Source organism: Miscanthus floridulus, chromosome 4 (genome assembly GCF_019320115.1).
Source record: "Miscanthus floridulus cultivar M001 chromosome 4, ASM1932011v1, whole genome shotgun sequence".
Taxonomy (NCBI): domain Eukaryota; kingdom Viridiplantae; phylum Streptophyta; class Magnoliopsida; order Poales; family Poaceae; genus Miscanthus; species Miscanthus floridulus.
Window position 1 is genome coordinate 84373001 of NC_089583.1, and position 72089 is coordinate 84445089.

The 72089-nt window shown below is 43.5% G+C and overlaps 3 protein-coding genes and 2 pseudogenes across 3 annotated transcripts; 4 read left to right on the top strand and 1 right to left on the bottom strand.

The window, feature by feature from the left end:
• Positions 1–13030: 13030 nt before the first annotated feature.
• On the top strand, positions 13031–14663 carry LOC136549898 (alpha-amylase isozyme 3C). Its single transcript, XM_066541328.1, has 2 exons — positions 13031–14108; positions 14193–14663. Exons 1-2 carry the CDS (start codon positions 13077–13079, stop codon positions 14472–14474), a joined length of 1314 nt encoding a protein of 437 aa, XP_066397425.1. The 5' UTR covers positions 13031–13076; the 3' UTR covers positions 14475–14663.
• A 3072-nt stretch (positions 14664–17735) lies between these two features.
• LOC136551916 (ethylene-responsive transcription factor ERF109-like) lies at positions 17736–18848 on the top strand. Its single transcript, XM_066543446.1, has one exon. It carries the CDS (start codon positions 17773–17775, stop codon positions 18634–18636), a length of 864 nt encoding a protein of 287 aa, XP_066399543.1. The 5' UTR covers positions 17736–17772; the 3' UTR covers positions 18637–18848.
• A 38065-nt stretch (positions 18849–56913) lies between these two features.
• Positions 56914–63269, top strand: LOC136551917 (protein WEAK CHLOROPLAST MOVEMENT UNDER BLUE LIGHT 1-like). The gene is made up of 3 exons (XM_066543447.1): positions 56914–57010; positions 60542–61224; positions 61336–63269. Exons 2-3 carry the CDS (start codon positions 60613–60615, stop codon positions 63130–63132), a joined length of 2409 nt encoding a protein of 802 aa, XP_066399544.1. The 5' UTR covers positions 56914–57010; positions 60542–60612; the 3' UTR covers positions 63133–63269.
• Positions 63270–64324: 1055 nt separating this feature from the next.
• Positions 64325–66045, bottom strand: LOC136548731 (galactoside 2-alpha-L-fucosyltransferase-like; annotated as a pseudogene).
• Positions 66046–66611: 566 nt separating this feature from the next.
• LOC136548732 (fructose-bisphosphate aldolase 5, cytosolic-like) lies at positions 66612–68274 on the top strand (annotated as a pseudogene).
• Positions 68275–72089: the final 3815 nt, after the last annotated feature.

Below are 72089 nucleotides of genomic sequence, written 5' to 3' on the forward strand. Positions count from 1 at the left end.
TGTGTTGTCCCTTGCATTCATTGTAATATACAACATGTTTAATTTTTGGCAATACATATAGGGCTTATCTAACATGGTTAAGATAACCGCCAAAAAGCGTGTGAAGAAGCTTAACCTTGGATCAAACTTGATAAGCAACTAGATTTACTTACATAGTATTGCATATACATGGATGTTGTTTTGTCATTTTGTTCTATTTGCCCTCTTATTGCCTATTTTCTTAAAAAGAATTATAGTCTAAGGCAAACTATTTTGAAAAATATGAGGGTTTGAGAGAGGCCACTCACATCAGTCCCAATTGGTGTTTATTTGGATCTTATTCAAGTTGGGACTTGATTGTGAACAGGCAGCGTGGAGGAACTTTGAAGATTTGCTAGAAAAGGTGCACCGGACGTTGCACCGGACGCTGCTGTCCAGCGTCCGGTCAGTTCACAGGAGGTGAACTGCTGCTGAAGGAGTGACCGAACGCTGTGTTTGTGCGTCTGGTCAGGAAGGGATCTAGCATCCGGTCATTTGAAGGAGAATCAGGCTGAGCTAACCGGACCCTGCCTGCGTCCGGTCATGGACCACCAGACGCGTCCGGTCATGATTCTAGAGGAATTGGACCTCTCTGGAATCGACTGGACGCTGGGTGGTAGCGTCCGGTCGCTACCACCGAAGCGTCTGGTCAATGGAGAACGTGCGGTTTCCAAACTCTTTCCTTGTTTCCTTCTCTGTTACGCGTGGGATCTCCTTTTAACCATCCGTATTTTCGATCTCAGCCAGCAGCGCCTAACCCTAATCGCCATAGTCACCTTGCCCGAACCCTCATCGCTGCCGTAGCTCTCCCGCACCAACGCCGCCGTCCTACTCCATGTGCCACCAGTCCACCGTAGCCACGAGCCTCCCGTCTCCCATGACCGTGCGCCCGGCTCCGTCCACCAGCGAGCCTCCTCATGCGCTCAAGCCTGACCCGTGTGCCTCCCCTACCACCGAGCACCATCCAACTATCGTGCCCTAGCCCTTCCTCCTCTTTGGTAAGGCCAAATCAGTGCTCTCAATTTCATTCGCCTGTAACCTAGACCAAATTGCAAGCACTAATTTCAAATCATCCAGGGCAGTCAATTCATTCACCGTTCTTTGCAACCCTAGATCCAGTAGGTTTCGAGGTTTCCCCCGCATGACATCTTTTCTTTCTTTGGATCGCTGATCGTCAGGTAGCTTGCCCATTGTCTCAATTTCGCACCTACATTGCTTGCTTCCTAGGTCTTTCGCATCTATTAGATATATTGTATTTATTCGTATATCCATCTATTCTATCGTGCAGCGAGTCAGTGCCATTGAGGTTCTTGTGGCAGTTGGCAGTCAACTCGGAGCCAAGCTCACGAGTAAGGATCGAGGCCAAGCCTCAGGAGTGTCAGTTTGACAGTTGATCTTCATCAGTGGTAGTTCATCCTCTTGTCAGATTAGATGGCTTGCACCAAGAACATTGGTGGTGGTCTGGGTGATGATGATCAAAGGCCCCTGCCTCGCCAGCCTATAGGACCGAAAGGCAAAGCAACAAAGCAGGTGACATCCAAGAAGCGCAAGTACCCCGACACAGAGACAGCGAGAGCAGCTGTAGTCGCTAAGGCCGCAGAGCGTGCTGAGAGAGGTGGTGCCCGTGGTGGAGTTGTCATAGCAGATCAGCTAGCACCCGATGCTCAGGGCAGACTAAGGGAGATTGAGCGACTTCATGGTAGTCCACCTGGGACTATCATGATGGTAGGTCATTGTCTAGTTATTGAGGAGCCTCAGCATCAGGGGGAGTCTCAGCAGGAGCCACAGCAGTAGCCCCCATCAGTAGAGCCTCAGCCAGCTTAGGAGACTTAGGAGGGTTAGCAGGCCAAGGAGACCGAGCAGGCACCCTAGCTATGCTGCTCTAGTCATACCAGTGCTACAGTTCCACTGAGGCTAGCTACATAGCGCAGGGGTTCACACCCACCGCCCAGACCACAGGGTCCGCCTCTAGTGGTACACCTCGACTTGAGGGCCGCCACAGCGAGATAGGTTCGCCAGCTAAGGTTTGTTGAGTTCAATGTGTGGTTTCCTCTAAGGAGGGATGAGAGAGCAGCTGAGGGTTTCTACACGCCACTGTAGGAGGATTTCTACAACGCTTATCTCAACAGTGGGGCAGTGTTCAGATCTCAGCGGGTATGTAGTACAGAGTCTATTGTGGTAGCTACCGGAGAGCATATCCGCCCCTACTTGTCATATTTGTTGGGGCTCGTAGATCTGATTGGCCGGACAGGAGTTTATGTACCATCTTGGGTTTGGCAGTTTTATGCTTCACTCTATGTTGATCTGCATCACAACTTCAATGGCAGAGATTATAGGGTGATGAGTTTTAGGGCCTAGGAGATACTGAGGTTATAGGATCAGCTTGTCAAATTGCATGAGGTATGTTATGGATAGTAGGAGCCTCCCAGGCATCCTCATGGAGGTTTAGTGCCCCCTACTGATCTTGTGCGACATTGCTTCAAGGAGCCCTTTGGTGAGGGGTCGAGGAGGAACCCCAGTGACCTGACTCCTACAGCTCGTGTGCTAGAGGCCATTATCAGGAGGACACTACTTCCCAGGTTGGGATACAGAGAGGGTCTAACTCGCCTATAGCTCTGGCTCCTTAATGCCTTGATGCAGCAGACCGTGTTTGACATTTGGGACCTCCTTCTATCAGAGATGGAGGATACTATTGCTAAGGGCTTCAAGGGTCACAGACAGCTTCCCTATGCACATTGGATTACTTTCCTGATGCTCCAGTCTATGCATGTTAGGACCCTAGAGATAGTTGCCGAGTACAGAGGTGCCACCACAGAGTTTCTAGCTTATAACATGGCACAGAGGATTAGGCACAGCACTCCACAGGCACCAGCTCGTCCTAGTCGTCGTCCAGATATTTTAGAGTCAGCAGCTCAGTAAGACGAGATCATTAGAGGCATTGCCGCCACTGAGGAGGAGCAGCTTGAGGCACAGCAGGGGATGACCGAGTCCAGTGATAGTTCGAATGATGACTATCAGCCAATTCCTCAGATGCCTCCATGCAGACATGATGCAAAGGCTGGTAGTTCTAGCTCAGCTCCACCTGCACCGTAGATGGACCCCGCATTGATTGCTATTCTTGAGCAGATGCAGCAAGATTAGGCACGACAGGCACAGGAGACCGCTGCCAACTTCGCACAGTTTCAGGCTCGTAAGGATGAGTTCCAGCGGCAGCAATAGCTCCTCCAGCAGCAGCAGCAGATACTCATGCAGCAGCAGCTTATGGGCTTTATGCAACATGTAGTGACAGCACTTAGGGCCCCACTGCCACAGCCTTCGCCCTAGCTTGCTCAGCCTACCTCCACCACGATGACTCCAGCTGTACAGCCCAGTGGGCTTTAGAGTCAGGGACTGCCTCTAGCTCCATTTGCTTCACCTACAGTTTAGGTGTCCCAGTGGTTGTCCTCACCAGTGGTAGCCCCGCAGTTCACTCTATATAACACGGGCTTCTCACCAGAGCAGCCACCCTCGCTATTCGTGTCTGACATGTCAGTCTCCAGAAGTCTTGGAGCATCCTTCAGCGAGTTGACCGGTATGTCTACACCGCCTCATATGCATACCGTCGATCCTTCTACAGCAGCCTCAGTCGCAGTGACTACTCAGAGGCTCCCCTCGTCTATCGCCTCTTTAGATCCTATGACAGATGTACTAGCAGCTTCACAGGCAGCACCTACCCCAACTCAGACCCAGACCGCTTCAGTGACACTTTCGGCTATAGAGGGTCAGTCTATTCAGAGTTCAGGGTCAGATGATGATGGTGCCCAATTCTAGCTTGCTCCACGTACTTCAGCGCTCGACTCATCCACTGCAGCTCCACCGATCGACCCTTAAGTTTTGATGTTTGATGCCAAAAGGGGAGAGGGTTCGAGTATGTAGACTCAGGAGGAGCAACTTTCAGGGGGAGCTAGTTATCTAGTATTAGCTTATTATATACATTTGGAGTTTTATCTGTGTGATACACTATTACTATTATGCATTCGTGTGTTACTTTCATGCATATTATTATATCTATGTGATAGTGCTATCTACGTGATTGTGATATATGACATGTGTGCTTGCTACTTTACATTATTTATATATCATATCACTTGTGTTATGCTCATTTGCCTTTGCTTCCGCGTTTATACTCCGATGCAAATGAGCTTTGTTACTCGTACTCATGCTTAATTCATATCCTTTGAGTACATTATGTTGGCTTAGGTCATATAAGCTTGACTAACACTTTTGTTCTTATCGAAAAAAGCTTATATGAACCAAGCCCGTCAAAAACCTCACTCTTTCACATACTCGAGGTGGTATTGTCATCAATCACCAAAAATGGGGAGATTGAAAGCATCTAGGCCCCTAGTTGGGTTTTGGTGATTAATGATAATACAAGATTATTATGACTAACGTGTGTTTTGCAGATGCAATTAAGTTAGGTCATGGTAATGGAGATCGATTGGGCAATCAAAGTTGTCATACCCCTACGATGGAAATCATTTTGGTTTTCAAAGAATGGACGACAAGGTTAAGGATGACTAGTTTCAAGTGTCGATTAGAGTTGGAGAGACACTTAGAGTAGTTTAGGACTTTGTTTTTCCTTTGGTCATATTATTAAGGAGGGTATGGACGAGTAGCTTGACCTAGTTGAGTCTAGTGAGTTAGGTGTGGTGCACACTTGTTAAAACTAGCTCTAGGTAGCTCCTACGAATGCCTAAGATCCATTGGAGCAAACTTCATTCACATATGATCGAAAGTTGGAAGTGAATGGAGGGTCAAATGCCGACCGGACGCTGGCTCTGATCCGACCGGACGCTGGCCTCAGGGTCCGGTCAGTTTATTTGATCAACAGATTGCGTTCGGTGCGACCGGACGCTGGAGAGGTCATGTGACCGGACGCTGAGAAGCAGCGTCCGGTCGACTCCAGTAAGGTTCCAGAGAAGGGAATCTGTGACCAGACACGTCCGGTCAGTACTGACCAGACCCTAGGGGTTTAGCGTTCGGTCGAGTACAGTAAGGTTCCAGTAAGGGTTTTATGCGACCAGACGTGTCCGGTCAGTGGTGACCGAACCCTGCCAACGTCCGGTCAACACATTTTTACTGGTTCATGGGTTGAACTGACCAGAGCGTCCGGTCAACCTGATCGGAGTGTCCGGTCACCCTGCAGAAGCTCATAACGGTTCGTTTTTTAGGCTGCCTTATAAATAGAAGCTCCACTCGTGTGTGGAGTCACTTTTGCTCATTCCAACAGCTGAGAAACATGTTTGTGAGTGCCAAGAAGAGCAAGGTCCTAGTGAGGTGATTGAGATTTGAGAATCCAAGAGAGTAGCCTCATTAGTGAATCAAGAGTAGCAAAGTGTGCATCCATCTTCTCATTAGGCTTCGCGTGGTCAAGTGAGAGTTTGTGCTTATTACTCTTCGTGATCGCCATCACCTAGACAGCTTGGTGGTGATTAGGAGCTTGGTGATCACCCGGCAGAGCTTGTGGGTGACCCAACTCAAGTTGTGAGCGGCTTTGGGTGATTCGCCGTGACGGAGTGTCGAAGAATCAACCCGTAGAGAGCACTTAATCCTTGCGTGGATCAAGGGGGAGCTACACCCTTGCGCGGGTGCTCCATCGAGGACTAGTGGGGAGTGGCGACTCTCCGATACCTTGGCAAAACATCGCCGCGTTCCTCTCTCTCTTTACTTTGAGCATTTACTTTTAGTATTTACTTTGAGCAATTCAATACTTGTCTTTACATTCATAGAATTGCTATGCTAGAGTAAGTTTGGAACATAGGTTGCAAGTCCTTTGTGCGTTAGTTTGATAGAAACACTTTTCTAGGCACAAGGGGTTAATTGGGCTATCCGTAGGATTTGATTATTGCAAGAAAATTTAGAATTAGCCCAATTCACCCATCCCTCTTGGGCATCTTGATCCTTTCAACACCAAGTATGAGAAAAAACCTATAAAGATTTCTGATGTATAGAGTTTATTTCTATGATCATGTGAGTGCAAAAATTGTTGAAAACAGAGTTCAAATGGAGAAGATATAAATCTTTCAAGGTTTATCTAAATAAGGGCATTCTGGGTATTTCACATGGAATGTGATGATAAAAACATATAGCAGGCAAGGGCATGATCAATCAAGGCTAATAAAGAGTTAAAACAAAAAGAATTTTGGAATTATATTCAAAAGAAATCATGAAAGAAAGGATAGAAATTGAATGAATAAGAACTAATTGCACTTCTTATCACTGAATCATTCGTTGCACAGTGTGACATAGTGGCCAAGTCTCTAGACATTATTGGATGATCCGCTGGCCTCTTGTCTTCACGCACGGAGCACTCAATAAGTGTTCCAACGTATATCCCAGCGTGGAATATTCCCTTGGACTCTTTTGTTCTTCAATTGTTTGGTGATCTTCATAGTGCCTCTCACTAAGTCTGGCTAGAATACTCCTTTGATTATCTAGTGCATGTGTTTTTGTTGCCACCGAATTGTCCGGTGCACGCATCTTCGTTGTACCAAGTCCTTTTCACTTTGTTTCTTCATCGGTCTTTTGCACCACTTTTTTCTTGCATTTCTGGGACCCATTATAACCTATCTAACACATATTCAACACAAATGTTAGTCCTAGACTTGTGTTGTCATCTCAATCACCAAAACCAAAAGATATGACCACGGGCACATGATCCTTACAATCTCACCCCTTTTTGGTGATTGATGACAACTCAAGTAAAGCAAGTATATAATGCAAACAAATGAAGTACATATGCACTAGTCTTACCATAAGTTTGCCTAGATGTCTTACCAATCATCCAACTCGTCCAAAATATTGCCCAACTCGATACCAATTGACGTACTTGTACTTTTTGGACTAGAATGTGCTTCTCCTATGTCCAAGGGATCATTAAATTTCCAATTCTCCCCAATCTTTGGACATAGTGATATGCACTCCCCCATAATCCTTGATCTAATCCTTTATCGTGCTTTGCATACATTCTCTCCCCCTTTGTCATCTAATCAACAAAAAAGACTATATGGAGTGAGATGGTACTAGTAGCAAAGGTTTTCATTATGTGCTATCTTACCATTGATCCACATAGGAGGACATGTGGTAGGGGTATTTCCAATTGAATTCCAACACTCCCCCTTTGTCATTTATTCCCATGGGTTGATCATGATGATGATCTTGGCCTTCTTCCCTGTGGTATTCACCTAAAGGGACTACATAAGATAGACTTGAACACATGTTAGTCCCAAAACTACAAGCTGTAGACCAAGCTCCCCCGGCCCTAAATGTGTACAAGAGGTGTTTGAATCACTTAGGGTTAGGTGATATCGATTTAAACATTGACACCCACTGACATCCTTGCACATTGATTAAGACATCAATTAAGGAGATAGTCCTATAACTTGGGTAAAGTGTAATGCAATCCTACAGAAGGCCATGTCTCTATGATGCTAGAGAGATACCAATTGAAAGCACCAGGTTAAGCACACATTACCTTATGATAGAGTCGGGGAACTTGGGTACATGATCCTTACTAACCCATTTGCCATTTTACTTGATCCAATAGGATGTACACCCATGTTATGCATCCCTGGTATGCCAAGTCTCTAAATTCCCCTTCATGCCATGCATGGCCTTCACCCATTGGGAACCCAAACTTTTTGAGGTCCATCCCCAAATCTTCCACCCAACCATTTTGGCAACCACCTTATCATTGCTCACCCTCTTGAGTATGTACTTGTTTCTTTGCCTTTGTTCTTCTTATTGGGTTTGGTGTACGTGATAGAGGATTTGATGATTGAATTCATCATCTTGTTCTTCTTGTTATTCTTGACATCCATCTTCTTGTCCTTCTTAACTTGCTTGCATTGGAAGGACTTGTGCCTTACTGATTACACTTGAAGGAATCACTAGATATGAATAGGAATATCAAATGTCGAGCCGGGTTAGACTAAAAAAATTTTAGGTCATCGTATGAATTTTTAGGCTTAGAGCCCAACCTAACGCACTGGTGGGTTGGATTAAGTTGAGATGTTTCTTGGAGTTCTCTATTTTGGGCCAGTTTTTGGGTTGGGCCGGATCATGGGTTGATATCGTGACCCGAACCTGACCTGATACATTAGTGGGTCGGGTCAGGTTAAATGGCCCATGTTTAAATCAGGAAATGAATCCAATATATTTATTCATCATATATCGCTCTTCTTGCTCACCAATAGCTTATTCCCCGGCATTGAGGTTGCCATTGACACTCTGCGCGCGCCCAAACGGCCACGGCCTTGGCCACTTCCTCCAACCGAACCATCATCCCCACGCTAACATAGCCTCTTGTGACAAGTCCGTTATCCCCTTATTTCTTCATATAAGCTCTTCTATCTATTCCTAATAATACAAGTATCTTCATGTCATGTCTGAGACCGAGAGGATCATTCAGTTGTCAGTTCGTCACCCTCACAGGCTGTGTAGCGATGCACACAACTGGCTCCGGTTCGTACACGACCATGCACACCTTGTGTGGAGACGGCGCGGCGACCAAATCCACATCATTATATATATATATATATATATATAGAACTACTATCCTGTAGCTGGCTACAGAATAACTTATTCTATAGCCACTTTGAGTTATGATAATTACTATGTTAATTTACGAGATTATAGTAACTCCTTACTAAGTGGTTTAATATAATGTTATGGTAAATATCCTCATGTATTATAGTAACCCAACTATCGTAAATATGTATTGACATTATGGTAAATTAGTATATAAAATTATGGTAAATAGAGGTGGCTACAGAATAACTTATTTTGTAGCCGGCTGCTGAATAACTTATCTGGAGAGGCTATTCAGCAGCCGGCTACAAAATAAGTTATTCTGTAGCCACCTCTATTTACGATAATTTTATATACTAATTTATGATAATATCAATACATATTTACGATAGTTGGGTTACTATAACAAATAGAGATATTTACCATAATGTTATAGTAAACCACGTAGTAAGGAGTTACTATAATCTCGTAAATTAATATAGTAATTATCGTAACTCAAAATGGCTACAGAATATGTTATTTTATGGCCAGCTACAGAATCCTCCACGCGATCCACGATTAATTCTGCATCGCCCAAAAATAGATGTGTGTATGTGTATCTCCCGCTTCCACACAGTGCACACACACATGTGTGATACGTAGGTGATATCTTATCAAAAAATATGTGATACGTAGGTGATACCTTATCAAAAAAATATGTGATAGGTGATACAGATACCACAACCATCTCCCTATCGCCGCGGTCGATTCACAGTGCAAGGGCGACGGGCAACCACCGCGGGACTCTTCGGCCACGTATGTATTATATGTGCGTGGTCGTATCGTATACGGCCGAAACAGTAGAGATATTTGTGTACTTAGCATTCCGTATACGGACAACACCGCCGGAATGCGGCATTAAGGTGCGTTGGATCGGTGCGTGAGCGTGACACGACGTGAGAATGATATATGTCGCAGACAGTTTGTGCTTGTGCAAGCATTCTTCATCTGAGCTAAGCCACCCATCCGGTTTGGGCTTCAAAAGTCTCGAGGATGCCATTGCGGCATGCAAGAAAACAGTAATGAATTGGATATAGCTGTGTGCTGTCGCTTCCTCCTCCAAACTCTGGTACGCGCTGCCTGTAAGGTTCTTTATAGGCTTTTTTTTTTTCTACTCATATAGTAGTTAACTCTTCAGTGTTAATACATATCTCACTTATCTCTCTCACAGAGTTTCTTGGATCTTGTGCCCAAGCTGACGGTAAGCTTACATCTCACTCCTCCTCTCTCCCCCCCCCCCCCCCCCCCCCCCCCCCCCCTCTTCTCTCATCCACGTTAGCATTTAGTCAGCTTACCGTTTGTTATTATACTTGCTCTTAGAAGAACTTGGCTGTTACGTAGTACATACGTGGCAATGCGCCACCACGCGAATCACGGAAATGCGTGATCGGCGATGGCGAACGAGCATGGCAGATCCTGGGGATATAAAGCGAGCGAACAACCTCGATCGCCACGTTTTAGTGTTCATCATATCACACCCACGCCTGGACAACGATATCCGCAGTGGCATATCCATGTCTGAATTTGACAGCCGAAAAGAGATGAGCCAATAACGCCGAAATTATACTATCTAGATGACCACATCGCCGACGGTACACCGATGATCGATCGTGGAATCCCGAAAGGGACACTGTTCTGATCGACCGAATCGTCCTTGTCCTGTTCCCGGCCGCCGTGTTGCTGGAGTGCATTGCATCGTAAGCTTGTACTAGAACATTACTGCCATGTGCCGACGGACCAGCGAGGACAAATGGCGCCCCTTCCGATCAACAAGGAAGAAAGGTGCACTCGCGTTCCACACGTAGCCCGGCCGCCCGCGTGCTGCCTTTGAATGGTTGGAACTCGCGCCCGGTTGCTACCCTGGCCGAATCGCGAGTCGCCATCACGAGGAATCCCGGCCGAGGCGGGTGGCGCGGAGATCTGCGTGGGCTAGCGCGCCTGCCTGAGCCTGACAGGGATCTTCACCGGCGTGCCGTGGCGCCCCGTGCGCATGCTATCGGCCTGTAGCTGTAGGTGTTCGTTCTGATGCGCGGTACGGTGGCGCTCCAGAAATGGTGGTGAGGTTGCTTTCCACGACGCACCGTGAGGGCATATATGTGATCGAGTGATGATTGATCGCAAAGTGGTTCTTGGTTTGGCACGGGCGAGAATGTAATGCCCATAGCCTTCAGTGCGGTGAAGTTGTTGGGTGGTAGTAAGTGAGGATCGATTCTGGAACAGAGACCGATGGCGAGTGCAACGCCGGCCAAGTGGTAGGTTCCAAAGAATGCAGGGGCCATGGAGCCTGCACTGCGCCACTGCCTAACAACACCAGCAAGAACAACATGCCAATGTCATTACCATTTCTATGTGCTATTATATGTTTTCCAGGCAAAACATGAAACAGCCGGAAGTAGTTAGCTCAGGATTACACGGATAAGCAAATAAAGAGCAACTATACCAGCCTTAAACATTGTCCACCTCTTTTACTGGGCATGCAGTTAAAGAGATACAATTGCTGTGCATCCTCCAGCATCATGTGGCCGAATGAAGGGGGCACCGGTATGCTATGACAGACTACCATATATTCAACCAGAAAACTCAAGTAGGGGAAAGAGAGACCATCCATCCTTATGCCACTCAATTTGTGTAACCGAACTGAAGCAACGTACAGTTCAGCGTCTCTATATAGAGAAAGTAATAGATTATCCTGTGAGCTGAATGTCTATTCGTGTCGTGTCCATCAGCGACCTCACCTCCTTGCTGATCAGCATCGTAGCAACTGCAGCGTTGCCATGTCTTGTGGAATGCTGAGCGCTTGTGTTCTTGTGTTTATAACTTGATACATAAAGGACCTGCTAATAATGTCTTGTCCATGGCTTCTGTAATCCTTCGTCGATCACTAAGTGAAGCTGACCTACAGATTTAGTAGTAGCAATTAACTGCCTCGGGCACGCGAGGGACATTATCTGTAATGTAAATGAGTGAAAGTTTGATACTCTAAAATGACGGGTATACTTGACTGTCAACTGCAGTAGAAAATAGAGGCAGTCAAAATAGACATAAAGCAATTCATTCGGCTCATCGAAGTAAGATTTGAATCGGGGGAATGAATTGAGCTTCATCGTTCTGGATACATGGAAACTGAATTTAACTGGGCCTAGTTATTATGGACATTACGGCCGGCATAGCGAGAAGGAGGGTAGCAATTTCAGATCGGGTCAACAAATTTAGGTCTGGTGACTTCACTCACCAAGATGGGCCGGAACAGAGGTTTCTAGCCCATATGAAATGGAGCCGAACAGGTTTTCCTGCCATAATAGGCCCGACCACAACAGAATACGGTGCGATTTCAAGCCCAACTGAGCCCGTACAAATTCAGAATTAGCCCTCACAGCAACGAGAAGCTGTCCGCTAATTTCCTGGCATAGCCAAAATTTGTAATTAGGGTGGTCCATCCTTTAAATCTTTTTGAATCAATATAAACGTAACATGGTATACAAGTACACGAATTATAAAATGCACACAAAAACATTCTAGAATTGAAATAAAAATAATCTAGCGTTGCACAAAAAAACATTCTGTATTCTAACACCCTAGAAGTCTAGAACTTAAAATCATTTTGTTTATATAACTCTACGGTTTCGAGGATCTAAATGACACGTAGAGACAAGTTCGAGAATCTAAAACACATTTTAAGAGTTTGGGGACCTGAACGATATATCATGACAACTCTAGGAACTATCTATATAATTTACTCCTATATATCAATAAAAATAGGTACTATTAGTACTGATTTTTTCAGAGAGAAGATGGCTGGGTCAGTGGCCATCGCTGGCTCACAAACATTTGTATGGTAGACTGGTAGTTCTGGTCGTCGTCCACTTTGGTTTTGACCATTACACTACCACATCCTCCACCACCCACCACCGATGAGCACTATTGACCAGCAACGGAAGATGGATACTGCAATACCTTGCCAAAAAAATATGCAATAATCAACCCCCGGAGAACACTTCGAACCATGACGAAAGATAGCTAAACGTAACGTTACCCAACCTAAAGGCGCCCCTTAACGGATCACCCATACTCGCTCGCCGCGTCCCTGCACTACACGCAACCCCATGCATCATGCACTGTACTGTACGTACAAATGTGTATACACGACTCATACATACCTCACGCACCTTTTTATCCCCTTTTAAATGTGCCACGATATCATCACACTTTCCCCATCATCCATAGGAGTTATATATGTCATTGCTCTCGTTTGAAGCAACGGAGCTTATCCGTTGTTAGTCCGTTACAACTATCGGATATCCACCGGCGCCAAACGGCCACCGGATCCAACCAATGCAACCTATAAAATCCCCTTGCACGGGCGTGGTGCTCCACACACAGCCAAGTACAAGCCTCCCTTGCATGTTGAGCACACCAGCACAGAAGCAAGAGAGAGGTATAGAGCAGAGATGGCGAAGCACTCGGCTGCCATGTGCAGGCTCCTAGTGTTGGTGCTGCTCTGCTTGGGCTCCCAGCTGGCCCAGTCTCAGGTCCTCTTCCAGGGGTTCAACTGGGAGTCGTGGAAGAAGCAAGGTGGGTGGTACAACTACCTCCGGGGGCGGGTGGACGACATCGCCGCGACGGGGGCCACGCACGTCTGGCTCCCGCCGCCGTCGCACTCGGTGGCGCCGCAGGGGTACATGCCCGGCCGCCTCTACGACCTGGACGCGTCCAAGTACGGCACCCACGCGGAGCTCAAGTCGCTGATCGCGGCGTTCCACGCCAGGGGCGTCCAGTGCGTCGCCGACGTGGTGATCAACCACCGCTGCGCCGACTACAAGGACAGCCGCGGCATCTACTGCGTCTTCGAGGGCGGCACGCCCGACAGCCGCCTGGACTGGGGCCCCGACATGATCTGCAGCGACGACACGCAGTACTCCAACGGGCGCGGCCACCGCGACACCGGGGCCGACTTCGGCGCCGCGCCGGACATCGACCACCTCAACCCGCGCGTGCAGGAGGAGCTCTCCGCCTGGCTCAACTGGCTCAAGTCCGACCTCGGCTTCGACGGCTGGCGCCTCGACTTCGCCAAGGGCTACTCCGCCGCCGTCGCCAAGGTGTACGTCGACAGCACCGCGCCCACCTTCGTCGTCGCCGAGATATGGAGCTCCCTGCGCTACGACGGCAACGGCGAGCCGTCCAGCAACCAGGACGCCGACAGGCAGGAGCTGGTGAACTGGGCGCAGGCGGTGGGCGGCCCCGCCGCGGCGTTCGACTTCACCACCAAGGGCGTGCTGCAGGCGGCCGTCCAGGGCGAGCTGTGGCGAATGAAGGACGGCAACGGCAAGGCGCCCGGGATGATCGGCTGGCTGCCGGAGAAGGCCGTCACGTTCGTCGACAACCACGACACCGGCTCCACGCAGAACTCGTGGCCATTCCCGTCCGACAAGGTCATGCAGGGCTACGCCTATATCCTCACGCACCCAGGAACTCCATGCATCGTAAGTCCCCGTCACCAATTCAGAATTCACCATGGCTAACCATGAGCTCCAGCAACTGACACTGTTCTTGCATCTGTAATTCAGTTCTACGACCACGTTTTCGACTGGAACCTGAAGCAGGAGATCCGCGCGCTGTCTGCAGTGAGGTCAAGAAACGGGATCCACCCGGGGAGCAAGCTCAACATCCTTGCCGCTGACGGGGATCTCTACGTCGCCAAGATCGACGACAAGGTTATCGTGAAGATCGGGTCACGGTACGACGTCGGGAACCTGATCCCCTCAGACTTCCACGCCGTTGCCCATGGCAACAGCTACTGCGTTTGGGAGAAGGGCAGTCTGAGAGTTCCAGCGGGGTGGCACCACTAGACACAGCCCAACCGCTAAAGATATTTTTCATTTCAGGTCCATTTGAGCCTGGAAAAAAAATTAAGAGAGGCTAAATAACCGGAATACGATTGTACTACCAAAGCTTCTTTCAGCTAATTATTGAAAGAAGATTCTAATGTTTGGATGTATATTAATTATGTTGGCATGGGAATTTTTGTAACCTCTTGAAATGAGGAAACAAAGACTATTCTTATTAAGCTGAGAAACTCCAGGTGATGTTAAAGAGCAACTCCTCCGATAATTAACTTGCTATACCAATAAATTTAGGGAGTTAACAAAATACCTCAATTTATTTCGCTCTCAAATATTCTATATTACCTTCCTAAACAATTTTGCATTGGGAACCCTAAACAATTTCTAGCCAACCAAATTTTTTTAATAACTTTTTTTTGTCTTTTACCGTTTTCTCACCTGGAACCTTTTATTTTTTTCTCAAATTACTCATACGTCCAATTTACTCTGATCATCCGAGAAAAAACGTCGGATGAGAAATGGATATGGAGTCCCTCTTTATTGTGGAAACCTATGAGTTGGAGAGTATTTTATTTTAAAGGAGTTTTTTTTACCAAACTATTGGAGGGGATTTTTCTTTTTGCTAGAAACTCAAAATAGAGAATTGTTTTACAAAACTGGTAGAGATGCTCTTATAGCCCTTTCCTTGTGCATGAGTGTGTGTCTGGCTGCCACCAGAATCGCTGGTTATGCAATTTCTACCGAGTCCAAATCAAGTTAGCATTTAGTTCTCTTGGTGATGAGATCTATTTTTCAATAAAACCACCATCAAATTTATACTGTATTTATCAGCCATGCTATGACCACATCAGTTTTCACTCGATCGTCACTGGCTTTTTACGAAGAAAATTGCATACTATGCATGTTACATTGCTCGTGAACTTATTCTCATGTCTGCACATTAGGGAATTGATAGACCAATTGCATGTAAGATATCAAAAGTTGATAATACTTTTTTTTTATTTTCTTCATAATTCTGGGCAGTGGAACATGCTACTCCCCTAGGGCACTTCCTTGAAAAGCCACTAGATCTGAGTTATAGTTGTTGGAATCGACAAATTTTATTTGGTTGTTTCCCTTTTTATCGACGTCGATGGTCATGCCAAAAAATTTCAACATGAAAATGTTGAAGAGTGACTCGATGGGCTTAGGTCTACAGGGGAAAGAGTGGCCTGGGATTGAAACTGGTTGAATGATTATTTTTATGTGCATGTCAAAGACTTCGATGTTTGGTTTGGATAGCTCTTGTGCATTTGCATAAAAGTCCAATTGTAACACAATTCTATACCATTATCTCTTTTTCCATACTTGGATCCTTTATTCATTTCACTTCTATATATTTTGATGGACCTGGAACATTATAGTCTGGACCTATAGGATCAATATGGTATTTTATATCCCTCATGAGTGAAAGAGTTTATTTCCTCACATTTCCTATATTTCAGGTGTCTGAATTTTTAGATGATTTCATACAACATTCTTGTACTACCAATTAGTATAAGTAAATTGTCACTTTGTGGTTTGTTATTTGTCTTTATGTCATAACATATCAAATTTTTGTCCTTGTCTGACTATAGAAATAATTGTAAATTGTTAAATTGTCTTTGTGCCAACACATATTAGATTTTGTCAGGTTCATGGTTTTGTTTAACTGCCTTTTTATTCTCGGAACAAAAAAAATTACTCTATAGTCAGGTTCGTGGTTTTGTCTAACTGCCTGATTTTTTAGAAGATTTCAGACAACACTCTTGTACTACCAATTAGTACAAGTAAATTGTCGCTTTTGTGGTTTGTTATTTGTCTTTATGTCATAACATATCAAATTTTTGTCCTCGTCTGACTATAGAAATAATTATAAATTGTTAAATCGTCTTTGTGCCAACACATATTAGAATTTATCAGGTTCGTGGTTTTATCTAACTGGCTTTTTATTCTCGGAACAAAAAATTACCGATTGTGTCTACATAAATTGCTACGAATTAAAACTGCAATTTTAGTATAAAATATATGCAATAACCATCACCTGAAACAAAACTAAAATTTAGGCACATGAAATTTAGCAAATCCCTTATTTCCTTAACTTACTCAGAGTAACACGCCAACTTTTATTTAGCTTTTTTCCCAACACATGGGAAACGGACTACTATTTTATTTTTAATTTTTAAATTTGAATTTAGTTATTCACTAACAATAATATTTGAGATATCAACTAAGATTTACTAGAAATGTTATAAAATGCTATTGTCCAAACATAGATATGTTATGATGTGATTGTTTAAATTTATGACAGGTCACGGAGAGAAAATTTATTTTTCATTTGCCTCTTTGATGTGGTATATGGTATATCTTAATACTTCCTTTTCTACAATTTAATTAAACTTACGATAATTTGGCTTAGGACAGTTGAAAGTACCTTGGAGTATATCCTTCAGCGGGGGGAACTTTAGTATACGTACGTTACTACTCCCTCCGTCACTAAATATTTGTCGTTTTTGTTTTCCGAGAAACAACTTTAACTAAATATATATAAAAGAATATTAATATCTATGGTACATAATTAATATCATTAGATATATATTTAAATCTAGCCTTTTAATAAATTTATTTGGAGATATAAATGTTGTACGTATTTTTTCTACAAATTGAGTCAAACTTTTGGCACGGAAATCAATGGTGACCCTTAATTTAGGACAGATAAAGTATTATTTACTAGTTCAATAGACTGGCCATTTGTTATCCAAAAAAAAAAAGACTGACCATGTTCTTGAACCCGAAGCCATTGATAGCCGCCATGGACGAGCCACGTCACCAAAATGCCCATTCTGCTTTGAGCCTCTGACTTTTCTCGGCGGGCTCTTCCAACCCTCGAAATGCTGTCTATCACCCCGGTCCCTGTCACCGAGGTCAGCCTCTAGAGCACCATCTGCAGATGCCAACACGTCAGCACCACCTCCCATCGCGCACGGGCCGCGCACTAATCGACTTCGCGCCCGTGCCCGGACCGGATCTTTTACGATCCAGAGCTCCTCGCATCCACACGTTTTCCACAACCCGGAGCTTCTAACCGGAAGTAGAAAGACGGATTGGACCAACGAGTCTCGTTCCGAGCTCCCACCTGGCGCCGCTCTGTATCTGTGCACCGTGTCGCCGTGTGGCTCTCGATGGCTGTCAACCTATATAAGCGCCTCCACCCGCAACTTTCTGCTTCAGTTCAAAAAGTTCAAACACACTCCAACTCCAACAAGCCTCAATCTCGAGCTCGGTAATGACCAAGAAGCTCATCTCCGCCATGGCCGGGAAGCAAGGTTGCAAGGAGCAGCAGTTCATCGATCAGAGGAGACAGTCTCCGATTCATGGAGACGCCAAGAGCGTGGTGGGGTTCGGCGGCAGGCTGATCTCACATGAGCAGGAGGACGCCATCATCGTCGCTGCTCTGCGGCACGTGGTGTCCGGGTACAGCACGCCGCCGCCGGAGGTTGTCACGGTGGCGGGCGGGGAGGAGTGCGGGGTCTGCGGCATCGACGGATGCCTCGGCTGCGACTTCTTCGGGGCGCCGGAGCTGACGCAGGAAGGAGTAGTGAACGGCGGCACGGGGCAGATGGCGACAGCATCGGTTGGGGTTGCGGCAGCGGCGGTGGGAGGGGGGCACGAGCAGAGGCCGCGGCGGCGTCGGAAGAAGAACATGTACCGCTGCGTACGGCAGCGGCCGTGGGGGAAGTGGGCGGCAGAGATCCGCGACCCGTGGCGCGGGGCGCGCGTGTGGCTGGGCACGTTCGACACCGCGGAGGAGGCCGCCAGGGCCTACGACTGCGCCGCGATCGAGTTCCGCGGCGCGCGCGCGAAGCTCAATTTCCCGGGCCACGAGGCGCTGTCGTCGTTCCAGGGCCACGGCCGCGGCGACACTTGTGCCACCCCGGCGGCGAACACCGAGACGCGGACACCGATGCTGACGCCGTCGCCGTGCAGTGCAGACGCCGCGGAGGCGGCGGCGCCGGGAGAGTGGCAGCTGGGCGGTGCGGACGGAGCGGGAGACGAGCTGTGGGAAGGTCTACTACAGGACCTGATGAAGCAGGACGAGGCGGACCTCTGGTTCGCGCCATTTTCTGGCGCTGCATCATCTAGTTTTTGAGCTCTTGTATTGTACACACGACACAAAGCGTGGTTACTGACAGGATCTCAGCTAGACTGACCAGCATTCTTTTGTTGTGTATTGAAACTAAGCATAGCTAGTTGGTTCGTTGGAGGTGGATTAATTTGGAAGAGGGGTGGCATTCTTTTGTTGTGTATTGATTGGTGGATAGAGATTTTTTTTTCTCAATGGAATTACTTGGGAAACTGTGTTGACAGACTGAACATTTTTGTACTCTGGCTGGCTGGTGAGATTCTTTGACGAGTTTACTGCTTGTTCACTGTACTCAGTATATGGTTAATAAGAAAACATACTGAAAAAATCGTTTTTTTATAAAGAAATAAAAAAATCATTGACCGAGCCATATATAACTCGTCAGAGGGCAAACGTCCCCGGTCAAAACAAACATGGTTAAGGAAAGTAAGAAAGTGCTGGAGTCAATGTTAATTCAGCATAAGCTGATCGGCTAATGGTTTCTGTAGCTGATAAGCCGACTAAAACTAATTTATTATGAGAAAAAAATATTATATCATAGCTGATAAGTTCACGAGAAAATTTCTTTCTTTCATATGTCATGCTATACTTACCCGTCCTTTTTGTTTCGCTAAATCTATTTCTTGCTCCAGCAATTCTCGGCGTTGTGTCACTTGATTTGTGTGACGTCAGATGTAGGCCCTGTTTGGTTTCTACAGGCGCTCCTAAAATTTCTATCACATCGAATGCTTAGACATATGAATGGAGTATTAAATATAGACTAATTACGAAACTAATTACATAACTTACGACTAATTTGCGAGACGAATTTTTTAAGCCTAATTAGTCCATGATTTGACAACGTGGTGCTACAGTAAACATGTGCTAATGACAGATTAATTAGGCTTAAAAAGATCATCTCGTAAATTAGCCTCCATCTATATAATTGGTTTTATAATTAATCTATATTTAATGCTCTTTAGTAGTATCTAAACATTCGATGTGACCTAAATTTTAGGAGCGACTAAAAAATCAAACACCCCTGTAGCGTCCGAACTTAGGCGATGGCATGTTGTGGGGACCAGGGTGGTGTGGTGCAGGTGAGATGATGTGCGCCTAGTGTGGGGACCAGGGGGCTGTGTGGTCAGGTGTACGCAGGCCTTGTTTAGTTCCTCCTCTAAAGTTTATTCTCTATCCCATCGAATGTTTGGACACATACATGAAGTATTAAATATGGACTAAAAAATAACTAATTATACAGTTTACGACTAATTTGTGAGATGAATCTTTTAAGCCTAATTAATCCATGATTTGATAATGTGGTGCTACAGTAACACATATGCTAATGCCAGATTAATTAGGCTTAATAAATTCGTCTTGCGGATTACTGACGGATTCTGTAATTTGTTTTTTTATTAGTATCCGAACACCCCGTGTGACACTCCCATGTGACACCCGATGTGACACCCTAAAACTTTACACCCTGAATTTAGGCCTGTTTGGTTACTGCAGTCCCTCCTAAAATTTCTGTCACATCGAATATTTTGACACATGCATGGAGTATTAAATATAGACTAATTACGAAACTAATTGCACAACTTACGATTAATTTGCTAGACGAATCTTTTAAGCCTAATTAGTCCATGATTTAACAGCGTGTTGCAACAGTAACATGTGCTAATGACAGATTAATTAGGCTTAAAAAAATTATCTCGCAAATTAGCCTTCATCTGTGTAATTGGTTTTATAATTAATCTATATTTAATGTTCTTTATTAGTATCTAAACATTTAATGCGACATAAATTTTAGAAACGATTAAAGAACCAAACACCCTCTTAAACAAGCCCGCAGATGCATGTGACCCGCCCTGTCAATCATCTTCGACCCTAGAATCAGTTGTTCAGTAGTATCAAATTACATTTCATTATACCATATTTTACTATTTTTATTTGAGTGTAAATCTTATATTTAATTAGTATAAATTAATTATTAGTAAATAAAAATGATCAGAATTACTTGAATAGTCATATGATCTGTTTTTATTTTATTTTATGTATGTTTTATCTGCTTCTCCTTCAAAAATTTTTAATTTGGCTTTCATATAAATAAGTTATTTTTTGTTTGTTTAATATTTCTTGATTATTTGATATTTTTTTTGTCTTTTTTATTTTCTGTATGTTTTATTTGATTCCTCTTTAAAAATTTTTAATTTGGCTTCTATAGAAATAATCTGGTTATTTTTTTGATTTGTTTGTGTTATGTTTTTGCATTACTTGGATAATTTTTTTGGTTGATTTGATTTGGATCCAACGGTCATGAAATCGTGTGTTGCTACGGAAAGAATCACCCGATTCTGTCTTTTCTTTTCACTCGAGTGTCAGGTGGGTTTCTATCACTCGAGTGTTAACTGCCCCCGAAACACCTGGCAGCCGGGTAGACAGACCCGCGGCTCCAGCTGCGCCGCTGGGTCCGCCGCTTCGTCAGACGAAACCGGGAGGAAGCGCTCTTGGACCTTGGACGGGACGGACGCCGCGGGCGGGTACTCAGCTGCCCGTTCGCTGCTTAAGTTTTTTTTTTTACTAGTCTTTCAGCCATGCGCTACACAAGTGTCTTCTGGATTCTAAACAACAGCAATTAGCAAGAAAAGAGGTTCAACAAATCTCAGCCCCTCCTACCTATACATCTACAGCTGAAATTTCAGACAGCGGTTCTACGGAGCTTCGCTTACTCGCGAGCGGTAGGAGGGGCTGGAGCCCCCCTAGCCCCACCGCTGGCTCCGTGCCTGACCGGCACACGTATGACTTGTCACTTGTCCACTCGAATAATGGGATGATAGAGTGGCAGGGGACCGTTCAAAACGCCAACAATCATGCACTGTAAAATACATACATACACAATAAGAGTATATATATCGACTAAGTAAGCATTTGTGTATAATAAAAAAAAGCTAAGAAAACTTTAAAAACACAACATATTATGGAGAAAAAGGGAAAAATTAATTATCGCCGATGAGATGATTAGCTGATTACTGAAATTGGATGAATGATAAATCATAAGTGGACAGGCACTAGGGAATTACAGCTTACTACTGTATTACAGAGACCAGAGCGGATTCACGTACCAGTTTTGTAGAGGCAGGGCAGCTGCCGGCCTGCGGTTGATGGCCAGACCGGCCGACGGGCCGAGGCAGCCAGGCAGGCAGCGATCTAGCGGCAAGCCTGCTGCTTAAACAAGCGCTCGGCGAGACGGCATACGGCAACAACAGACACGATGTTCAGGCGACAGGCGCAACTGTGAAGTAGAAGATGAAAAGTCTGACAGTGAGTGTGAGTCCATGCGCGTGTTCGGCTGGCTGGTTGATGGGGCTGGCCAGCCCACCCACGCGGTACTGTTTACATAAACAGTGTCTTTCAACCAGAATAATATTTTTCTTTTACAACAGCCTAGCTGAAACAGTATTTTAGCTTATTCAACCAGCCAGCCGAACACTTGTGGCTGCGTACCTGTTTGCCTGTTTGCTCAAGCGAGAAGTCGAAACGATACAGCCGGGATACAGGCCAACGTAACGTGCTTTTAATTAGCACAGATGGCGGCGGATAAAAAAAAAAAAGACGTACGACCCATAGCTAAGTAGTCGTCTATAAGCTATTTAATACTTTACATGTACTCCCTTCGTAAAAAATAAAAATAATAATACAATTCTCGGTGAGCCGCACTGTGTATAGAATCTGTTTTTCACTCTCGTCCTCTTCTCTCTCACTGACAGTGAAGGAGCTACCGGAGCCAGTATTTTTGGCTTCCCTGCTCCGGCTCCTCTGCACGCTACAGTGCTCCTACAGTTGAGAGCCGGAGTAGGCAAGAGCTCGGCCAAACGGCCCTGAGACATTTCAGGGCGGACCGCCGGACCGGACGGGATCATATTCTTTAATCAATATAAATATGAGATATGTCGTGCGGCGCTGGACGGGCAGGCCAGGGGCGGATACAGCCATCCGGCAGGGCGGACCGTCGGCAGATTGAACAGGACCAACCGGTGGTGGCTCCCGTGTGGGGGACCGGCGGTGTTGGCTCTTCGAAGCTCGATGGCACTTGCGGGTGGAAAATATCATGTGCCGCCACCGTAGCAGCCGCCGCCAAGGTGCCCTTGCTCTTCGTAGATGCCGGAGTCACCGCCGAGCCGCCGGGGAATAGGGAGAACCAGAAGAAATTTGGCGCGACAACTCCCTCCGGCGCACACCCAACCAGAACCGTGTGCGCATGAGGCCCGCATGCACACCGTCAAGTTGGAGAGGCGAGCCGTACAACGCTGTTGGAGCCGCTTCAGAGCACGGGACGAGCCCGTCGTGGCTTCTGTCTCCAAGACAGGGTTCTTTCTGTAACACTGTCTCCAACGACCGTGACCCAAAATATAAGACTCATTCGTCCTTTGGGTAGCGCTACAGGCAAAGGATTCAATATCTATTTTTGGTTTTCTCCAACAACAAGACCCAAAAGACAACACTTTCTGCAAATGGATCTCCAGGAGAGAGGATACTCAGATTTGGGTTATGCCTCTCCTGGCACACAAAATAGGTCTTCCATATAGGTACTCTGTTGGATGTTATATGTATTGTGTTGAAGACCCATTTTAGATTTGGTTCTGCAATGGATCTTCTATTGGAGACAACCTAAAAACTCTAACGAAGACAACCTAAAAACTCTAACGAAGAGACGGGTAGAAAAGACCCCTTGTACATGCCCTTAGGGGTTGTGCCCCCCTCCCTCCGCCTCTATTGAGTGGTACGTATTCCTTCCATCTACACATCTACCGTACTTTATGCAATTATGCTAGCAGTTAATTCGTCTGTAAGAAATCTTAGATTTAAGGCTTCTGATGCAAACTTTGATAAAATATTTTCTCAAGCTTCTTGTTAATAAACATTCTCTATACGATCCAAAGCTTCAATGATGTTTGTATGGGAAGTAAAATTATATACGTACCCCGCCACCTTCGACCACAGATACCTGAAGGAATATCTGCCTTCATCGAACTCTCGTGCCATCTCCTTCCTTATCCGGAGCACTTCTCTTGTCTCGAAACGGGGCCACGCTCCATCGCTGCCGCCACGAGCCATAACGCTAGCTCCCGTTGCATATATATGCACCAACATATACAGGGGCGGAGACAGGGGGGCGGGCAAGGGCCCAGGCCTCCCCTATGAATGGGATTTTTTCACTGAAAATTTTGAAATTCAAATATATTTTAAAAATTCAACACCGTGCCTCTCCCTAACATTAAAAAAAAATCAACTTTCTGGCTCGCCCTTGAACATATGTTATATTCTTTTGATGAGAATATAAAACTTTGTACTTACATATTTGGAGCTAAAACAGTTTGGGTGCACGTGGTTCTTATAGGAAAGAAATGAAAGAGAGAATACAGAGGCATAGTGATTAATTTGGTGCATCTGATTCCTATAGGAGCTTTGCATGCAAGAGATGAAATTTAGAGCCTGCTAATGTTACCAAATTAATCATCGAGATGATGAAAGTGATAAAAGTCGAGGACTCCACATGATCTTAAACAGATGTGTACACATGCTTGCTGGAAGTCTAGAACAAAAACATCTCGAAACCTTAGGCTTAAACGGGCAGGAGCCTATCTTTTCGTTAAAAAGCGATTCAAACGTAACGGATCGACAAGGTCGCTCTCGATCGCCGCAGCCATGAGCGGCCTGGCCGGGGGCCGCGAGCGCGTGTCACGGTCACGGCGGAGCGGCGAACGTAGTACCATCGACCATGAAAAGTAGCTAGTAGATAGGCAAAGGGGTTAACTGTAAGCAGGCGGGTTTTGGAGCTCACTGTGGATGGCTGCCGGTTGGAGCCTCCGCGATCCTGATCCTCACGACGCGTCGTATGTCAGCGGATCTCGCAACCTACGTGTGGTGCTGGAGCGGGGGACCAGCGGCGACGGGCGCGCGCCGGTGGTGGCAGAGAGGTGGGAGTTGGTGCTTGCCGGCCGCTGCCGGGGCGGCGTGGGTACGGGGACGGGAAGGAGAGGAAAGAAGAGAACACACAGGACTGGAGGAGTCATTATTATTTTATTAAAGTGTTTATGGTCTTGTTCGCTTAAATTTATTGGCATAGCTTATCAACCATCACTACTACGGTTTTGTCAGCTGCTCCTACCACATTGTCTCTATAAATCAAGGGTTTGTAGGGGCGGTTCCCAAGCCACCCCTATAAATCGATTTGTAGAGGTGGCTTGCATCACCAGCCGCCCATACAACTGTATTTGTAGGAGCGGTTGGTAACACCAGCCGCCTCTACAAAAATAATTTGTAGGGACGGTTGTAACACCAGCCGCTTCTATAATTCCCATTTGTAGGGGCGGTTCACTCTAGAACCGCCCCTATAGTATATTTTCGCACAAAAAAATTGAAATTTGGAAATTTAAATGATCGGAACATATATATATATATATAATTCACAAGGACATTATATCAACAACTAATTGACAAGAAGATATATACATTACAAGTCCATTTATTACAAACATATAATAATTTAAATTTGTTCATTACAGACCATAATAATTTAGATCAGTTCATTATTACAACCAACATTAATTTAATTTTCTAGAACTTCCTAACATCGTACTACGTACTTGGAGACGTGCAAATCATTCATTTTATATTCCAAAATATCAGTGATGTAGCGCAATGTATTTACTAGTGCACTCTCCCTTGCTTTACGAGACCGTTCACAAGGTCTACTGACGATGATCAGCATTGGTCGAGAACCTTCCCTCCGTAGTCACAAGATTTTTTTTTTCTGAATTCCCTCTGAAATGAGAACAGGGCCACCATATTCTCATTTATAACGACCCAAGTGATACATAACCTGGTTTAAAATGGCTTCAAAGCTATAATTTGCGTATGTTACGTCATTCTCTGTAAGTGTTGGAAAAAAATGTGGTTATCAGAACCATGTATATATATAGACATAACAATTAATCTACATATAGGTTATGAGACTGACCACATCATTCATGTTGTCCTCAGCAAGTTGTGTATAAAACAGTCCAATATTGTGGTGGAGGCCCACGTTCAAAGTAGCAATCCTCATGGAGGAGTATGCAGGAATATTGTACCTAATATTTTGAAGCGACCTTAAACATGCTTGCACAACATATTTTTGCGTAGTAATGTCATGAGGTTGACCGCTGCTCGTCCTATCGATGTATAAAATCGTATCTTGTTGGTTACCCACCCTAGCGAGAATAGAAAAGCCAATTCGACATTGCTTGAGTCCACTATCTATAGAGAATGTACCAACATTGAGGAAATCAACCCCGAAATTTGAGAGTGTCTCTCTGAACCACGGTATAGGATGAATTGTCTATATTTACAAATTATATATATCAGAACAAAATTTCTATAGAGGTGTCTTTAAAACATGTTACTTACCATGCTTGGATATGGGTGGTTTGTCCTCCCCAATGCTGGTCAGAAGCCCAGATCATGCACATAATTATTTGGCAGATCCGATGAAGAGAGTTCGGCCATATCTTCTCCTAAATTTATGTCAAGAAAAACAGTTACAATAGAGGAGGACATGAGAGGAGAGTAGGAGAAGTAGGAGCAGAGGACAGGAGAGAAAAATAGTAGAAGTAGTATGACTAGGAGACGATGGTCTACAAAGCAGCAGTGGTATTATTAATAGATAATATTGCATTACAACCAAAATATAGCTACCAACATACAATTAGTGTTATCCAAACTAATAGGCATCAGACACCATAATTAAATCATCATACAATTGTGTTATCTAACTACATCGACCATCTAATTGGGTCATCACATGCCTAAGTATTGCAGTTGTATTGGCAGCTCATGGAAAGCCTAATCCAAAGTCCAAACACCATCACCAACAGACCGATAATCACCACATTCTTCCAAGAAATACTCTTACCCCCTGAGGGGGGATGGTTTCACCATAATCAGCTGGGACCAGTTTAGAGGAGGTAGTTTGTGGCAGAGCCGCCTGAAATAACATGTTTTCGGAGGCACTCATCTTCCACTAGACACAAAGCACCCCGAAAATTAGCTACATCGGATAGTTCCGTCGAGCACACCCAAAGGGAGAACTCGAAACAATCCACGTTTTACCTCTAGAATCCAATAATAAGTACGAGCTTACAATACTTAGTCCATTTCATACAATAAGAGTTCTTGGAAATTATTTATTACAATACCAGAGTTCAGAGTGCGATAATTAAACATCGGAATGAAAATAAACATCTAGCGAAACGATAAAAGGATCCGTCTGTGCCCACCAGAAGAATCCTCCACACAAGAGCTACTCCTCAAGCTGCACCTACAATAGGGGTAAAATAAACCCTAAGTACACAATGTACTCGCAAGATTTACCCGACTAATGGGAATAGTTTTTCGACTTTCAAGGATATGATAGGCAATATGGGTTTGTTGTTTTCTTTTTGTTTGCGGAAAGTATTACTAATAGTTCATCCTTACAGTCAAGTTTTTTTAGCAGTCATGATTACTTCATTAGCTAACCATTCTAGGTAAGCACATATTCTACTTTCAAGCAAGGATTGAGCAATCAGAACCATTTCACCTTCTTTCATCTTCCAGTTCTTACTACAGTGCTAGACCATAGCTAAGTCATACTATCTCATAGAAACGGTGATTTATGAACCAATGTATCCCAGCTGGGTACCCCGCACGCCCCATTTGTACCCCAGGCACAAACAAGACCAACCCATTCCACTCCTGTCACGTGGTCCAGGTCCCCATCCAAACTTAGACTCTAAGCCCCCACACTTGAGACCCGATCTCAATATGGTGCTTAGACCTCCACCTTTCTCCGCCTCCAATCGGTCGGTCCAGAAAGAGCCAGAACCCATGACAAGAGCATAACGAGCCTTCCCGCTCCCATAAGCAAGTATGTGCTCAGGATAATAAGCGTATGACCTGACTACCATCCGCAGCAACGGACGGTCCTTAATCGACACGAACAGGGAAAACAATGTAACCAAGCTAAGCCCCGTTGGCCGCGAGACATAACATGTTACACCCACCAATACCCATACCATATCCCTGCCCTGTCTTCATTTTTCCTTTCATCATTTTATTATGATAGTAATAATAATCACCTATTGTGAGTAACGACAGGTTACGCACGCTACCAAAAACCTAAGCATAGCAGCTACTCGAACCTGTACAAGTAGGACTCTTAGGACAGGTATATCTATGCATGTGGTTTTCATAAAGTTCCTATAACGTAAATGCACATCACATATATGTACATTTAGTGATTATAAAAAATAAGGGGTTATGCACCGGGTCTTGCCTTGGGCAGGCGCGGTGTCAGCTAAGTCAGTTAGTGGTGGCTCCAGGACTCCTCCAGCATGAGAATCTCCTCCTCATGCTCCTCGACGATCTCCTCAAACTCATGATCACCAGTGGTCACGATCTCTGCCAACTCGTTCTCTACATAGATACGATGATGATGCAACACTTAGCATTTAGGCAACAACCACTCTTAAACTAAAAATACGCATAGTAAGCTACTAAGCTAGCTCTAATGACTAAGGTACTAAGCTAACTATAATCTTCATCAAGCAAGGTGTTGGATTCAACTAACAAATCCTTAGCTTGGCAAATTAAGGATATATCTTTATTTCTACTAATGATTAAATGTATATTGAAACAAAGAGCATTTAACTATCCTAATTGAAGGGACCGTGACGCCTAAGGGGGGGTGGATTAGGCAACTTAAAAAACCAACTCTTGACTATGGCCTCCTTTTCTAATCCTAGAAAAACCTATGCAATAGATAAACTATCTAAATGTGTAACTACGATTTTGCTAGTGTATTGCTATCTCTACCGTAAAAGGAGTAATACAATTAATGTAAGTGCGGAAGCTAAAGAGCAAGGTAGAGATATTCAAACTCCCGTCGACAACTTTGGTATTTTTACCGAGGTATCGAGAAGCGCGCAAGCTTCCCCCTAGTCCTCGTTGGAGCCCCTCGCAAGGAATCCCTCGCAAGGGCCAAGCTCTCGGTCGAGTAACTCCGTGGATAGCCTCAGGCCTTCCCCATGTGCACGTGGGTCTCCGACGTGCCTTCCGGCAAGCCTCTCCCGGATGCTCCCCGCCATCTTCACTATCAAGCTTCCGGCCGAAACGCCGTGGACCTTGTTCCCTCTGGTACACGGTGGCGGCCACACCACAAACGCGGTTGGTGTAATCTCACAAGACTACAAGCCCCTTCGATGTACAACAATGATGCGCGCAAGCACCGAGTGGTAAGAGGTATGCAAACCTCACTAAACACTAGGCCTCAACCTAGAGAAAGTGCAGAAGCGGTGGTCTAATCAACCTAAACACTTCGCAAAGCACCTATGCTAATCACATAATGAATCACTAAGCACTATGCAAGTGGAGATCACTAAAATGGTGTATCAACACCCTAGATATGTTTCCTTAGCTCCACACCCCTCATTTGGCCGGTTGGGGGTTGTATTTATAAGCCCCATTGAGAAAGTAGCCATTAGGGACGAAATTCCGCTTTTCTGCTACTGACCGGACGTTGAAGACGTCCTGACCATTGAACCGCGAACAACTGATCGGACACTGCTAGCGTCTAGTCACCTACCACCGGATGCGTCCGGTCATAGTTTTGTCGCTCTAGAACCTCTCTATACTCGATCAGACACTGTTGCCCTGCGTCCAATCAGTTTTGCCGCCAGTGTCCGGTCGCTGCTGCTGATGCCAGTTTGCTGAGCCTCTTCATCGGCGCGTTCGGTCGCCTCAGCGAGCTCGTTTCTTCATGATCTTTCGTACGGCTTGGTTCCTATCTTTATGCTTGGATTTTGCTTGATATCTTAGGTCTTCTCTTGTGCTTCTAAGGTCTTACTTATGGTGTTGATCATCGAATCATCATGTTGCCTTCGTCCAAGTCACGTCTTGCATCCTATTGAACTACAAAACAATCACTTGCAAATTCATTAGTCCAATTTAGTTGTGTTGGTCATCAAACACCAAAATCCAAAGTAAATGGGTCTAGGATCCATTTTCCTTACACTAATGTTTAGTCTATTCTAAAGCTACAAAAATTACAGTGAGCACCTAATAATATAATGAAGCTACTATAAAAATTTCAGAACTAAAGCTATCACCAATTTTATCACAAAAATTCCTACAATAATTCTCCTAACAATATTAAACATTTTCAAATGATTTAATGGCTCCTGGTATCAACATGTACATATATGAACTTATTACACTAACAGATAGAGCACAATTTTAGGAACCTAACAAAATTTATTTCATAATTTTTGGACACCTACATGATTTTATATGATTTACCAAAGATCAGCTAAAAAATTAAATTAGAAAACTATTTCTAATTCCTTATGAAAAAGAAAAACGAATTCGCCTACGCGGCCCACATACGTAGCCCACGCAAGGCCGGCCTACAACGCGAGATGGCCCGCGGCGGGGGAAATCCCACGTGCGCTGGTGTTTTTGCAAAATAGACCTCGCACTTCTCTCGAATTACAACTAAGTCCTAACGCTATTTCCCCCTCTCTCAAACCTTCTCACTTAACCCCCTGGCCTTTTCCTAATTCACCCGTGCGCACCCCCCAGCAGCTCAGTTGAAAGGTCCTTGTTTGGTTTTTGTAATTGAGTGACAACCCTAGGTGGACTAATTGTGTTTATGTGAGATACATAGGTGATTAGTCCACAGGTACATGTGTGTGAGCAACATATGCCATGGAGGTAGAAATGGCTCAGAGATGTTGCAATGCTCACACATGTGATGATGAAGGAGCTCATTGCACATGAGACATGACATTGAGTCATGTGATCAAGGTGGAGAAGATCAAGACATGACTTGGCTTGATAGACCGGTTGCAAGCGTGAAGGGCAAGTTGGAGGCTTTGGAGCGACGGACCACGTGGCGGTGAAGCTTGAGCAAGACTTGGCGCCGATAGACAAAGGCAACGGTGAAAAGCAAGTGACATCAAGATCGATGAACTAATACAGTCACTGATGATATGAAGTGGATTATATCATTTGGTGATTGATTGGTGCATGCGTTGCATCAACATTGGAGGAGATGGAATGGAATGCGCAAGGCAAAGGTATAACATAGGGCATTTCATTTCACTGGTCATAGGTGCGTAGAGAAGTTGATGACCGGGTTTAGGATAGATGGCCATATTATCAAAAGGGGCAAACTTGTTTGCATATCGGTCATCTAATGCCACTCGAGTGATCTAACTTTGCATTATCGCTAGGATCGAGTGGCGTGGCAAGTTGAGTGGCTAATCCTTTGAAAAATGTTTGTGAAAAGTTAACACGCATACACATGGTGGTGTACACTTGGTGGTGTTGGCATATTTGCAAAGGAGAAGAAGTTGGATTTGATGAGGATCAACTCGGTGAAGAAAAGGAGGCGAAAGGCGGTCCCTGTGAGTGACCGGACGCTGACCAACGTGTCCGGTCAGTGGTAGCAGTTGAGCGCGTGGTCTCGGTCTTGTGACCGGACGCTAGCGAGAAGAGTGATCGAACGCATAGGGCCTACATCCGTTCAGGCTGACGTACACTGACATAGGCAGGTGTGAGAAGCTAGTGAGGACCGAACCCTAAGATGCGTCCGGTCACCTATGATCGAACGTGTCCGGTCAAAAAACAGAGGCTCGGGGAGCTCTCTGGAAACAACCGGACTCAAGCATTACAGCGTCCGGTCATCCTCGTTGTGCTGTGTCCAGTCGTCGTGTGACCGTTGGTGCGTGAAGTTACCGTTGAGATCGGACGGCTCCGGTTGAACGCAGAGTGACACATGGATGGCATAGCGCGAACAGATGCTGGCAGGGTGTGTCCGGTCGATCTGACCAACGCGTCCGGTCATCCCAAAAAATGCCTAGTGATGGGGTAATGACTACTTTAGCCTATGGGGCTATAAATAGAAGTGTTGGCCAGCCTATGGCCGAGAGCTTAGCAGAGCTGGGCACACTAGAGCCTTGGTGGCTTATGTGATAGTGCTTGGGAGCCCTCTAACTCACTTGAGCTTGATAGTGTTCATCCGATCGAGTGAGTGAGCGATTCTAGTGTGATTATATCTTGCGGTTGCATCGAGTGGCACTAGGTGGTCGTCTTGCAAGCTGGTAGTGCTTGTTACTCTTGGAGGTTGCCACCTCCTAGATGACTTGGTGGTGGTCTTCGTCGAAGCCCGCAAGAAGTTTGTGTGGTGCTCCGGAGAAGAGCTTTGTGAGGGGCATTGTGCTCGCTCCACGGGAGCCACGAAGAGCAACTCTAGTAGAGCGAGACACGAAGGACAACAAGTGGTCCGACTGGGTCAAGTGCTAGAGCTTGCGGTAAGCACTCCACATGGGAGAGTGACTTGTGAGTCACCACTAGCAAGAGGACCGGCGACAACCTTGGAGCTTGTCTCAACGGGGACATAGCGTGTTGGCAAGCACGTGAACCTCAGGAGAAAAATCACCGTGTCAACATTGTTCTTTTCGTTGGTTTGTAATCCCCTTACACAAGCTTATAATTACTTTCATATACATTATGCTTGTGTAGTTGCTCTTATAATTAGTTAGCTTGTGTAGCTCACTAGTTACCTTCTTGCTTGTGTAGCATAGAAGTAGCTCCCTTGCGTGGCTAATTTGGTTTGTGTAACCTTATTAGTCATATTGCTTAGTTTGTATAGCTAAGTATTTGCTCTCTCTAATTTGACATTGGTTGCCTTGTTATTGAGCATTGCTAGTGAGCTTAGGAGCTTTGTGCTTTTGCTTACTAGAATTATGTAGGAGCTCCCCGGTGTGCAAAATACTAGTGGCATAGGTTTGTGTGACCTTGCTCCTAGAATTGAATAGGTGAGCTCTAGCTACCTTGGCACCTTAGTTGCTTAATTAGGATCTTTGCAAGGTGCTAGAGAATAGAGATAGAGGGGTGTAGTCTTGGTTAGACCGATAGTTTTAATTCCGCACTTGTTTCGATTAGCCGATGCGATTAAGTTTTAGAAAGGACTATTCACCCCCCTCTAGTCTGCCATCTTGACCCTACAATTGGTATTAGAGCTAGATCTCTCATTTGTGGTCTTCACCAACCCGAGAGGAAGGCGTCTAGTGGGCTAGATGATTGTGAGACACACATTTTTGATGGCACAAACTTTGCACTTTGGAAAAATCACATGCTTGATCATTTTCATGCAAAGGGACCTAAGTTTTGGTGGATTGTCACTAGTGGTCTCACTCATGTCTTGGACCATAGAAATCTAACTAAAGCTTAAAAGGTTCTCTTTGAACTTGATGCACATGCTTGTTGTTATCTAATGGATGCTTTGAGCTTTGATTTAATAAAAAGGATAAACTATATGGGAACCGCTCGTGAGATATAGGAATAAATCAAGCACACCTTTGGTGATTCCTTCACGTGGGATGATGGCAAGTTCAAGAAGGAGGAACCTAAGGAGGAGGCACATGAGTGTATTGAGCATGACCACAATTTGGTAATTGCAGAAGATTGCTCCACCTCATGGTCAAGTGATGAGGATGATGATCATACCACAAGATCAATTGACAAGATTAATGATGATGCTACTCCATGCACACTTGATGTTGATAATGATGGATCATGCTCGGGCTATGACATGATGTTTCTTCAAGGTCTCCAACTACATCACATTGCTTCATGTCACAAAGTGACACTAAGGTATCTAATGCAAATGTGATTGATCTTGATTCATATGAGGAGCTTCTAGATAGATATGGTTGCATGATCAAAGCTTTAGAAAAAGAGATGGCTAAAATCGAGAAATTGAAAAATGAAAACTCTTTTCTAAAGAACACATGTGAACAACAAAAGCATCTACTTTATATTACTACTGTTCACATGAGGAGCTAAAATTGGCTCATGAGGAACTAAGTGTTGCTCATGATAACTTGGTACAAGACCATGCTTTTCTCACTAAGGAGCTTTCCAATGGAAAAACTAAAACTAGTGAAAGCTCATCACATGGGTCAATTGATCAATCACATATTGTTGCTAACCCTTGTGATGTAGGCAAGAAGGATGTATCCACCTCTTGTGATGATTTATTAGAAATGCCATGTTCTTCACATATAGATGCTTATTCTACTTCTATGTCTTGTGAGACTAACCTTTTGAAGGAGAACAATGAGCTCAAAAATAAAGTGAAGAAATTGAACAACAAGTTAAAGAGGTGCTACAACTCAAAAGTCACCTTTGAGCACATGTTAAAGACTCAAAGAAACTATGGTGACAAGTGTGGCCTTGGCTTCAAGAAGAAAAATGACAAAGGGCGAAAGAAAGAGAGAAAGAAAGATAAAGATGCTACAACAAAGAAAGCTCTCTCATACCATATGCTACCGGTGTCATGAAGTGGGACACCTTGCAAATGGTTTCCCTGACATTGAGAAGCTCAAGAAGATAAAAGAAGAAAAGAGGCTCAAGCATGTGAAGTGCTTCAAGTGCTGCACTTGGGGTTATCTTACCCCAATGTGCCCAACCAAGCAATTGGTGAAGCAACTAGAAGAGCCTTAACCAAAGTCGCAAGTTGAGCAAGAGAAGACACCCCAAGAGCAAGTCAAGATCTATCATGAAGATGGTGGTGACTTGATGATGAAGAAGAAAACTAGAAGGGGTGGAAAGGCAAGGCATCCAATGCAAACTCAAGATGCCAAGATGATGAGCAAGACACAAGATGAGAAGAAAGTCTATGCTCACATCAAGTGCTTCAAGTGTAGAAATACGGAACACTTTGCCTCTAAGTGTCCTACCAAGCTTGAGAAGAAGGCTCAAGCAATCCATGAGAGGCAAGGTAATGGGAAGCACCACATGAACAAGGAAGAGAAGGCTCAATCAAAGAGAAAGTGCTACTCATGCTGGAAAAAGGGACACATGGCACATTCATGTCTCCTAGGTAACACTTCTAAGCCTATTTCAATTGATGATGATTCTATGCTTAGGAAGGATGATAATGGTACCTCTATGGTTGCTATTGCAAAACATCCCGCTACTCATACTGAGGCTTTGCCTAAGTATGTTGCTCATAACTTGAGAGGACCCAAACTTGTTTGGGTACCATCAAAAAGTGGATGATTGTTTATAGGTACCATTGGTATTGGAGGCTTGGTTCAAATGGTATTCATCTTGTTGATTATGTAGTTGAGCCAAGTATTGATAAGTGATGATCATTATCCTAATGCCATGACAAATTGAGTGAAGTCCAAGTGCTATCAACAAACAAGTACTATAATTCAAGTTGTTGGTGATTCATTGGATATATTTGATGGCTTGCAAATATTTGAGTTGAAGCTCACTAATTGGATGATCATGAGCTAACCAAGGTATATCTCTTATTGATCATTTCATTTGGGTGCATATGAGTTGATTAAATAGGATAAATATGTAATGTTGCTTGCTATAAGATGTTTGAATGGATAAATTGAATAGTAGACAAGTTTGGATTGATTTATGTTGGATAAATTCATGAGATAACTTTTAGTGAGTGGTTGAATGGATTTATGTCTTGTGAAAGTATTCAAACAAGTTGTTTTCAAGTTTGATTCACATTTGATGAACTATAGCTCAAGTGATTGAAATCTGTCCTATATTGAAAATCTGAGTGAGCTGTGATCTTAGGCATGTTTGAGTGATCAAAACTTATTGGATTGGCATAAAAATTTATGTACATGCTCTAGACTTATGGTATAAGTTTACAAATTTTATGAGAATTGGATAAGAGATGCTTTGGTTTTGGAGTGGATCTTGTCAGCTATAGTGCATCAGTTTTCAGCATATAACAGTGGTGGAAGAATTGAAATCTGGTAGCAATCTAGAAGTCAAATGAATCTCAAATTTTTTGCAACTGCTAGATAACTTAGTGAAGCACATCTCCACCAAATTTCATAGTATTTGGATTTGTACTTTAGGGGATATGCATTTTTCTTTGAAGAGTACAGAATCTGCTAGATAAGTGATAATTATTGGATTTATTTGGAGTCACTTTGATTGAAAGGTCCTCAAGTTGGAAATATATTTGTAAGTGTTTGAGGTACCTAAATTTGGTTTTGAGATAATCTAGAAGCATAACAAGCAAAGAGTACAAGGCCATTTGATTGTGGAGTGTACTTTGCACATATTTGGTACTCAAATTGGAAGATCAAGATTAAACTCAAGATGAAGATGAAGTTTAAGTTCTAGTGACTATTAAAAATCATTTGGTAGAAAGAAAATGACTTAAATAAGGAATCAAGGTTACTCATCAAGTTAAGTTTATCACTTGGATCAATCAATCAAATCATTTCAAGTGAGTATCAAGGATGGTTTTTTGGAGAGAGGTCACTTCTCCCTAGTGTAGGGGCTTATCGCCTATGTGTAGGTAAACCAAGTGTGGTACTTGGAAGGCTAACATAGAAGTGGTAATCCGAGGGATATTTGAGATGCTTAGTTGAAGCAATCAAAAGGGATGATCAAGAAAAACAAGCAACACCCAAAAGGAAGCTAGTCATGGCAATTTAAGTGGTATTCCAAATAGTTCTCATGCAAGCATGGATGAAGCAAGCTAACCACAACAAGATAGTGCACTTGATCATATTAGTGGTTCTTAAATCATATGGGTGAAGAATAGATTTCATTACTCATGATTGGTCTTCACCAAGCTTATAATTTAACTTCACATTGCTATTGGAGTAATGAATTGGAATCTATGTGACTATCCTCTACTCCAAGATAGCAAAGGTATCATTGTAATGTGCATGATCATTTCATCCCTTACTAGTATGTGATTAGTGCATATAGTACATGCTTCATAGGATCATGCATAACAAGTGAAATGTTTAAATTCATAGCCTACCACTACTGCTTAAATGATTAGTTGATCTAGTGGTTAGTATATGAATTTGTTCATGAGCTAGTGAACCAAAGTACTTGATTTAATTTGGATTGCTAACAAGTGACAAGTATAACATTGGCAAGATAACCCTTTGTAAGAGGTGTGAAGAAGCTTGTCATTGGTTCAAACCGGACTTGGAAGCTTAGACAAATCAATTTAGTTCAAGTCAACTTAGAAGCTCATGATAAGTAAAAAGAGTACAAGCACAAGACAACAATACAAATGGATATCTAGTTTGTTTGTTTCAAGTGGTATCTAGACTCAAGTATTTCATCAAGAATTCACAAGTGATGTTTAGATCAACTCACAAGTGATATCCCATAAGTGGTACTTATGAAGATAACAAAGGTTCAAGAAATGGGTTTTATTGATAAATCCAACAAGTGGTTCCATACTAGAAAATTCTTTCAAGTGGTATCACATCTATACGTGGTATCAATCATGCAAGATGACGGTTCCACAAGTGATCCTCAACTTTAAGTGATCATCAAATGAAGAATGCATCCCTCACCTACAAGAGCTCAAGTTTATCAAATGGATGACCCATGCTATGACATAGGGGGGAGGTGTCCCACAAATTGGTATCAAGGTCGAAGATCCTATGTGTGGTATCTCAAGGGCTACAAGTGGTGTCATTTCAACAATCAAGTGATGTCCATAAAAAATACAAGATTCAAGCCTCAACCATCTACCCCAAATACAAACCTTTGCATCAATGAGAATCACACTTTTTATAGAAATTGATGACAATGGAGGAGAGATTGTACAAAGATATGAAAGCTTTGGGAGAGATTGAGACAAAGAAGTAGAGGTTGGACATGGACATGGACAAAGAGGGAGCAACATTGAAGAAAAAAGATGGATCAAAATTCTTGGACAAGAGAAGCACACAAGTAGGGAGAGCAAGCTCATGAACTTTGATTGGTTGTATTTGATATGTGCATAGTCATGTGCTTGCTTGCATTGCATAATTTTTTTAAATTTGATATGCATGCTTGTGTGGTGTATGCTAGTTATAGAACTTGAATAATGATTTGATAACTAGCATGCATAGGATGGTAGCTAGACTTGTATTTTTACACATGGCACTAGAACCTTGCTTTTAATGTTGATCTCATGGGGTTTCTAGTATTTTTGTTGTCTAGCTACTCATGGTGCTAAGGATGGTGTTAAAAGTGCAACTCCAATTGGTATCACACATTAAAGGTTTAATCTATACACCTTAGCATCATTTGGTAGTAATTACTCTCACAATTCCAATCTATGCATATGTGCGAGCTTCAAACCAAACACTCTAGCACATATGTAGGGGGAGCTAATACTGCCATTTTGGGTTTGTGGTACTTGTCTAAAATCATTTATACATGGTAAAATTGCTTGGGCAAGCAACATGAATCCAAAAGAGCTTAATTTCCATATCTTTGTAGAGTTGTCATCAATTTCCAAAAAGGGGAAGATTGAAAGGTCTTTGTTTGGTTTTAGTAATTGAGTGACAACCCTAGGTGGACTAATTGTGTTTATGTGAGATACATAGGTGATTAGTCCACAGGTACATGTGTGTGAGCAACATATGCCATGGAGGTAGAAATGGCTCGGAGATGTTGCAAAGCTTACACATGTGATGATGAAGGAGCTCATTGCACATGAGACATGACATTGAGTCATGTGATCAAGGTGGAGAAGATCAAGACATGACTTGGCTTGATGGACTGGTTGCAAGTGTGAAGGGCAAGTTGAGTGATGACTTGGCGTCGATGGACCGAAGCAACGGTGAAGAGCAAGTGAAGTCAAGATCGATGAACCAATATGATCACATGATGATATGGAGTGGATCATATCATTGTTGATCATGTTGGTGCATGTGTTGCATCGACATTGGAGGAGATGGAATAGAATGCGTAAGGCAAAGGTATAACCTAGGATATTTCATTTCACCGGTCATAGGTGCGTAGAGAAGTTGATGACCGGGTTTAGGATAGATGGTCGTACTATCAAGAGGGTCAAACTTGTTTGTATATCGGTCATTTAGTGCCACTCGAGTGATCTAACTTTGCATCATCGCTAGGATCGAGTGGCGTGGCAAGTTGAGTGGCTAATCCTTTGAAAAATATTTGTAAAAAGTTAACACACATACACATGGTGGTGTACACTTGGTGGTGTTGGCATATTTGCAAAGGAGAAGAAGTTGGATTTGATGAGGATCAACTCGGTGAAGAAAAGGAGGCGAAAGGAGGTCACTGTGAGTGATCGGATGCTGACCGACGCATCCGATTAGTGGTAGCAGTTGAGCACGCGGTCTCGGTCTTATGACCGAACACTAGCGAGAAGAGTGACCGGACATGTAGGGCCTATGTTCGGTCAGGCTAACATACGCTAACACAGGTAGGCGTGAGAAGCTAGTGAGTACCGAACCATGAGATGCGTCCTGTCACCTATGATCAGACGCGTCTGGTTGAAAAACAGAGGCTTGGGGAGCTCTCTAGAAACAACCGGACTCAAGCATTGTAGCGTCCAGTCATCCTCGCTGTGCTGCATCCGGTCGTTGTGTGACCGTTGGTGCATGAAGTTGACGTTGAGATCAAACAGTTCTGGTTGAACGCAGAGTGACACATGGATGACATAGCACGAATGGACGCTGGCAGGGTGCGTCCGGTCGATCTGACCAATGTGTCCAGTCATCCTGAAAAACACCCAGTGATGGGGTAACGGCTATTTTAGCCCGTGGGGCTATAAATAGAAGTGTTGGCTAGCCTATGGCTGAGAGCTGAGAAGAGCTAAGCACACTAGAGCCTTGGTGGCTTATGTGGTAGTGCTTGGGAGCCCTCTAACTCACTTAAGCTTGATAGTGTTCATCCGATCGAGTGGGTGAGAGATTCTAGTGTGATTACATCTTGAGGTTGCATTGAGTGGCACTAGGTGGTCATCTTGTAAGCTGGTGGTGCTTGTTACTCTTGGAGGTTGCTAGCTCCTAGATGACTTGGTGGTGGTCTTTATCGAAGCCCGCAAAAAGCTTGTGCGGTGCTCCAGAGAAGAGCTTTGTGAGGGGCATTGTGCTCGCCCCGTGGGAGCCACGAAGAGCAACTCTAGTAGAGCGAGACATGAAGGGCAACAAGTGGTCTGACCGGGTCAAGTGCTAGAGCTTGTGGTAAGCACTCCACGTGGGAGAGTGTGACTTGTGAGTCACCACTAGCAAGAGGACCGGCGGCAACCTTGGAGCTTGTCTCAACGGGGACATAGCGTGTTGGCAAGCACGTGAACCTCAGGAGAAAAATCACCGTGTCAACATTGTTCTTCCCGTTGGTTTGTAATCCCCTTACACAAGCTTGTAATTACTTTCATATACATTGTGCTTGTGTAGTTACTCTTGTAATTAGTTAGCTTGTGTAGCTCACTAGTTACCTTCTTGCTTGTGTAGCATAGAAGTAGCTCCCTTGTGTGGCTAATTTGGTTTGTGTAACCTTATTAGTCACATTACTTAGTTTGTATAGCTAAGTATTTGCTCTCTCTAATTTGGCATTGGTTGCCTTGTTATTGAGCATTACTAGTGAGCTTAGGAGCTTTGTGTTTTTGCTTACTAGAATTGTGTAGGAGCTCCCTGGTGTGCAAAATACTAGCGGCATAGGTTTGTGTGACCTTGCTCCTAGAATTAGATAGGTGAGCTCTAGCTAGCTTGGCACCTTAGTTGCTTAATTAGGATCTTTGCAAGGTGCTAGAGAACATAGATAGAGGGGTGCAGTCTTGGCTAGACCGATAGTTTTAATTCTGCACTTGTTTCGGTTAGCCGGCGCGATTAAGTTTTAGAAAGGACTATTCACCCCTCCTCTAGTCCGCCATCTCGACCCTACATTAGTGCATAGTGGTGTGGCGACGATGACATGACGTGACCATGCCAGCCACTAGAGGCTCACGCTGGCCCATCGGTCGGGCCGACCTTTAACTACGATCCAACCGCCTACACCAAGCAGCAACGTGGGGTGGCGAAACATGCTAGAGTGAGCTACAGCGATGCGCAACTGTTCACTATGGCGGCACAGCTTCCCCAGAGATCCAGAGCACCTAAGAACCTAACTAGCTAGTGAGGAAGCATCAATAGACTACTATAGACCTAGCCGAGGTGACGGTTGGGGTGGAGGAGGGCTGGCCACGTGTGGCCAAGCCGTGCGGCGGCGAACCATGGTGGCATAGTCATGCCAGTGACAATGGGGAGGCGGTAGCTATTTGGCTAAGGCATGCAGGGTGAAGAGGGAGTCAAGGTGATCCTAGTGGTGCATGTGAATTGGCTTAGGAGGGACTGTAGAAGGTCTTCCCACATCCACGGCCGGACATGGCCTTATCGGCACGGCGGTGGGGAAACTCCAAAATTGGAGCTTGGCCATGCGTGCTTCAAGGCTGGATGGGGTCGAGCAATGAGAGGACATGATGGTGAAACCATAGATGTGATGAATTGAATGGAAGTGATCGCTCGCTAGGTAATTAGATGGCGTGGCTCGACGGCGGCAATGGAGGGAGAAAGAGACAGAGAGAGAGAGAGAGAGAGAGAGAGAGAGAGGTGGACTGGTAGGTGGCATAGCATGGCCTCGCCTTGGCGGGACGTGCTCGGCGCGACCGGGAATACATGCACGTAGACCCAAAGGACAAGCACGCGCATCCCCGACCGGCCATGTCCCGCGCGACACAGCGCCATAAATGGCAAGGCGACAGCGAGCCCAGCCATGTGCGTGTGGCAAAGGCGGCAATGCACTAGGCCGGCAGCGGCGTAGAGATGCAGAGGGAGGCATGGAAATTTTCTAAGTTTTTGTGCTGAACTTGATTTTAATTTGCAATTTCTAGGCTAGTAGAAATATTAGCTAGTAATATCATTTTTCAACAGCAAGTATTTCACTGTCATCTACAAAGTTTGTACTTCAAACTTTATTTAAGTATCACACACATGTTCTTTAGTATTTTTGCTTAATAAAAATTGGTTTTCAACCCTACTTGATATAGATGAGCTATTAAATCAACTTTCATTTAACATTTGTATTGATCAATTTAGGTTACAAAAAATTTATCTACACATTCTATCATATCATTAACACATAAACATGATGCTCATGACATGTTTTAGTAAATGATTTAGGGTGTAACACCGAGGGTGTTGCATAGTTGCTGCTCCTACATAGGCATTGAAATCTCTAAGTGTATGGTCATAGTTGTTGGACTTCTTGTGTATAACATTTTTGAACCCAAGCACATGTTCACTAGCCTCATGCCAAGACATATAAATCTCAGGTTTCTTCCCATAGAAAACAACATAGCAAGGGCCTATTTCCCAGTGGAAGTGAAGAAAATAGCCATCAATCAGGTTCAAACTAACACACAAAATGAGTAGTAATATTAGTAGTAGTAGAGGTAGAGACCTCAGAAACATGTCAATCATCATTTGATCAAGAACTTAGAGCATAAAGGCATCATAAACACAGTGAGCATATACAAAAACTGTGAGCATATAGAAAAAGACAGTAGGGGGCAGCTGGTAATGATGATAAGTTCCTCATAAGTTCGTGATCATTAGCTCATATTCTAGATAATTTCTGGAGTTGGATAATTTCATCATTGGCAAAAGAGAGAGGAGAGGAGAGTTGGCAAAAAAAGCAGCTGCTGCTTCCTAAACATAGAGGATAGGAAAGGTGGCTAGAAAAACATATATATGCTCACTGTATTTATATATGCTCACTATTTTTATATATGTACGCAGTAGCTACTGTCATACATCACAAAACGAGTACTAAGAGTAGTAGTGGTAGAGGCCTCAAAAATATGTCAAACATCATTTGATCAAGAACTTAGAGCATAATGACAACATAAACACATCGAGCATATATAATCACAATGAGCATATAGAAAAAGACAGTAGGGGCGGCTGATAATGATGCCAAGTTCCTCACAAGTTCATGATCATCAGCTCATAATCTAGATAATTTCTGGAGTTGTACAATTTCATCATAGGCCAAAGATGGGAGAGGAGATGAGAGTTTGCCCAAAAAAGCAGCTGCTGGTTCCAAAAAGAAATAGCAGCTACTACCAAACATAGAGGAGTAGGAGAACTAGAAGTAGTAGTAGAGGAGAGGAGAGTAGTAGAAGTAGGAGAGGAGGCTCTACAAAGCAGTTGCTTCCTATCAAAAAGAGCATATATAAACACAGTGGGCATATATAATCACGGTGAGCATATATAATCACAGAGATCATATATAAAATAATGGGCATATCTAAAAATAGTAAGCATACATAATGACTATGAACATATATAAACACAGTGGGCATATATAAAAAACAGAGAGCATATATAAACATAGTGAGCATATATAAACACAATGGGTATATATAAAAACAGTGAGCATATATAAACATAGTAGGCATACACAATCACAGTGAGCATATATAAAAACATTGGGCATATCTAAAAACAGTGACATATTTATAAACACAGTGACTATATATAAAGTCAGTGGGCATATATAAAAATAGAGAGCATATATAAAGATAGTGGGCACATCTATAAACAGTGAGCGTATATAATCAGAGTGAGCATATATAAACACAGTGGGCATATAAAAAAATGGTGAGTATATATAAACACAGTTTTAGTAGCTCAAGACTAATACCATGATGACAACATTGTTTAGATCAAGATTAATACCATGATGACAACACAAAAACGTATTTCAAATAGAAATGCTAGAGAAGAGGTCATTTTCAGCACATATTAGGACCACATGGTACTCTAATCTAAATTGAGCACGGCATATCTAAGTTTGTGATGAACAAGTGTCATTTCTCTTTTTAATCCCTGGCTAAAACTTATAACCAGTTTTCTTCCTGATACTAACTCCAAATGGGGTGGTTTTTTCCTAAAATTTTCTAAAATCATGCTCTATCATTTTAGTTTGGTCTTATATTCATTTGACAAATTTTGGAGAATTCAAATTTTGAATTTCAAAAAACTACAACTTGAAACCATATTTTGATACCCTAAATGATTTAAACTAAAAAAGTCATGAATATAAAAGTAGTAGCATCAAGATCTAGAACTTTTATTTTGGTCAATTCTTCAAAGTGGAAGTCACACACATATATAAATGTAGTCTCACACACATACATAAATATAGTCTTACACACAAACATAAATATAGTCTCACACATATACATAAATGTAGTCTCACAGATACAAACACAATTACACAAACACTCCATGTTGAATAATTAGCTATAGCCCGTAACAACTTTCCCCTTGACACCTTTTCATTCCTTTGGCAATATGTTTTTGGGTAGGTTATTTCCACAACACTGATCTTCTTAGGAAAGTCTGTGAATAGATGCATTTCAGCATAGTTATTGTACTCATCAATATCGTCCACACCATCAACTCTGATAATGTGCTATTTTCTAGACGCAACCACGTGCTTTGTCTTCTTCTTGGGGGGGAGGTTACTTTGTAGGTCAGGTAAATAGAAAACTTGTGCGACACGTGAAGCGAGCACCCAAGGGTCATCTTGGTAGCCTAGATTCTCAAGGTCCATGACTATCAACCCGATCTCATTCACTTAGTGTTGTTTGATCCAACGGCATCGAAACAAGGCCATCGTTATATTCATTCCATAGTCAAGTTCCCATATATCTTTAATGATGACAAATGGAGGGATCGTGATGCCTAAGAGGGGGGTGAATTAGGCAACTTAAAAATCTACTTCTAAACTATGGCCTCTTTTTTTTAACCCTAGCAAAATCTATGCAAAAGATAAACTATCTAAATGTGCAACTATAGTTTTACTAATGTGTTGCTATCTCTATCGCAAAAGGAGTAATGTAATCAATGTAAATGCAGAAGCTAAAGAGCAAGGTAGAGATATGCAAACTCCCATTGACGACTCCGGTATTTTTACCAAGATATCAAGAAGCGCACAAGCTTCCCCCTAGTCCTCGTTGGAGCCCCTCACAAGGGCCAAGCTCCCGGTCGGGTAACTCCGTGGATAGCCTCAGGCCTTTCCCACGCGCAAGTGGGTCTCCGATGTGCCTTTCGGCAAGCCTCTCCTAGATGCTCCCCGCCGTCTTCACTATCAAGCTTTTGGCCGAAACACCGCAGGCCCTGTTCCCTCCGGTACACGATGGCGGCCACACCATAAACACGGTTGGTGTGATCTCGCAAGACTTCAAGCCCCTTTGATGTACAACAATGGTGCACGCAAACATCGAGTGATAAGAGGTATGCAAACCTCACTAAACACTAGGCCTAAACCTAGAGCAAGCGCATAAGCGGTGGTCTAATCAACCTAAGCACTTCACAAAGCACCTACGCTAATCACCTAATGAATCACTAAGCACTATGCAAGTGGAGATCACTAAAGTGGTGTATCAACACCCTTGGTAGGTTTCCTCAGCTCCACTCTTGCCAAATGGTCGGTTGGGGGTTGTATTTATAAGCCCCACTGAGAAAGTAGCCGTTGAGGATGAAATCCCGCTTTTCTGCTACTGACCGGACGCTGAAATCGTCCTGACCGGACGCGTCCGGTCGTCCCGACCGTTGGAGCCATGATCAACTGATTGGACGCTGCCAACGTCTGGTCACCTGCCACCAGACGCGTCTGGTCGTAGTTTCGCCGCTCTGGAACCTCTCTGTACTTGATCGGAGCTGCTGTCCTACGTCTGGTCGGTTTGCCGCCAGCGTCCGATCCAGCGTCCGGTCGCTGCTGCTGTTGTCGAGCCTCTGATCGGAGCTTCCGGTCGCTTTTCGTCAGCGTCCAGTCCAGCGTCCGGTCGCTGTAGTGAGCTCGTTTCTTCGCGATCTTGCGTGCTGCTTGGTTCCTATCTTTATGCTTGGACTTTACTTGATATCTTGGGTCTTCTCTTGTGCTCCTAAGGTCTTACTTGAGGTGTTGATCAACGAATCATCATGTCGCCTTTGTCCAAGTTACGTCTTGCATCCTATTGAACTACAAAACAGTCACTTACAAATTCATTAGTCCAATTTGGTTGTGTTGGTCATCAAGCACCAAAATCCAAAGTAAATGGGCCTAGGGTCCATTTTCTTTATAATCTCCCCCTTTTTGGTGATTGATGACAACACGACCAAAGCAAGCAAATAATAAAATTTTGAAATTTAAAAATTACCTACTTGCTAGGATGCAATGCAATGGGCAAGATTATATGATGCTAAAGGATATAAAAACTATCTACTTGTAAGACTATAAGATACTACATAAAAACTTATCTTGCCCTTGCAAATGTCCCCATGTGGCATTATGGATTTATGCCTTGCTTCCTACATATTCTCCCCATTACATAGGCAATCCATAATCCATTATCCTCCCTTTCTCAGACTATTACCATTTGTAAATTATTAATGCTTGCTTTTGGTCCTCTAAATTCTCCCCCTTTGGAATCAAACACCAAAAAGGAAGACATTAGTATCACAAGGGAGGGTCAAACTTTGTGAGCCTTTATGTGTAGAGTGGAATAGGTCACAAAATTTGACTCTCACATTATATAGATTAAGCTCCCCCTATGCATACATATGATATAAAGCAAAGTATATGCCTAATTAGTAAGTTATTGCTCAAGGAAATTTAATCAATATAATGCATGGAGAAAGCATATAAATATCAAAATGAAATCAACATGATGATATTGGTTTTGAAATACCACATGTGGAAACCAAATTGATTTCTACCACTTGCAATGAGTGGTGAATATTTGAAGTGTGATGCTTAACTCTGGGGACTCCATTTTCCTTGCAATGAGACTACTACACACACGATAAGCTTGAAAAGGGTATTAGTCTCAAAGCATCCAACTTGTAGAGTAACCTCTCCCTAAATTTGTGCACACAAGTGTGGAATACTTGTAGGAAACGTGCATATTGATTTTAGAATAAAAAATACCACTTGAAAGATGACATCAAATGAATGTGATAGTCATTTTTGGAGGTGATATCCTAGAGAGATTATCTACAATTTGAACTTTGGCACATATTAGATAAACAATTATAAAGCAAGCTATGTGTCGTGCTCCTAAACAATTTTAAACCATGTAGGTTTGCTCCAAGAATTAAGAATGAAACCGAGCAAGCCTACCATAAGATATACCTAGTGTATGCATGACAAAAGATATAAGCATGCACATGCAAGCCTAGGCATGAAGAGTAACTAGATACTAAAAGATACCAATTGTAAGAAAATTTAAATCTAATACCAATTAAAGTAAATTGAATCTAGTTACCTAACATGGGAAGGGGAATTTAGGTCCATAGTATTCACTAACCCACTTGGCAATGATTTTATCCATCATGATGCACCCCATGAAATGCACCCATACTTTGCCAAGTCTCCAAATTCCTGTTGTCCATCGGACTTTTCACTTCCCTTTCGGGATCCAAACCTTCTTGGTGCTCTTCATGTTGGAAATAATTTCCTTTGGCACCCAAAAGCGTTTGACCCCATTATTGGCTTGCTTGTTCACCTTGATGGCCACCACCTTGTCATTTTTCTTCTTCTTCAAGAGATAAGGTGTGGAGGCCTTCTTGTCCACCTTGTTGGTGTATGTGTTGGAGAGCTTCCTTATTTGCTTTTTGTTTTTCTCTTTCTTCTTTGCTCCTCCCCCATTCTTCACCTTGCACTCATAGGACTTATGACCTTCCTTATGGCACACGTAGCAAACCACGGTTTGTCCTTCATCAAGCTTCTTCACTCCCTTGATGGTGTTATCTTGATGAAGTTGGGCTTGCTTCGCCTTACCTTTCACTTGAGTCAAGTCCTTGGTGAGGCAAGCCACTTCTTGCTCGAGTTGCTCATTCTCCTTTGCAACCTCTTGTGTGCATGTATCTACAACAACTTTCTCAACACAAACTTGGTTGCACGAGGGTGAGTCTAAACATAAATCATTGCAAGAAGTGGAGGCATCCTTTTTAGACATGTTAAAGATAGAATTTTTCTTTTTAGATGCCTTGGTGGGGGTTGTACTAACGGCTTCAAGCTTAGCAACTTTGTTAGTTAGCTCATCACAATGTTTACACATGGTTTTCATTTTAGCAATCAAACTTTTATAAGCATCTTGTGTGCTAGCTAACTTTTCTTTTAATTTTTCATTTTTCTATGCAAGTTGCTCATCATTGATTGTGCATGCATTTGTTGTTGCACTAGCCTTAAGTTGCTCAATTTTAGTTGATAGTTCAATATTGAGATTAGCAAAGTTCTCATATTGTTTAAGTAAAGTTTTGTATGCTTCTTGTGAACTATTTAGCTTTTCTTTTAATTTTTCGAACTTCTTTTGTTGACTAGTGCAAACTTTAGCATAATTAAGATTTTGTTGCACAATTTCATCATAAGAAGGCATTTCATCATCACTATCACTCTCACTATAGGATGAGCTTTTGTTACCTCGTGCCATAAGGCACACACGAGAAGAGTTTGATGATGAGTGCTTACGGCCTCACCTCTTGTGATGGTGTTCTTCTTCACTTGAAGAATCATCCCATGACCTTATTGATGTGAGGGCTTGGTTCTTGCACGTCTTCTTCTTTGTCTTAGGTATGGGCTTGTTTGGACAAACTTCCACAAAGTGCCCTAACTCACCGCATCCATAGCATCCTCTCTTTTTTTGCTCATTTCTTTGATTGGTGAAAATGAGATCTTGGATTTGGATGGGCACACCCTTGACATTGAGCCTTTGGATCATCTTCTCCACCTTGTTGATTAGTTTGATTGATTCTTCATCAAGGTCAGAGGTGGAGGAGAAAGATTGATCATCATCACTTGATTCTTCATCATCATCATCATCATCATCCTCATCTTCTTCTTCATCTTCACTTGAGGAGCTTGAGCTTGAGCTTGTCTCAACTTGCTTGCCCTTCATCTTCTTTTTCTCTCTACATGCGAGAGCTTTGCCTTTGCTTGATGAAGGGGCTTCGTCTTGACCCATCTTGCATGACATTTCAAATGCCACTATCTTGCCAATGACTATGGTTGGGGTCATGGTACTCACGTTCTCCATGTTGTGAAGGATGGTGATGATGCTTGCATATTTATTTTGTGGTAGCACGGAGATGATCTTCCTCACGATGTCTATATCACCTAGCTTTGTTAATCCTATAGAATTGAGCTCATTGATTATTAGATTTAAACGAGAATACATATCATGAACAAGCTCATCATCATTCATTTCAAAAGAATCATAACTTTGTTGAGCTAGGCAATATTTTTGCTCATGGACATTACTTGTGCCGTCATGGAGCTCTTAGAGTTTTAACCAAATTTCATATGCCGTATTTAAAGTGAACATTTGGTTAAAAATATCCATGCTAAAAGATTCGAACAAGCAATTTTTAGCTCTAGCATTGAAATGTATTTCCTTTTCGTCACTCTTTGTGGGTTTATCGAGATTCTTAATAGGTTTTATCCCATCATGAGTGACTCTCCAAACTCCCAAATCAACCGCCTCAAGGTTGCAAGCCATTCTAGCTTTATAATAGGGGAAGTTAGTGCCGTCAAAGTGCGGAGGCCTAGAGGTATCCATCCCAACCACTCTAAGTAGCGTCGGCTCAACGGCGATTAAGCCAAAGGTCCAAATTGAGCCAACCGGCTCTGATACCAATTGGAGGGACCGTGACGCCTAAGAGGAGGGGGGGGGTGAATTAGGCAACTTAAAAATCTACTTCTAAACTATGGTCTCTTTTTTTACCCCTAGCAAAACCTATGCAAAAGATAAACTATCTAAATGTGCAACTACGGTTTTGCTAATGTGTTGCTATCTCTACCGCAAAAGGAGTAATGTAATCAATGTAAATGCGGAAGCTAAAGAGCAAGGTAGAGATATGCAAACTCCCGTTGATGACTCTGGTATTTTTACCGAAGTATCGAGAAGCGCGCAAGCTTCTCTCTAGTCCTTGTTGGAGCCCCTCGCAAGGAATCCCTCGCAAGGGCCAAGCTCCCGGTTGGGTAACTCCATGGATAGCCTCGGGCCTTCTCCACGCGCAAGTGGGTCTCCGACGTGCCTTCCGGTAAGCCTCTCCCAGATGCTCCCCGCCGTCTTCACTATCAAGCTTCTGGCCAAAACGCAACGAGCCTTGTTCCCTCCGGTACACGGTGGCGGCCACACCACAAACGTAGTTGGTGTGATCTCGCAAGACTTCAAGCCCCTCCGATGTACAACAATGGTGCACGCAAGCACCGAGTGGTAAGAGGTACGCAAACCTCACTAAACACTAGGCCTAAACCTAGAGCAAGCGCATAAGCGGTGGTCTAATCAACCTAAGCACTTCACAAAGCACCTACGCTAATCACCTAATGAATCACTAAGCACTATGCAAGTGGAGATCACTAAAGTGGTGTATCAACACCCTTGGTAGGTTTCCTCAGCTCCACTCTTGCCAAATGGCCAGTTGGGGGTTGTATTTATAAGCCCCACTGAGAAAGTAGCCGTTGGGGACGAAATCCCACTTTTCTGCTACTGACCGGATGCTGAAATCGTCCTGACCAGACGCGTTCGGTTGTCCCGACCGTTGGAGCCACGATCAACTGATCAGACGCTGCCAACATCCGGTCACCTACCACCGGACACGTCCGGTCGCAGTTTCGTCGCTCTAGAACCTCTCTGTACTCGATCGGATGCTGCTGTCCTGCATCCGGTCGGTTTGCCGCCAGCGTCCGGTCCAGCGTCTGGTCGCTGCTGCTATTGCCGAGCCTCTGATCGGAGCATCCGGTCGCTTTTCGTCAGCGTCCGATCCAGCGTCCGGTCGCTGTAGTGAGCTCATTTCTTCGCGATCTTGCGTGCGGCTTGGTTCCTATCTTTATGCTTGGACTTTACTTGATATCTTGGGTCTTCTCTTGTGCTCCTAAGGTCTTGCTTGAGATGTTGATCAATGGATCATCACGTCGCCTTTGTCCAAGTTATGTCTTGCATGCTATTAAACTACAAAACAATCACTTGCAAATTCATTAGTCCAATTTGGTTGTGTTGGTCATCAAGCACCAAAATCCAAAGTAAATGGGCCTAGGGTCCATTTTCCTTACACCAAAGAATTGGATCTTTCACCCCACTCCGTTGAGAGCTTCTATTCAAATGCCGCTATTTTGGTTCACACTTGTACTATCCTTTGCGTGGGTATAGTATGTGTACCCATTGATCTCGTAAGCTTTCCAAGATGTCACTTGTCTCGATGGCCCTGCCGCCAACCTACTGATTGTAATATCATATGTGGTTTCTCTAGTCGATATGTTTTGGTCTGTCAACCATGTAGTTAATCGTTGCTTGTGTTGTTTCATAACCCACCCATCTGTACGGCCATTTCTCTCCTCATTAATGATAGCCAAGTGTTCATCAATGTATGGTTGCATCAGTTCTGTACTCTGTAAGACACTGTAATGCGCCTGGCTCACTTTTTTGTAATCATTGTCGATGAACACTTTTCTCCCATTGGTGCCCTTCCTAGCCAGCCTACCCTTGCGATGAGAATCATGTTTACCAATCACTCTCTGTACTTTTAGGTACTCTTAACAGCACTTGATGACTTCTTCAGTACTATAATCCTCTATCATGGAGCCCTCTGTGTATGCTCGATTATGCACGTATCAGCTTAGAACTGACATGAACCGCTTATAGGACCATATTTCATGCAAGTAGCAAGGGCCCAGGGCCTCTATCTGATGAGCCATGTGAATCATGAGACATGGTATTATATCAAAAAAAGCAGGAGGTAAACACATCTCTAGTTGGTTTTGGGTCTCCACCATGAAATCATGTAGGTCACTCAGCTCTTTCTTGCCAATCGTCTTCTGTGAGATCTTCGTAAAGAAGTAGCATATGTGGGTGATGGCTATTTTCAAGAACTCTAGTTTTATAGCCCTAATTGCAATAGGTAGGAACACTATCAACATCACATGATAATCGTGAGCCTTGAAGTTTTTTATTGATAGGTCCTTCATTGACACTAGCCTCTTCATGTTCGATGAAAACCCAGTCAGAACTTTGATCCCCCTAAGGAAAGTGCATATCGCCCTCCTCTCTTCTGGGGTCACGTTGAAGCTAGCCACGGGCATAGTGTATTTTTCATTACCCTCACATACCAGGTGAAGCTCTGCCTTCACATTTAGCTGTACCATGTCTTTCCATGATTTCAGACCATCCTTTGTCTTGCCTGTATCCATCAAGGTAGTAATGAGACTCTCAAAGACATTCTTCTGCACGTGCATAGCATCAATGGCATAGGGGACCTCCAAGTCTGGCCAATAAGACAGATACTGAAAGAAAGTCGACTGTTTCTTGAAAGGTACACCGACGATAGGAGGTGTGCTTCTATCTTTCTTCATCCCATCCGAATTCTTCTTTCCAAGGATGACACGCATGTTTTTCACCATTTCGAACACGTGTTGCTTGTTTTTTCATCTCTCTAGAGGGGGTTCATTCTCTGACTTGTTGCCATAATATCTGAAGTATATCTTGCTACAGTATTTGTGATTTGTCTTTGTGAAGCATCGATACCTTAGGTATACTGTCTTCTTGGATGCATCTTGGTAGACCCATGTAGTACCATCCAAGCAGACTAAGCATCCCATCTCCTCTTTGATCTATCTAGACAAAGCAAACAGCGTGAGGTAATCATTGGTAGTAACAAAGATCATGGCTCTACATATGAAGTCCTTCTTTCAGAACACATCGTACATCGGCTCCCCATACCTCCATAGCCTTTTCATTTCTTGTATCAAAGGCTCGAGGAACACATCTATATCAATGTCTGCTTGTTTCGGACCTGAAATGGGAATAGTGAGGAGAAGGTACTTTCTCTTCTGACATAGCTATGTTGGGATGTTGTATATGGTTAAGATCACTAGCCATGTGCTGTGGTTGTTGGTCCTCTCATTGAAGGGATTCATTCTATCAGTGCTCAAGCCAAACCGTACATTCCTTAGGTCAACGCTGAAATCTTTGTGCTTGTCATCGAAGCGTTGCCACTGAGTACCATCGGCCGGGTGTGCAATCACATCATCAACCACATTGCGCTCATCATCCCACCAAATCATGAGTGTGGCTTCCTTAGGGTTTAGGAACATACGCCTCAAGCGGTCGACCACTGACATGTACCACATTACCAAGGCAGGAATTCTTCTCTGCTTTGCATCGTTGCCTAATGGAGTGTCCTCTAGAGGTTGAGAATCTTGTACCACCTTTTTTCCACCCTTCTTCCTCTTGCTCTTCGTGGAGGCTTCATCCCCATCGTAAAGGTTGTTGTTTTTGTACCGACTGGCGCCACACCTAGGACATTTATCTAGTAACTTGAACATGTCGCCATGAAAAATGATGCAGTGGTTGGGGCATGCATGGATTTTTTTCAACCCCTATTGTCAATGGACTTATAGCCTTCTTCACTTGGTATGTATTGGCAAAAACTAAGTTTGGCTATGGCAGCAACCATGGCAGGAGATGTAATAGATTATTGAAACTACAGTCTGACCAGCTGTACTTAGCCTTCAGGATGAATAGCTCAAGCACAAAACGTAGCAATGTCCAATGTGTCGGACAACCCTTTTCAACACCATACACAGTCTCCTTCGACGCTTTTTTTTACCCTTTCAAAATTTTCTAGATCTTTCGGGCTCTTTAGTAAAATCTTTGGTTCAATGGTCCGAATCATGTCATCCAAATCATCAAAATCATCTTCATCCCCGACTCATGCTCCGCCATCATTATTGGCACCACCTTCGTCGTTACCATCCCAACCACTAACATCACCACCTTGTTCATTGCCAAATTCAGGATTCATTCGTGCATCAAGCTCTGCTAAATATTAGGACAGGGATTCTAGGGTTTCATCATCGTATTCCTCCTCATCCTCGTCGTTAACAACAACCATTTCACCATGATAAATCCACACTGTGTAGTCCCCAACAAATCCTCATATAATCAAATGTGATATGATGATAGTCACAACTATCCAAGCCATACGTTCTTGCAATCTTACAGGGATAAATAATTATATCCTTATTCTCTGTCAACGTCGTTGCATGCTTCTCTACGTCTTCAATAAATTTATCCACCTCTTCACAGAAAATTACCTTGAATCTTAACGAACAATACATCCAAGAGTTCATGTACTCTATCTTTTACAACAACAAAAAAAATACATTAAAGGACTACTTATTCAGATATATATAAAAATGAATCAAATTAATAAATACTTGAGAATAATTGTATATACTTCAGATCTATATGAATATAAATCAAATATAATTACATGAAACATATAAACACACCATGGTAGAGGATAATTAATTAATGGCCTATTTATCTATAAATAATTAAAAAATACATATTTGTTGATTATAATAAACAATTTCAAAGACAACAATTAGCAATAATTAATATTTTATCCAATATCTTTTATGCAAACCCTAGTCCAATTTCATCAAACATAAATTTAAAAAAACAAAATTAATAAAAAAACCAAACCCTAGATCTAGATCTAGATCTACATGCAGATGAAACATCCATAAAACTAACTAATTATTCACTAAAATCAATAAACATCGACCAAATAAGGGTATGATCTTGTTCCTCTACATAATTTACCCTAGTACATTCAAAACTTAGGTCTAATTTGCTTCATAAGTAGCTCAAGCGCCATAGAAGAGAGAAAAGCAAAATTTTAATTATTCACTAACCCACCATTAAAACTTCAAAAAATAGTTTGAAATAACATTTTCTTACCTTCTACAACCTCTCCATCAAAGAATTTAAGACTAAAACCTCTCCCCTTAGTAGAGCAATTTTTGGAAGGTGCCCAAGGCGTCCCAAGCCTTTTTTCTTGGATAAGAGTGAGTGACTCGAGGAGAAAGAATGGGGCTGTAGCCTTTTGTACGTGCAACATTTATGGGGGCGACTAATCATTAAGCCACCCCTATAAATCGCAACACTGGGGGTGGTTGGTGAGTGAGCCGCCCCTACAAATTGATCCATTTGTAGGAGCGGCTCATATCACTAGCCAACCCTACTGTGCCATTTATAGGGGCGACTGGTGTCGTGGGTTCCAAACACGCCCACTGTAGGGGCACCTCCATCTCTAGCCGCCTCTAAAAAAAATTGAACCGTTGCTATAAACCTTTTCTGTAGTAGGTACAATATTTTTCTCTCATAACACATAAACATCAACCTACTCATCAGATGTAGAAACCATGAGCCAAACCACTCTATTATAGCTCTCGGGCTCAAATCTCTGTCTCCCGGAATGGGAGAACGGCAAGCACACACCACTACCGGTGGTTTGTTTCGGAATGGAACGCAGCAACTACGGAAGGAGACATGGCTCATAGCATTTTTATCCCGAGCCCTGCCCCACCCACACCACCAGACACCACCGTCCACCGCCTCGCCTAGCCACTGGCCTGCCCCAGCACCGCGCGGCGGACGACACACACGTTGTTTCGTGGTTGTTTTTGACTCTTCGGGAAAAGCAGCTTGCACGACGACGACGACGTGTTTGGGTCGACGTACTACCTTTCCGATTGAATTCTTTACGCCACGCATATGGCATATATATATAGGCGTTTTAACGAGGATCCGTAGAGTCTTTTGGTTTGAGAAGAACTCCTCTCAAATGTTTAAGCCCGTCATGGACGTTATTGCATACTCCGTTCAAAAAAAAAAGAGAGATTCTAGTGCATTCCCGGTTAAAGTAAGTAGAATTTAACTAAATATATAGATAAAAATATTAATATTTATAACACCAAATAGATATAATATAAAAATAAGTTCCATTACAAATGTAATGGTAGCTATTTAATATTATAAATATTAATATTTTTATATAAATTTAATCAAACTTAACATAACTTAATATAGCAGCACTGTTTTAGAATTATATCTTTTTTTAAGCATAATTATATCTTTTTTTTAGAGGGGAGTATGTAATTTTTTTATTATCAGACCTTTCCTTACTGTACTAGTAACCAGGACAGTCCTCGTGTCTTGCTATCATGTTTAGTCACAGAACTACGTGATGTCTTGCGTCTCTGGCTTATAAGTTGTACTTTTTTAGTCAACGAATAGTATTTTTTTCTCATAATAAATTAGCTAACGGTACTTTCTGTCATGACTTATCAGCCAGCGAACAGGGCGTCGAACGGCGGCAGTCGCAGCAAGGCATGCAGCCTGTTCGTTTGGCTGTGGCTTGTCGTAAACGATCGTAAATTTTTAGTCGGAATAGTATTTTTCTCTCATATAAACTAATCAGCAGTACTTCTTCACGAACCAGCGACGATACAAACCAGCCAACAAAGATGACATGTGTGTGTGCGTGCGTGTCAAGGCTCAAGCGCGGCCGCTAGAGCTAAGAGGATGCACGTGCATAGGCCAGGCACATGCAGAGCCTGGTGGTCCGGTTTGTATATTTTTTTTGCAACGCCACCGGGAGTCGGATCGGACTTGTTTTTCCTTTTTTCGGTGAGATCGAGTATTATGCATGATGTAAGGACTAAAATTTAAGATGTGTCATATCGGATGTCATATGGGGTGTCGTATGAGATGTTCGGATACTAATAAAAAATAAATTACAGAGGTTCTCAGTAATTCACAAGATGAATTTATTAAGCCTAATTAATCCATCATTAGCATATGTTTACTATAGCTTCACATGGTCAAATCATGAACTAATTAGGCTTAATAAATTCATCTCGTAAATTAGTCTCAATCTGTATATTTAGTTTCGTAAATAATCTATATTTAATATTTCATACATGTGTCTAAATATCCGAGAGGACAACGACTAAAATTTAAGAGGTGGAAGAATAAAAAAAGTTTGGCATCGATGATATGGTGATTTTTTTGTGCATATGCGAGGTCATAATATTCATGCCTCTTTTACTTTGTTTCCCCCATATGATTACAATGACATGGTCGCAAGGATAGGAGGTGGGAAGAAGCAAATAGGTCAGTGATTTGAGGTCGCGAGAGCAGTAGGGCACACAATTTGAGGGGAGGTTGATGTGATGCATGGAGGCAGTGACTAGTAGTGACAGTGCTCGAAGAAGTAACAACAAGTGGCAAGGCTAGAGGGAGGTGTAGTGACTGGTGGTGGGGGCACACGCAGGGCACTGGATTGTGGCAGATATTGCTCTCAAGCTCTCTAGGGTAGCACACGATTTTCTCTCCCCCCAGCTTCAATTTCGGAGTGTATTTTGGGCCTATGGGTCCATATTTCTCCCTGGCTGTCCCCTAATCTAGGAGGGAGGGAATATTGCGGAGCAAAGGTGCTGCCCCATCCCAAAAATAGTCGGGATTACCTTTGGTCTGCTCCTGCTCCTTCTCCATGCGGCAACGCCTAGCTGCCACTTCTTTTCCTTCTCTTCCCAACTTGGCCCATATATGTTTTTTCTTCTTCCCTTACCGTCGAGAAACCACATGCCCTGAAGGGAGATAATGAAAAGGGATTTCAATGAGGTATTGCACATTGCCTTTCTCCTGTATCTTTTTGATTGATTAGTTGAGTTGTTATATTTTGTTGTTCGAATTCACCTGTCCGTATTCAGTTTGGGCAAAAAAATTTTTTTGCATGGATTTATCTAGCATTGTACATTACGGGTGATGTGAACTTGTGTTTTGAGAACAAAGTCAATTCTCCTCCTCCTCAGAAATACAATTGTTTTAATCATAGGAAATTTACTTTAGGATGACAATTCTAAGGACAAGGAGGATTGCAAACCATTATTACTACAAATTGAATGTGCACGTGATTTTTTCTAAACAAGAAGCACATTGTACCACTATTTTTGCGCGTTGTGTGTTCAATTTTATTCAACGTGTTCCCACAAATTTTATTGTGATGATCCACGTAAATAGTTTATAAATTTATTCTACAAACACAGACCATATCAATAAAATATATGATTTTACTCAGGTAGTGCCAAATAGTAGTAATCTTAGTTCAATAATGGGTGCACGGCCGTAAATGGCCGTAATTCTTGTCGACGGCCAGCCATTTCTTTTATCCTGGCAAGCCATATAAGAGTAAAACTGTGCATATAAGATATTTTAACTCAACTAGACAGACCATTTTTTATTAAGCAAATGGAATTTTTGCATAGTAGTAACAAAAACCCTAAGAATAATCGTTTAAAGACATGGCGAGTGACTCATGTTGTTCGTGTAGATATCATAGTTTCAATACAAATGTGTGACCGAGGGTCAAGTAGTCGCAGCTAGCAACTAGTTCTTTAGCTTTACACCTATGTTCGTGAGAATGAAACACACTACACACCTCATATTGACGCCTTCTACATCAGATACAACCTACATGATAACAATTGAATAAACCTTCAAACTCATTTTGAGCAAACTAAATCTTATACTCTTATAAAGCAAAATCCCACTAGCTATTCTTCTCAACATGCAAGTTGTCCAACTAGGCAATGCACTACCACATATAATTAAAATCCACTAAGCAAAACCCCACTAGCCATTTATCTCGACATGCAAGCTGCCTAACTAGGCAATGCACGGTCACATACAATTAAAATCTACTAGCACATACATCTGGCACATGCAACTGTAATGTCCACGTCAACAAGACACATGAGCATTTTGTTGTCCACGTCATCATACAATGCAATCCATTAATCCGCAATTCCCACAGCAACACGCGGGGTATGCTTCTAGTCAATTACTATTAGAAAACATGGTAATGTTCAGCTTACCTCAGTGATATTCATGTTGAAGGAAGCATTAACAACAAAAGATGGATCAGGTTCCTCACCATCACATCGATCAAGCACATCTCCTTGCACCGTAGTTAGGCAATATAGTCATCTCTTGATTTAATCTATGGTGGGATAGGTGGATCATCTTTACAAAAGTGTTTGTTGAACAATTCAATGAGGTACGTACGAAATTCTCCGCGAACAAAATACAATAGCTAATATGGAGAGTATATTTAATAGCCAGCTACAAAATAAGTTATTTCGTAGCCACCTTCATTTACGATAAATTTATATACTAATTTACAATAATATCAATATATATTTATGATAATTGGGTTACTATAATGCATGGAGATATTTACCATAACGTTATAGTAAACCACTTAGTACGAAGTTACTATAATATCGTAAATTAATATAGTAATTATCGTAACTCAAAGTGACTACAGAATAAGTTATTTTTGTAGCCAGCTATAGAGCAGTAGTTCTATATATATTACCTTATAGCTGGCTACGAAATAACGTATTGTGTAGCTGAGTCAGAACTCGAGCCCGAGCGTCACCCAGCTCCGTCCATTCACCCACCGCACTAGTAAAGACGGCATCAGTAAAGACAATAAATACTAGTTCATTAATTAACCAAAAAATTACGCTTATTTCCATCTCTCCAGAGAAAAGTCTAGATTGGGTCCTGTTCAGATACGTCCGCACCACCGCAGATCGCGGCCCTCGCGGCCTGCCTCCTCTACTGTGCTGCGTCGTCAGCAACGCTGGCCTCCGCCGGCGCTGGGCCGACGGACCTCGGGGCGCTGCGGGCGTCGTGCGACGGGATGCTGGGGCAGTGCGCTGTGGGAGCGACGAGGGCAGGAGGTGGGCGGCAGCGACGCGTTCCTGCGGCGGGCGCTGGCGCAGTGATAGCCGACCAACCGGTACACCAGGCTCCGCCTCAAGCACGAGGAGCAGGGGAGGTGCGGTGGTTGCCGTCGAGCACGAACTGCTCTCCCCTGCCGGCGACACTTAGCCGTCGGCGCACCCTCGATCCGTGCGAACGACGCGCTTCGGCAGTGGTGGGCTGGCGGTCCGCCCTCGATCTATGCGCACGACGCGCTCCGGTGGTGGAGGCGCATCCTCGATCCGCGTGCACAACGCGCCCCGACGGTGGCGCCGCACCCTCGACTCGCCGCGCATGGCACGCCCTGGTGGTGGCAGCTTGGACTGGCATATTTTGAAACCAAAGAATTGAATGCTTGGTTATTAGCTGGTTTATCTCTAGTTGTACATTTGGAATATTAGGATATGACTGATTAGGTTTTCAAAAACAAAAAAAATCGTTAGGTGATATATGTGTATCAACATTGACGTAGGTGTGTCTTAGTGGTGATTGTGTTGGTCATGCAATCACCAAGACAATTATTGTGCAATCACCGGGACAACTCGTGATAAAATCAAGTGATCAATAAATCACAAAAATATCATATGCCATGTACATAATGCGTCAATTTGAGTGGAATCTATCTGACATAGATTAAGAATCGCAACAGAAGAGCAAACTATAGTGTATATGGGGGATTAATTTAGTTCCTAAATCAAATAAAGGACTACATGTAATCAAAATCAAGGGATATGCTCAGAGCGGAACAATGGCGATACAAATTCATAGTTAGGGTGTTTCTCCGTGAGAGGTTAGGGGAGACTCCTCCGGCGTCGCGTAGTTGAATGGAGGAGATTCCACTAGCTGGCCGAGTTGACAACTCGAGGCGACCATGACGAACTACAGGTCTACGGAAAGGGTGCGCTGAGGTGCGTCGAACTAGATGACTACTGTGGTAGCACAAAGACACGGTCAATCGGGGCGTGCTGGAGTCCTTCCTTATTACTTCACTCATGAATTGTAGAATTTTCAAAAAGCGGCATACTAAAGCAAACCCAAATATATATCATTTCCATTTTAATGAAAAATGCATGTTCCCAGTAACTTTAGTAGATGAAATTGCAACTGATCTGATCAGCCTTATTTTTCTTGTTGTTAGAGTCAGTGCACATGGACTATTTTGACAGAGTTACTACACTTTCTTAAGAAAAAATATACAATTATATATATGGTAAATTTGAAGAGGAGTTTACTCACAAAATTAATCAAAATGTTTTCTTTATAAAGCAACCCATTTCTTTTTTATTGTTGGGGAAACATATTATATAAGTAATTTTCTTGAACCATGAGTCGGAATTGTGAAAACACTTCCTTTTATAATGTAACATGGTGATTACTTTCCAGGTACCCTATGTCAAGTATATCCATGATAAATTTCTGAATCGACCACTCAGTGAGCTCCTGCATCCTGCATAATGGATGAAGTGAATGTGGAAAATGTGCCACAGATATCTGTTCCTTCTGAATCTATCGATTTAGTGGCAAGTTTGATTGATTCGGAACCTCCTGTATCCTGCACAATGAATGAAGTGAATGTGGAAAATGTACCACAGACATCTGTTCCTTCTGAATCTGTCGATTTAGTGGCAAGTTTGATTGATTCAGAACCTCCTGCTTCATTTGATTTCACTAAAAGTGCCCCGGTTGTTCATAGTAGACATTTAAGTGAGGATTTAAGTGCCCTTTCAATTAATGATTTGCGTTTGAACAATGGAGAGCAAAATTGTAATGACCAGATTGAACGGAAGGGCATAAGTAGTCACTCTAGACATTTTAGTGAAGATTTAAGTCGCCTTGCAATTAATGATTTATATGCAAACAAAGGAGAGGAGAACGGCCATTACTTGGGTGAACCAAAGGTAGAAAGTCGCCCTAACTCTGCTGAAAGAAACATTTATAAGGCGGCAGAGATTGCTGAGCGGTTCATTCAATCTATAGATAATAGGGTGCATGTTGACACTAGAGCACCAATAGAATCTGTTAAAGAGGCTGTAAGCAAATTTGGAGGCATTCTTGACTGGAAAGAGGTAATGTCTATTCTCCTAATATGTTCTTTGAATGTCTCAATACCATTGTTTTTCTTTTTCGTGTTAACTTATGAAATTAGCATGTCTTTCCATTCCATTTGTTTTGTGTAGAGACGTAAGAATGTCCAAAATGAGCTTGACAAGGCACTAGAAGATGCTCCTAAGTACAAAAGAAGAGCGGAAGCTGCAGAAGTTGAGAAAAACAAAGTTGTCATGGAATTGTGTACCACTAGGAGAACCATAGAAGGGTTGAAGCTAAATTTGGAGAAGACGCAAACTGAGGCAATACAAGCACAGCAAGACTCAGAGTTGGCTGATATACGGTTCAAAGAGATTCAACAGGGAATTGCCTATAGAGAGAGTGCTGCAGCAAGAGCAGAAATTGAGCTTGCAAGATATCGCTATGCTAGTGCGTTGGCAGAACTACATTTAGTGAAGGATGAGCTACAACAACTTCAGAAGGAGTACACATCCATAAACACTAAAAGGGACAATGCTGAAACAAAAGCATGCGAATCCAGTGTTGCATCTCAGAAGATTGAGAAAACTGTGGATGACCTTACCCTCAAAATTATCAGATTGAAAGAGTTGCTCACCTCTTCACAAGCTACTCATATTATAGCAGAGGAACAAAAATTGAATGTTGCTTTGGCATATCAACAAGAAAAGGAGAATTGGCAAAATGAACTGAGGCAAGTTGATGAGGAGGTTCAAAGTATGCGTGATGCGGCTTCAGTCAACAAAGATCTCGAGTCTAAGCTGAAAGCTGCCTCTACACTACTCGTGAAGTTGCAAGATGAGTTTTCTAGTTATTTGAAAGGGGAATGTCCCCAAGAGGCTAGTATAGATGGAGATGCAGAGAGACCAATGGTTATGACCAAGATGAAGCTAGCAAATGCTAGGAAGGAGCTTGAGGACATGAGGGCGGACATTAAAAAAGCCAAGGATGATGCCAGAATACTTTGGAATGTTGCTGCTACTTTACGAGCTGAAATAGAGAGGGAGGAGGCAGATCTGTTGGCATTGAAACACAAAGAGCACCTCGCTTCGCTTTCTGTGTCATCACTCCAGGAAGAGCAAAGCAACATGACATATGAGCTCAACATCGTACATGAAAGAACAAAAGCATCTAAGATGCCTGCAGAGCTACAACAAGCAACTGAAGTAGTGGAACAAGCACAGGCTAAGGCTCAGATGGCCCGTTATGAGGTGGCAAAAGCTAGTGAAGAGGCGGATCAAGTCAAGGCACAATTTAATGTCATCAAATTGAGGCTAGAAGCGGCATCAAGAGAGATACTTGCAGTGAATGCATCTAAAGAAATTGCGACCGCCTCAGCAAATGCATTGCAAGAATACAATGATGAAGCACAAATACAGCCCCAAGATGAACGGATAAGCGACAACTATATGACATTATCACTTGAAGAGTATGATGCCTTAAGCAAGAAAGCCCAATATGCTGAAGGCCTCGCCAAGAAGCGGGTCATCAAGGCTGTTGAGAAAATCAAAGAAGCCAAGGATGCAGAGGTGAGGAGCTTGAATCAACTAGAGCAGTCGACCAAGAAGATCTATGAGAGGAAGTTGGAGCTGAGGGCTGCGCAGGAGAAAGCCAATTCAGCGCAATATGGCAAGCTCACCATGGAGAACGAGCTGAGGAAGCGGAGGGCCAAGCATGAGCAGCAAAGGAAAGCGGGCGAGTCAGGCCATGCCATTTCTGACATCCCCAATTTGAAGAGCACTTCATTGTCTTTTGATGCAGCATCGTCAACCTCCAGTCCTCACATGGTTGGAACATTGTCTAGAGCTGACACTATAGGAGCAACTAGGGTGAAAGAGCCAAAGCCACGGAAGTCACTCTTTCCACGGTCCATAGTGGCCATGTTCGTGTCTAGGAAGAAGACACATTGAAAGTTACATTCCTTTCCATTAATAATATTGTGCTAAATTCTTTGGCATGATTTATTTGTAAATGTACTCCTGTAGAAAATAGGTTACAATTCGAACATACTGTAGAAGTGTTTCTGAAATTTACTCTAATAATCGTGTTGTAGATTATATCGATCACCATTGAGTTGCCCCTCTGACCACTGTGCTAATATTGTTAGGAGCATGCAACATGACTTATTGACTGCTGTAATCTAGCTAGCTTGGGTAATCTTACTTTCGTTTCCAGACATGACAAAATTGTTGTTTGTTTGCTTTGAAAGGCAGTTCAAGAAATTGCATAAGCTGTGTGAGAAACACCAAATTTTTAGACCGTGGAGTTGCATATAAACAACTTCCTCCCAAGTCCCAAGAAAAAAAAAATTTAAGAAGGATCTGTCTATGTGACATTTAGTTGTTTTCGTCCCTCCTGTCAACTGAATTTTTTTTCATCTACTTACAGTGTCTTCTAGCTATACTTACACTGTCCTATTACTAGATTTACAATGATTTCTTCAGTGTAATTTATTGAACACAGTGGTGTAATTTGGAGATAACACAAATATATGCCAAATTTTTCAGAAATACATTTAAATTATTTTTATGAATTGCAGATACCAGAGAAATATATTTCAAATTATTCACAATTTTTTCATAAATTTCAAAACAAATTTTCTCAATTTATGGTGGGACCCACCTCCCCAACCTTATCCTTTCCCTTCCGTCGCCTGCGCACTTCCCTTCCCTTCTCTTCCGTCCAATGCGCACGCAAACAGAATCTGGAGAAGTAGCAACGGTGATCCAGCCTGGGGGCGGCCCTCCTCGTCGCCCTCCTCATAGCCGGCCGTCGTCCCTCCTCGTCGCTGGCTACCGGCCCTGCGTCGCGCCCGCCGGGCCGTGCGCCCGCCATGGCTGGGGCCACGAGCTCTGAGGCTGGCCGCACCTGCTGCCTCGCTAGCCCTCGCTGACTGCGCGTGCCTCGCCTGTTCGTCGACCGCGCTCCCTGCTAGCCGTCCACGTAAGATCAGATGGCCTAAAAATCAATTGATTGGAGAGGCCAAATCAACCGTTTAAGAAAAGAAGATAAGTTATTCAGAAATTTCTTTCGAATCTGACTTCTGGAAAAGAAAAATGATATGTTACGTACTTGATCGGATCTGATCAAACTTCATCAAAATCAATCAAACAATTTAAGGCCATCATCTACGTCCTCGCAACGCTTGAGATACCGGAGAACGGCACCGAGGTCGCCGTTTGTCTTGGCCCTGCAGTCATAACTCGGCGGCGCGTGGAAGCACGGCTCCATGGACATTGCCCGGACACAGGGCGGGTGTGCCACCGTCTGGTTCGTCGGCGGCAGTAGCAGGCACGGGCTCAACCCGGCGAGGCCGTGGCCGACGTAGCCCACCGACCGTTGACCACCCGCTCACCACGGACACGTCGCAGTAGCTCTGCAGGAACATCTCCACCAGCACCTTGTGGTTCTGCGGCTGGTTTCCGGCTCCCGGTGGCTGCAGCACGCTGACAGGCTCGCCGGTGACCGTGGCGTGCTCGTAGTACATGGACTTGAGCCTCTCGGCGTACTCCGGCTGCGCCGAGATGACGAGCACCGCCTTGGACGACGTCACAGCCGCCTCGTGCTCACTCGACACCACTTTGGGATCTATCTCGGGCAGGATCTTCTCCTGGCTCGTGCAAGCCGCGATCTGGTTGAAGTACGCCTCCGTCGACACGGGGTTCCAGGCGAGGGTCGTGATCTGAAGCCCAATCTTCCCATCGAACTTGGCCATGTACGATGTGTAGTACCCCTGGATCATCTTCCACACCTTGTTGGACGGGTGGAATAGGTACCTTCCGATGTGGTGGAACACCGTGTCCGTGGTAGGGAACATCCACCGGAGCTCGTCCTCGAACTGCGGCACGAGGAACAGCCCCGGCGCGAAGTAGAGGTCGGAGCGCAGTAGCAGCCAGTTCACCTTCCCCAGCACGGTCTGGTCGTCGTCGCAGAAGAAGCGCTGGTCCGGCAGCTGGTAGTCGTGCGCCAGGTGGAGGTACGCGTACGACGGCAGCGACTCGGACCGCACGCCGACGGGGTCCTCGTTCCTGATCTTCTTGGCCCTCAGCAGGCTCCCGTAGCTATGCTCGCTGCCGCGGCGGAGCTGCGTGAGGTAGTGCACGGGGAAGCCCGGGGGCAGCTCCCAGGACGCGCCTGGGAAGGGCTCGCAGAAGAGGCCCGCCATGTCTTTGGCCATGTCGACGAGGAAGACGCGGCGGGTGAGCAGCGCGTAGAGGAAGGCGGACGCCATGGAGACCATGCGGTCGCCGAGGTGGTTGCCGGGCGTCCACACGAGGTAGGTGCACTCGGCGAGGCCCATGCTGTTGTGGGCGGACGCGAGCGGCCTCACGGATTTGTCATACAAGGGCGTGCCGGGGACGCACCTGCGGTGGAGCGCCTTGTACTTGCGCAGCCGCGACACGAGGTACGGCGACGCCTTGCGGTACAGCGAGGAGAGGTACCGGCTCAGGCAGGTGTTCTCACTGATGTCCGGCGAGAGCAGGCCGCCGAGGAGGATGTCGCGGCTCTCCAGCGGCGAATCCGAGGGCTCCGACGACGGCTTCGGCTCATCATCTGCATGGATCGGGCGGGTCGGGTAAGCGAACACGCGTTGTTGCAGTCTGCGTTTGCGAATGCTGCGTGCGGCACGCGAGGCAGACAAGCACGCACGCACGTACCGTAGTGCACCGCTACTCTGATGCCGATCTGCTGCCACACGTCGAACAGGGTTGGCCGCCCGGGAAGAGCGGCAGCGTCGCGAAGCATAGCGCGACGAGCAGGCCTACGGGCCACGCGGCCCTCCTCACCGCCGGCTGCGGCAGCGGCCTCAGTTTCCTGTCCATTCCTTCGTCGGTCGCCCCCTTGTCTGCGCCCGCAAAGAGAGAAGCCAGCCTTGGGCCTTGGCGCACCGCACGATGGAAGCAGAGGACTCTGATGTCTGGTCTCCGCTTCAACCAGATGAACAATCTGCAGAGACTTGGGATTCGAGGCGAGCGCCCTTTTTCGCCGCTCGAAGTAACGGCGAGTAGTCGGCATGGGGTAAGATGTTCTTTCTCCGAGCTGCTGCGTCGGAGTTTGGAGTGAATGTGAATCCAGTGGTGACCGGTGAGTGTGGCGCCCAAAGTAGCGTGAGCTCTGAAGTCTGAACCGATCATCGGACATGCGTGCGTATCAATAAGATCAGAAAATGCAGGCCAACTGTTTTCCAACAGGCTGCCGAGAAACGAACGGCCCATTTCCCTCACTAGTGCCCTGGCCATCATCATCCGTTGACTAAATGTGATGGCCATAGAGCCCAAACGAACGGCATAGCAGACCCGACGAACAAGATTGACGATCCAAAGCAGTGGTGCTTGCTGGCGCGGGGCGCTGGTTTGATCATATGCCGGACGCTCTTACTGCTGAGGCTATGGCGGCTAAAGAGGGACTCGAGCTAGCGCTGGAAAACGGCTATGACAAGGTAATCCTGGAGGTCGATTGCAGCGCTTTGAAGTCCATGGTTGATAACCGCGAGGGGATGAGGTCCTTAATTGGAGGAATTTGTTTTGATATTACATAGTTAGGCAGGAGTTTTTGTAAGTTCAAAATTGCATGGGTGTGTAGGGATGCTAACTCGGTGGCCCACCGTTATGCGAGTATGGTGTCGGCCATGGAGCACGTCCTTTTTTGGCTAGACTATATCCTGGAGTGGCTGTCGGGTATAGCTGATGCTGATTGTACTCCTGTCGTTGATTAATGAAGCTCTGTAATGCTAAAAAAATAGAAATGTTATACAACACATATGTGTTTTAGGAAAAAAACACATGGATGTTTTCTCTCTCTTTTCACCGGTGATCACCGGCTCCGCGAGCTCGCCCCTCAGGTCCCGCCACGCCATCCTGTCGGAGCTGTAGGCGCAATGATTCCCAGCCTGGCCTCAATTCCGATGTGTACGCGGCACAGTGCAGTGACGGATCCGGCTCCAGGTACCTCCTCCTCTGTGATTTGTGATTTGTGCTTTTATAGAAAAAAAATTGTTTCTTGTGATCTGTCATCTATGATCTTATGATTTGTGATTATCTGGAGGTAGAAGAAGGCTGGAGGTAGAAGGAGGATGAAGGCTGTTGGATCTTAATTCTATGGTGCAAAAAAAAAATCATGCGTTGAAACTGCATAAAACACATGGTCGTTGAGTAGACAGACTTTAAAAAAAAAAGAAGAGAGAGTTAATCTTAGCTCCTCAGCTATGGTTATTGCGGTACGCAAAGTCTAATTCGCGACCAGTCGCGCTCCTTGACGATCGCGCGACGCGTCTGAAACAAGCCCGGTCCAATAGTTGTTCCACGCCTTCATTTGGCCTTTCTCATCCTTTCCGTTTCAGCCTCCTCCTCCTTTCCGTTTCGGCAGCGCAGCCGCCCGCGGAGTCCGGCGACGCAGCTGTCGGAAGCCGAGCAGCGAGCGGTGGGTGGGGAGGTTGCTGCGGGCGACGGCGGAGGAACTGCTCCGATTTGTCGTCGAAGGTCTGCCCTCTCTTCGCCCCGCGTCCAAATCCCTTCTTTCTTCCTGCATCTGCCCCCGTCGTGCCGTGGGTCGATGCATATATCTGCAAGATTTTCAGGTTGGCGCGGAGGTGATAGCGGAGTACACGGTGGCGGCACTGCGGCGCACCGCGCCGCCGGCGGTGCCCGGAGTCGTGTTCCTGTCGGGCAGGCAGAGCGAGGAGGAGGCGACGCAAAACCTGGACGCGATGAACAAGCTGGAGGTGCTCAAGCCCTGGACGCTGTCCTTCTCCTTCGGCCGCGCGCTTCAGCAGAGCACCCTCAAGAAGTGGCTCGGCAAGAAGGAGAACGTCGCCGCCGCGCAGGTCACCTTCCTCGTCCGGTGCAAGGCCATCTCCGAGGCCGGACTGGGCAAGTACACCGGCTCCTGGCGCCGGGGCCGCCGCCGCCTCTGAAAGTTTGTACGTCAAGGGGTACAAGTACTAAGGCGCCACTGCCTCGCCAGTGGAATCCAATCCTTCGTAAAAAAAAAAACACGTTGATTTATTTGCAGCTTGCAATGTACAGTAGTATTACTGGAAGATAAGTGCAATATATGGATGTGACCATCTTACTGAGGCCTCGTTTAGATCGTAAGTTTTTTTACTCTCTCTTTATTACATTAAATTTTTAGACACATGCATGGAGTATTAAATGTAGATAAAAAAATAACTAATTATACAGTTTGATTGTAAATTACGAGACGAATCTTTTGAGCCTAGTTAGGCCATGATTGGACAATAATTGTCAAATACAAACGAAAGTGCTACTAGTGCCAAATACTGATTCCTAACCCCAATCTAAACCAGGCCTGAAGCTTTGATTCATGGGCTCCTCCCACCATCCCATCCATCTGATTTCCAATCCATGTTAGCAGAATCAGTTGTCTCTTTTCATTGAGCATTGTCTTATGAGTTCTCAGCATGCACAGCATGCCAGCCATCTCAAGAATCTGATTGCTTTAGCATCTGAAATTACCCACTCGTATTGCAGCCAGATTACCCCAGGAGTTTTGTGCAAAATTCGAGGCCGCCTTCTGCTACATTGTTCCAAGAATCATTTTGTGCATCATTCTTCTGGATTGTCATGTTACTCCATGAATGTTTCTGTGAATCAGGATCATTTATAGCTACTAGTTTTTCTCATGAACCATCCTGGGTGTTGTTATTTTGCGAGTTGCACTGTTAACCCAAGAATCCTGTAAGTGCATCAGTGCCCCTTCTACCTTTTTAGTTTCATTATTAGGTAGCTATTTGAGGGCTTCACCTCCCATAATTGGTAGGTATTCCAGTGTTTTGGTGATTTTTCTTCTTTTTCAGTTTTAGATTTATACTATTGAGCCACTTGTGATGAGATATATGAAATAAGACTACGATGTATGTGTTTCAAAATAGTTTGTATGCACTGACAACTTATGTTATATATGTAGTAGCTATTTATGTATTAAGCGTGTAGCAGCCTATATATTAATCTTCCAACAAATTATATATACTAGCAAACGTGTAGCAACTTATGTATTAAGCGTGTAACAACTTATTTGCTAATTTTAGTTTTCATTATTTGTTGTCACTTTCAATTCTAGTTTATTGTACTTTCAGTTTTAGTTTTCTTTGGATTTTTTTTTTCATTTTGTCTACTTTAGTTTTCATTGTCTATTCATCAATTTAATTTTTTTTGTCAAATTCAGTTTTCTCCTGGTAATTTTACTTTTAGTGTTATTTTGTTTTTTTTTTCATTTTGTCTTCTTTCGTTTTTAGTTTCTATTTGTCAATTTCAGTTTTTTTATTTCTTATCAATTTTAGTTTTTTTTCATTTTGTCTTCTTTAGTTTTTATTTTCTATTTTTTAATTTCAGTTGTATTTTTTGTTTGTCAATTTCAGTATTATTTTTTTTTGTTAATTTTAGTTTCATTTTGCATCAAGTCATGTTTGCTAGACTTTGTAATAACAACCTACTGGTTGGCAGCAAGTCATGTTTTCTTGCTTTTTGTAATGCGTTGTATATAACTTGCTCCTTAGTTGGTAGCCTATGCAATGCTTGTTTTAATAATTTGCTCCTCCAGCTTTGCAGCTTGTCTTGTTTTAGCGCGCTACTCTCTTTATGGGTTAGTACTAATATTATATAACAATTTTATTATGTTTCTATGACAACAATCGATGTGCATACTTTGTAACAACTTTAGTATTTTTTCAGTAGCAACTTTAGTATTAGATGCCAGTAACTCCTAGCACATATTTACACATAAATTGCTACCGGAATAAAATTCTTTGAAACATAGACAAGTGGAGTCTAATTTTGTTCGCCTCGTCATGTAGAACACACCGGTGCCCCCTAGTTAACAGCAAGTCATGTTTCCTTGCTTTTATAATGTGTTGTATAATAACTTGCCTCTTAGTTGGCAGTTTATACAATTGCTTGTTTTAATAATTTGCTCTTCTGGTCCCGTTCAGCTTACCCAGAAACTGGCTTGTTCAGCTTGTTTTTTCAACCGGAAATAGTATTTTTCTCTCATAACAATTCATCCCAGAACAATGTCTTTCAGCCAGTTTCAGCCAAGTTTCAGCAAGCCGAACGAGGGCCTCTAAAGAAAGTTGCAGCTTGTCTTGTATTAGGCTGCTATTCTCTTATGTAAATACTATATAACAATTTTATTATATTCTCATGGTAACCATCAATGTGTATACTATGTAATAACTTTAGGATATTTCAGTAACAACTTTAATATTACATGGTGTTAGCTACTTTAATAAATTTCTAGCACGTATTTACGCATAAAATTGCTAAGAAAATTAAATTTTTGAAATATATGCAAGTAGGGTCTAGTTTTATTCGCCTCATTATGTAGAACACACCGGTACAGATGGAATTGAAAACGGTTACCCCATTCAAAAGTTATAGCATTTTTAAAAAAAAATCTGCTTTTTTTTTGTTTGCTTCATCATCACAAAGTAAACGAGATTTGCAGGTTGCGCCTTGGACTGCGGTCTGAAAGTGGAAAAGTGGCGAGCGGTAGCGTGCCTGGTCAGGACGCATCCTGTGGCATCGCGCATGTGGTAGGTCGCGCGCTCGGCCTGTAGAGCGACCGGTCGCGCGTTATCTACGTCCTTTGCGGTATGGTCTTTCTCCTTTACTCTGCCATCAAATATATTATCGCCAAACTTTCAAAACTGTTCAAATTACTTCCCAATCCTGGATTGAAGTCGTTTTGAATGAGGTTTTATCTCTTTTTTAGTTAACAAAGAAATTATAAATACTTGATGAGATTTTTAAACCAACAAAAATGTCTCTAAGGTTCTAAAAATTTGAAGAAAAAATTTAGAGATAGATTGGGACACCGAAAACCCAACAAAAATATTTAGAGCTTGTGAAAATATCTCTACAAACTTCAAAAAAAAATTGTCTCTTAGAAAATGCAAAAAATATAAAAAAAACTAGAAACCTCCCAAAACATTCTATTCGACACCTAAATGTGTTTTAAAAACTTTTCGCAGCAAAGACGCGAGATGTAACCATGCTATGCATTCTTGCTAGTTATGTCATATGTTTTTGTTCTGAAAAGTTTTCGAAACGTGTTTAGATATCAATTAAAATATTTTAGTATTTTTTTCTACATATTTTCCATTCTCCTATAATTTAATCTATGTTTCAGAGTTTCTAGAGATATTTTCACGAGCTCTATTTTATTTGGATTTTGTGTATCATAATCTCCATCTATGTTTTTATTGGAATTTTTAGAAGTTTAGAAGTATTTTATGTGTATTAAAAATCTTATCAAGTTTTTAACTAGACATGACAAAACTACCTTCAGAACCCTTTCAAACCATATAGTGAGGCCATTTGAACTATGTTAAGAAGAATCTATTATGGGTAAAATGTCTTGTTTTGAAGTTTGAGGAGAAAATTCGCTTGATGATAGTTTGCGTAGGGAAAAGTTACTCTTTTCCACAAAGGTCCGAGAAAATCTCCAAGCCTAGATAGTGGCTTGGCCCACATAGTGTTAGAGGCCCTACCTCTGACATACTCCATCTATTTCATAAAAAAAGTTATTCTCGCTTCTAAAAAAATCAGCTATCTTCAAATTTTACCAAATATATATAACTAAAATATTAATATTTATGATACATAATTAGTATTATTGGATAGATCTTTGAATATATTTTCATAATATACTTATTTGAAAATATAAATGTTGCTAATACTTTTTACAAATCTAGTCAAACTTTGACCAACACGAGTCTCATAACGACTAATTTTATGAGATGGAGGGAGTAGGTTGCTTATGACCCAACTTGTAACGGCAGAATGCGGATCATGCCAATCTCGCCACAGTCGACGTGTTCCACTTTGAGGTACCTCGCAATCTCCGTCCC

Excerpts from the sequence above, each read along its gene's own strand:
- LOC136551917 (XM_066543447.1), top strand. The coding sequence starts at position 60,613 with ATGGATGAAGTGAATGTGGAAAATGTGCCACAGATATCTGTTCCTTCT. Across the intron at positions 61,225-61,335 it reads GCATTCTTGACTGGAAAGAG|AGACGTAAGAATGTCCAAAA; the intron begins GTAATGTCTATT and ends TGTTTTGTGTAG.
- LOC136549898 (XM_066541328.1), top strand. The coding sequence starts at position 13,077 with ATGGCGAAGCACTCGGCTGCCATGTGCAGGCTCCTAGTGTTGGTGCTG. Across the intron at positions 14,109-14,192 it reads ACCCAGGAACTCCATGCATC|TTCTACGACCACGTTTTCGA; the intron begins GTAAGTCCCCGT and ends TCTGTAATTCAG.
- LOC136551916 (XM_066543446.1), top strand. The coding sequence starts at position 17,773 with ATGACCAAGAAGCTCATCTCCGCCATGGCCGGGAAGCAAGGTTGCAAG.